This window comes from Nicotiana tomentosiformis, chromosome 8 (genome assembly GCF_000390325.3).
Source record: "Nicotiana tomentosiformis chromosome 8, ASM39032v3, whole genome shotgun sequence".
In the NCBI taxonomy this organism is placed as follows: Eukaryota; Viridiplantae; Streptophyta; class Magnoliopsida; order Solanales; family Solanaceae; genus Nicotiana; species Nicotiana tomentosiformis.
In genome coordinates this window covers 119980333-120051886 of record NC_090819.1, presented here as the reverse complement: position 1 = coordinate 120051886, position 71554 = coordinate 119980333, and the positions used below count along the sequence as shown (strand labels likewise).

General features: G+C 36.9%; 7 protein-coding genes across 7 annotated transcripts; 3 read left to right on the top strand and 4 right to left on the bottom strand.

The window, feature by feature from the left end:
- Window positions 1–5385: 5385 nt before the first annotated feature.
- On the bottom strand, window positions 5386–7017 carry LOC104086818 (uncharacterized). Its single transcript, XM_009591163.3, has one exon. The coding sequence runs from the start codon at window positions 7015–7017 to the stop codon at window positions 5386–5388; it is 1632 nt and encodes a 543-aa protein (XP_009589458.1).
- A 21478-nt stretch (window positions 7018–28495) lies between these two features.
- On the top strand, window positions 28496–30666 carry LOC104100048 (pentatricopeptide repeat-containing protein At5g47360). Its single transcript, XM_009607206.3, has 2 exons — window positions 28496–28665; window positions 28977–30666. Exon 2 carries the CDS (start codon window positions 29058–29060, stop codon window positions 30501–30503), a length of 1446 nt encoding a protein of 481 aa, XP_009605501.1. The 5' UTR covers window positions 28496–28665; window positions 28977–29057; the 3' UTR covers window positions 30504–30666.
- Window positions 30667–46000: 15334 nt separating this feature from the next.
- LOC104100050 (uncharacterized) lies at window positions 46001–46936 on the top strand. The gene has a single exon (XM_009607209.1). It carries the CDS (start codon window positions 46001–46003, stop codon window positions 46934–46936), a length of 936 nt encoding a protein of 311 aa, XP_009605504.1.
- Window positions 46937–50118: 3182 nt separating this feature from the next.
- On the bottom strand, window positions 50119–51571 carry LOC108945806 (uncharacterized). Its single transcript, XM_070184092.1, has 2 exons — window positions 50945–51571; window positions 50119–50850 (listed from the first exon to the last, which is right to left on the bottom strand). The coding sequence occupies exons 1-2, from the start codon at window positions 51569–51571 to the stop codon at window positions 50119–50121; spliced, it is 1359 nt and encodes a 452-aa protein (XP_070040193.1).
- Window positions 51572–51774: 203 nt separating this feature from the next.
- On the bottom strand, window positions 51775–52634 carry LOC108945805 (L10-interacting MYB domain-containing protein-like). Its single transcript, XM_018772061.1, has 2 exons — window positions 52497–52634; window positions 51775–52401 (listed from the first exon to the last, which is right to left on the bottom strand). The coding sequence occupies exons 1-2, from the start codon at window positions 52632–52634 to the stop codon at window positions 51775–51777; spliced, it is 765 nt and encodes a 254-aa protein (XP_018627577.1).
- Window positions 52635–54352: 1718 nt separating this feature from the next.
- On the top strand, window positions 54353–59078 carry LOC104100047 (phosphatidylglycerophosphate phosphatase PTPMT2-like). The gene is made up of 6 exons (XM_009607205.3): window positions 54353–55121; window positions 56136–56258; window positions 56804–56897; window positions 58137–58219; window positions 58302–58391; window positions 58552–59078. Exons 1-6 carry the CDS (start codon window positions 54846–54848, stop codon window positions 58921–58923), a joined length of 1038 nt encoding a protein of 345 aa, XP_009605500.1. The 5' UTR covers window positions 54353–54845; the 3' UTR covers window positions 58924–59078.
- Window positions 59079–65240: 6162 nt separating this feature from the next.
- On the bottom strand, window positions 65241–68792 carry LOC104100045 (uncharacterized). The gene is made up of 12 exons (XM_009607204.4): window positions 68597–68792; window positions 68418–68502; window positions 67433–67484; window positions 67282–67302; window positions 67115–67168; window positions 66685–66735; window positions 66531–66584; window positions 66147–66203; window positions 66016–66054; window positions 65778–65900; window positions 65584–65676; window positions 65241–65498 (listed from the first exon to the last, which is right to left on the bottom strand). Exons 1-12 carry the CDS (start codon window positions 68691–68693, stop codon window positions 65316–65318), a joined length of 909 nt encoding a protein of 302 aa, XP_009605499.1. The 5' UTR covers window positions 68694–68792; the 3' UTR covers window positions 65241–65315.
- Between the last annotated feature and the right edge of the window lie 2762 nt (window positions 68793–71554).

Genomic DNA, 71554 nt, shown 5'->3' with positions numbered 1-71554 from the left:
TGATGAGGATCGTATCCTTCTATGTAAAGAAGCTCCCTCATCACTAGCTTCTTTATCATCATAGATCATCACAATGTCTATGACCGGCTCGGAATGAGGACCAGTCATCATCGCCACCGGAGATAACTCACGGGCATCAACCTTTGCCGTCCTATTCTTTTCCCCGGCTGTAGAGGAACGTCTTCTCTTTGGTTGCTTTTTCTCTGGCCGGGGAATCCGCGAAGAAACGTTTGCGCCCGAAGTGGGCCCGGAGATGCTTGTTCGAATTAGTTCCTCCTGAAGCAGCCTCACTGCATCAGCAAGGTCAGCCAAAACATCCTCCTCTGGGATATCAACTGAGCCAGCAAGTAGACTTAATTTTGTGAATAAGTCAGAAAGATTCAACCAAGTTCTTTATATACAAAAATGGAAACAATGTAAATTAAAGTTAATATGATGTTTCGCCTTCCATCCATATTTAAGGGCCAGTTCTTTTCACGAAGGAGTTTCGGGCGTTGTGACGTCCAAAATCTTCTGAAGCCACCAGCCCAAACCTTTCACCACTGGTGAAATCCATTGAGTTGCTGAAACATGTGAAGGGTGAAGAGATAATACAGCCATAGAAGAACATCTACTGAGAAGAATATTATACAAAAAATTTACGAGTGCGGTTCCAAGAAACCGGAAAGGATGAAGCCATTATCGGAATGATGTCGTTGGTGGCAACTGCAACGAACCATTCCATCCACCCACGGTCGTTGTCTTTATCAATGCTAGACAACAAAACATGATGGTCACGCTTGCAAAGTTTTATCATTCCTTCGCGGAAGATCTTGGGGGAATAGAGATTCGTCACATGAGCTAAGATTAGCTCCTCCCCAGTTTCTTGGCATAAGCGTCGGAGGCAGGCGATCGTCCTCCACGCAGAAGGACTTACCTGTGCTAAACATACCTGGTAGCGAAGGCAAAACTCCGCAATTACGGAATCAAGCTCTCTGCTCCAAGAAAACGCACCCAAAGTAAAGGGATACGTGAAAAAGTATGTAAAACCTTCCTTGGGAAAGGTCACTCGCTCCGATAGATTGGGAGCGATAATCTCCATGTCATTGCAGCGGCAGTCCTCCTTCACAGAAGGAATACTAGAAGGACGAATGGAAGAAGAGTACCTACTAACAACCCATATACGAGGGTTAGCAGTAGAAAAATTTTCTTCAAAATTCTTCGAAATATTAAGTCTTCTTGGGATGATGGAACTCACTGTTGGAGGAACGGAATCTTTGGTTTTGTTCTTAGTCTTTGTAGAGCCACCACGTTTGGAGGAGGAAGCCATTGGAAAAGAAGGTAAAGAATGTGTTTGACGGGTAAACAAATGCATAGTTCTGACTTCTAATTTGACAAATGATATTTTTTTAATGGTGTCTTCCTCTAATATTCACATGTTCGTTTTTTCTCCAGAAGTTTTGTGGCAGGCGAAACAATAAGTAGGACTAAGATAACCAATAAAACTTTGTTACTATAGCGCTTATCCAATAAGATTTATTACTTAAGCGCTTATTCTGAACTTGAGTAAGGATGCTACTAGTTTTTTTAATTTCCTTCTATCATTCCCATGTCCTCGCTTCATTCTTGTTCCAAAAGAATAAAAATAAAGAATATTATATTGTTTATATAGTAATCAAAATGTACATGTGGAAAGGAAGGGTGTGCAATAGGGAGATGTCTTAGTTGTTGCGTTTAATGGGCCAAACAAAATCTTGAAATATCATGGGCCAAGATAATGTGTTCCCACTGGCCCAATGACCCATCTATAGCTTCGCTAATCAATGTGATGGGAAATGTCTTGTACAGAGAATATATTTAGAAGAATTAACCCAAATAGCCGTCTACATAACCTCTTAAACTAAAAATAGCCAGTGTAGGTATAATGTATGCATAATTTATGTATTATATGTGTATAACTATATATAATGAATGTATAATCTATGTATATGACTAGAAAAAGTAAACAATAAATATGGCCGGCTATTTGTGTAACATATATTTACTCGATATTTTTTTTGTCTTTGAAAACAATTTTAATCAATTTTAAGTGCTTTTTGATTGGGTATTACGGTACGTAATTTGTACTAGTGCTATTATGTCAGAGACAGGACAAGAGGCTATGTTTCGGTAATAAGTTTATGTCTTTGTGGTTGATAACAATGTTTACCCTAAATCGAATAAAACGAAGCAGTAATAGTTAAGTTAGGAAAATCACTTATGCTCATCTCTAGCATAAGTCATCTCTCCAATTTATGAAGAAATATATATATATATATAGGGACGGCCCGATGGTAAGTCATATCTATGGGCCCCAACATTTTCTAATATTATATAGCTGTATATGATAATTATTTTTTAAAAATATCTAATATATCAAAAAAAATGCATTTTTCATGAAAAAGAAAATAAGAGATAATTTGGTAATATGAATAGTTACTTTTGGGATTCAGCCCTAAATTTTAGGTGTGAATATGTTTCTTGACTCCTTCATACACTATCATCATTATCACGAGGCCCACATTACTTTGATTACTTTATCTTTCTTTACAAGTCTACTATCTCATAAAATATTCCGTCAAGTAAGATAGCAAAAGGCAATTGCAACCCTTTTTTGTCAAGCTTTCCCGGCATTGCACCAAAAATATTGAAGCAACAAAAGTAATATCAAATTATCTATAACTGTTTGTTAAACCATGTTCAATTGTTCCGTACTTTTCTTATTACTTTGCATCTAGAATTTATTATTTTTTGATATCTTTTGTTTGTAAGTATATGTATCATCTTTTTATTTATTTATTATGAATTTTAATATGTCAACAAGAAAATATGAATTCGCGTATTAAAAATGCCAAAAAATGAAAGAATTGGAACTTTAATACAATCCCAAAAAGAAACGCTTGATAAATTTTTAGCGAACAATAAAATTTTAAATAAAAAATTAGGAAAAATTTTGTGGTAGATGAACAAATCACTAATATAGTTGAGTTAGACGATAATGGAATCCAAGAAGAAGAAGAAATTGGCGAGTCACAGATTTTTTAGAAAATCAGAAAATTCTAAAAAAATTGAATAATAATCCTAGAAAGGGGAAACATATATAATTCTAGTCAAGAAAATCGATTATAAATAAATTATTAATAATTTTACATCTCAAAAAACTAAAAAAATAAACTTTAAATAAAATTTTACTAAATGAGTTTTTTAATACCGAAAAACTTAGGGCCCCTCATTGAAGTTTGGATTTAGGCCCCAAACATCGTTGGGCCGCCCCTATATATATATATATATATATATATATATATATATATAGCTTACCATATACATGTTTTTGTGCTGGGAAATCATGTTGTGTTTTGTTGTCTCTTTGGAGTATATCATTGGGAGACTTTTTACTAATAACCTAGACGTGAGACTCTTTGCAGCCATGGTGTTTGTATTTGGACAATAAGAAAGTAAAGTGGTCTTCTTGATCGATTTAGAGATATCAAAGTGATCCAATTTTTTTTTTGTAAATTAGTAGATCAGCACAAAGCTTAATCATCCATTTCATGATATCAGAAGAATAGAGCATTACTAGTTTACTACTTGCAAACTCTTTAATATCAGTTGCTCTCTAACAACAGAAACAGACATAGATTATTGCCCCACAACTGGGGTCTGAGAAAGTGTATGTGCCAAAAATTATTTTTATATGATTAAAGTGAATTAGCATTAAGTAAATTCACCGGTATGACTTCGACAAAGGCTTGCCCAAGGTCGAAGTAGTCTCTTAAGAGATGAAGGGCAGAGCCGATGAGTTATTGAAGATCAAGGTCGAGGACTCATCGAAGATCTAGGTTGAGGTCGAGCTTTCATCGTAGATAGAGTAAATAATGGCTAGTTTTAGGATAAGACACTAAAAAGATATTTTAGTGGATATTTTTTGTACTGTACTCTTAGGGATTTTAGGCATATGTTCCCTATAAATAGAAAGAGATATAAGGATAGGGGACATAAAATATTCACTTGTAAGAAAATACATTGACTTTCTCTATAGAATCTGTTTTTATTGCAAACATACAAGATATACCTTTTCCGTAAGATTCTTGCATAAGTTTTCCACTCGATCCAACGACAATTTGAACATTCGAAGGCTTATCAATCATTCATCATTGTCAGAAAGAATATCCATACATTTTACTCTTTTCGGGTGACTCTCACATTATTATTTACTTACATGTCATTAATTGCTATTTATTTTTATTTAATGTTATCCCCTTCTTTTTGGTCATTGAATATTGCTAGTGTTATCATCATTCATTATTAGCTAAGTAATATATATATCATCATACTACAAAATCAGTTAAAATATCTTTTGGACGCTAATATTGATTAAGATTACCTCTATTTTATTAAATCTAATTGTTTAAACCTAAATCTAAATTTTGGATCAAACAGCTGCCTTGTGAAAGTAGAGAAGCTATTTCTGATAAGACTCTCAACTCAAAAAAGATGGTATCAGTTGCTCGCTGATTAGGGATAATTTCATCAAAGAGATGGAAACAGTAATCTGTACTCATTGACAGATCATAACTTTTCGAGAATTTCCTTACTCTTAAACATATAAGTGTAAAGCAACTAAAAGACGCTGAATCATTTTTAAAAATGCACTTCAAAAGTCCTGAGTTGGATGGTCTTGGTACATGTTTAATATGAAACCATTTAGTAAACTAACGCAAGACGTCTCAAGAACATAAGCGAATTCAGAATTTAAAATTTATTGGTCCAGAATATATGTGATTTATAATAGTATATAGTTTCTTTTTCAATATATGTATATATAGTTCGAGTGAAAGCTAGTGAGTGTCATCGAAGCTGCTCGCCTAAGCTAGAATGCAGCGTAAATTAAAAACATGCAAGAACTGAAAGCCAACATCACATTTTGGAAAGTCAGAACTTATAATCAGAATATAACATGGAATAATCAGACATCTTCGTTTTACTAAGGGGGTTCGAAAAAGAAAGGTTTTGAACCTCTTGACCATTGAGATATGATTTTGGACCGTATCAAAAGGATTCAAAATATACTATAAACGGATTTTGCCTTATACGTACAGTGTAATTTTCCGGTGAGAGGGTTCACCACGAACCTCCTTCCGCCCCATAAATCCGGCCCCGCCAATAATAATAATACGAAGCCTCATGGTAACAAATCAGTTACAGGAGGAAGCATAGGTAATTACATTATAATTACAATGCTAAAATCTCTGTATACCAGAAAACTCAGGATGTATAAATAGGGAAACTGAAAAGAAAACTTCTCTTATGAAACTGTCAACCATATAACTAAATAAGGTGAATTTGATCGCCTTAAATAGAACAAGGTTATCTTACAAGGTTTCTAGCAGGTTGTCCTGCTGATCTTCTGATTGATTCAATTCTCTGAAGCCTAATCTGCTCTCTAAATTTGGCTATAAACTCATCAGCTTTCTTGTCAACATCTGGTCCCTCATCACTATATGTACTCTGAGTTGTAACTTCTGTTTTCTCTGGATTTTCTTCAAAGTAATCATCTTCACTTTCAGTCTCCGAATCTTCATGATCAGTTTCCACAAGAAACTTCTCAACATATTCTTTATTTTCTTCTTGTGGGAACTCCATAAATCCTGGTTTTGATCCAAAGTTGTAACTTTCATGCATCAGTTTATCAGTTGATCCTCTCTTGAATCCAATAGTTTCTTCAACTTCTTCTGCTATGAATTCTTCACCATATTCTTTTGCTCGTGCACTACCAATGAATGGCCTCAATTCTTTCCCTGAATATGCTTTCTTTGGAGGTTGGAATTTTTCATTGCCAGTTGATACCATTGGCACACTCCTAATGCTTCTCAGCAGTTCCTTCTCAGTAGAAACATTTTCATCTCTAACACTAGAGCTTGATTTCATCAGAGGAGAATTCTTATAATAGAAGTGAGGTGGCGGGGGTGGAGGTGGAGGAGGAGGAGGAGGAGGAGGAGTCGATTTGCGAAAGCTTTTCTTTCTAACTACATCTTCAACAATCTTGGCTTGTGATTCAGATGAAAAGGAAAGTGAAGGGGACAATTTTCTTGAAGATGAAAAGGATTGTGAAGGAGAAAGATTAATTGGTGAAGTATTAGGCCTAGGTGATCTAAAGGATTGAGATCTTAAAGAAAATGGTTCAATCTTGTTAAATCCAGGATTCTCTTTTGAAGGAGATAGAGATTTAAGGGGATGATTATTATTATTATTTTCATCTTCTTTAATCTCCATATTTCTTGCTGATCTTGATCTCCAAGGAATTGGCGATGGACGGACAACATTTTCCTCTATATTCTCCACCATTTTCTTAGGACTTGACACTACAAAATCCCCATTTCTTGGTTTATTTACATTGCTAGAGAAACCCTTTAAACCAATATTAGATTTTTCATTAGATTCTTCCCCTACATCAGGATCAAGAACACGAGATTTCAAGCTTCGAATTGGTAAAAGCAAAGGCTTTTCACCAATTTTTGAACTAACAGCTCTTTGTTCATTAAAACCATGACTTTCTTTAGCAATTACTACTACTGGATTATTACCTCTATGGTACTGATTATTCCAAGTTTGTACCTTGTTTTCGTCGTGACTTTCGGCTTCATCATCAAAAACAGATGAAACCTGAAGTAATCCAGATACATATGATTGAGCATTATCAATTTTTGAGGTATGTTCCTTCTCTCTTTCATTACTTTTTTTGCTAAATAAGCCATATGAAACAGCTATACCAACAAATATTAGCTGAAGAACTTCCCAACTTCTTGTTTGCAGAGTTTGGTTAATGAATTCAGGAGCTTCTGAAGTGAAAAGTGGAAGTACAACTAGAAAAAACACAAGAAGGGAAGCTTTGAAAAGAAAATGATTATAGAACTTACTATGTTTTGCATGGTTTGCTTGAACTTCAGAGTCTAGTTTCTTTTGTTTTTTGGGGGTGTGAGGAGCTGTATTATCTCCCATTGAAGGATAGAGAGGAAGACTGGTGTTTGTTTTGGATCTTGTTTTATGTTAAGGGATGAGAGAAATCTTAGTGCCAAGGAAAAGTATAGAAAAGGAGAGAGTGATGAAGAAAGGTTTTGGAAGGAGTGACCTGATTTCAAGCTATGCTTTATTTCTTTTCTTTTTTTAACTATTCCACTCTTATGACAATCTTATCCTTGTATGATAGGAAATACTTTTCTGGAATAATCTTTTCCTAAAATACTCATTTTTCTTGAAATGTAGTAGATTTTAAATTTTTTCATATATTCATTAAGAATTTAGTGTAGCATATGTTATTCCTTGTATGATAAAGGGTAAGAGGTAGAGTTTGCTTCTATATCCGTTTAAATAAGATTGTCATAGTTTGACTTGCTACAGACTCTAATAAAGAAAGAAAGACTTTTGAGATATGTGGTCTTAAATAAGACATAACATTTGTGTGACTATAAAACTTTTAAAACTGTCATAGTATTTGTAGAGCTATAAATGCTTCCGATTAAGAAAATATTGAAAGGTATCAATCTTTTGAAACAGGCTAATGAGAAAATAGTATCAATCTTTTCGAAACAAAGAAAATAACAGTATCAAAGATTATCTAAAAGATAATCACAATTTATAAGTAATAGTCTTATGAAATTAGTGACATGAATATAAGCACATTATCTACTACAACAGATTAAAATACATTGATAATACAAACTTTTTTCTTTGTATATATATGAGATAAATCCTAAGAATGAGGTTCAGAGCCCTTTTTTAAGTTGGAGAAGGGCATTTTAGGATAGAGGAGAATGAGGGGAGCAAAGAGGTTGCGTGGGGAATGGTTAGGATTCTTTCTTTTGGAGTGCGTACGCTAGCTTTGTGTGTGGGATGATCAGTTCAAAGATCTTTGCTTTATTTTTGCAACTTTAATTTGGAAGCCTATGCTTTTCTTTCTTTTGTCTACCCCTCCCCACCTTCATCCAATATACTTTGTTTGGAGTTGATGCTGAATGCTCTTTAGGACCACCAAGTGACAAAACTTATATTAACTTATATTTCTTTAAAGTATGTGATCATCATTTAAAAACTATTTGAAAACAAAAAGAGAAGACATTTGTTACCCCCACCAAGAAAATATGTCTTAAGCCCTACATTTCTTTGTGGTATTTTGATATTAGTTATTTGGTCATAGTATTAATTCTTTTCATCCGTTTAAACTTTAGCGAGTAATTTTGTTCCGTACTTGTAATATTGGAAGATGCTAGTTGACGTTGCGCCTGTTGGTCAAACATCACTAATATCTTTTGAAGCGGTTACTAATGATTGTATTAGGGTGGGTTGTCTATATCACATCTCTTAGAGTGCGGTTCTTCCCGAACACTGCATAAACGCAAAATACTTTGTGCACCGATGTTGACATTTTTTTTAAAAACTATAGTATGATGAGTTTTGGACTTAATGTTCCTTCTAGGATTTTGACATTAGTTGTTTGATTATAGTATCATGAGCTTGGGCAATATGCTAGTTTTGATGCATGTTGCAGTGCCGGAGCCGCATGCACCTTCGTCGGAAAATTACACTGTTTAACTCAGTAATTTTTTTAAAAAAAATAAATAAATAAATATATATATATATATATATATACTATATAATGACACCCCTTGACTTCTGATGAGTTTATTTCTTTATATTTTGACTCTCCTTAATAAAAGTCCTGGCACTGAAGCATGCCGGCCATTTCTTAATGTGTATGCAAGGTATTTCTCTTCTGGATAACTCAATTCCCTTCTATCTTAGCTAAGTTTCTCTCGTGAAAAGCTTTGACGCAATGCCAAGTCATCCGCAGCTGGATAATTCTAGATAATGGAAGAAGGAATATAATCCCCAAAACAAAAAAAAGGATTTCAGTTCCAAGATTAATTCCCTTTGGTCGGTATGAGCATTTGGTTTGTATTATACGTGCTTTCAAGAACTGATAGTATGAGTTTCTTGAGAGTTTCAGTATATAAATAAGTGAGTTTTAACTTCTATGCATTTAATGGGGTTACAGCACAATAAAATCACTTCAAAGTAAGTGTAGATATCTTTATTTAATAAGTATTGACTTGTGATTTAGAAGAAATGACAAATAACCTTCTAGAACAGATTAAAAATTATTGATTGTCCATATATATACTCCATCTGTTTCAGTTTAGATGACACACTTTCCTTAATAGTCCGTTCTAAAAAGAGGCTATGAAGCATTAAGGGGGTAAATTTCATAAATGATCATATAACTATGATTTTTTTTCACCAAAGTCGTATAACTATATAATTTCACACAAAAATCATAAAACTTTTATTAACTCACACAAAAATCATAGTGACCGAAAAATAACCCTTTCCGGTAGTATTTTTTTTATTTTCCGTCTAATAAAAATAACCCAATAAGAGAAATATATATTTTTAGCTGCTCCTAAAAATAATAGCCGATAAAATATTTCTTTTTGTATATATGTATTATATACATATAATATACATGTTTTATATAATTTTGTGGCTAGCGAATGGAATTAGTTTCGACCCGCCAGTCAATTTTATAATTTGTTTCGTAAAATAAGAATGACCCAACCCGGCGCGATTCAATACCCATATATATAAAAATTAAAATAATACAAAAAATGAATCCCCCTCCCCCCCCCCCCCACACCCCACCCCCACCCAAAAAAAAATTACATAGTTTAGGATGCATGAGATTATGACAAAAAAGAAATATGAATTATTAGAGAGCCCTTGAAATAATAATGCTATTAATTTGAATGAAAAGCTTGAAGAGAAAAATAAAAGATAGAAATATCGTATTTTGGAGGATTCACTTTTAGTAGTATTTTAATTTATATATATGATTATTGGATCGGGTCGGGTCGGGTCGGGTCGGATCATTCCTATTTTAATTGGATTATTATTTATTAGAGAGAAAATTAAAGATAAAAAATTTTGAAATAAGAAAACACTACCGAAAATTTGTGTTTTCTGGTCAGTGTGATTTTTGTGTGAGTTAATGAAAGTTTTATGATTTTTGTGTGAGAAAACAAAATTATTTGACTTTGGTGAAAAAAAACTCATAGTTATATGACCATTTGTGAAATTTACTCGGCATTAAGGTAACATGTTAAATTGAACCTATAACTTTCAAAGCGCAATATATATTTATGTGTAAAAATCTATTAAAAGTATAACAAATAGTAGAATACACCTATAACTTTAAAAATGTAATAAGTTAATGCTAAAAATCTTAAAGGTTAAATCCGTAAAATTTAAAATTCTGAATTCGCGCATGAAAGGACGAATTATCACTTTTGATGTGTGCCTATTTTGCGTGTACCTCAAAGAACGCACTTTCTACACAAGCTGATCATACTATGACAACATTCATAGTAGTAATCTATCTAAGAAATAAGAGGGAAAAGAAAACTGTTTATGACCTTACCAGAACTGTTTCTCCTATTAATTATACCTACGACTTGAGTAATATCTTTAACGTATGAAAGCTGAAATTGATAAATGTTAGAAAATCCATAACTTTAATTGGGTGATAACGACGTCCACCCATCAATGACCTCTTATGACTTAGTAACCTTTTTAATTAATTAATTAATCACTAACTAGCAATACTATATCTTTCGTGCTTAAAAAACAAAAATAAAAAGATGGGATTGATCGAGAGCTTGCTGAGGATAAATTATTAAAGTGTTGAACAAATATACAAAAGAAAACTGAACGAAATGTCAAACTTTGTAATAATGTTTATATTTGTCACTGACTAGATCAGAATAGGCAAATACGGCAGCAACCTATTTGAAGTTATGGAATATTGGAATTACACATATCAAGCCACCCATAATCTTTTGAACCCAGGCCAAGACCTGTTATATATATTCTAGCCAACATAGTGTTGTACGCACAGGTGAAGTCGGGATTTAAAATTTATGGGTTTGAAATTTTAACACCTTCTAAATAAGTTTCTTAAGACATACATAGTTTGGACCAAAGTAATTCACAATGCTAGCTCCGTCTTTAGTTGTACGTCAAAGTCGCCTTGTCAAATTAAAATAGTTGATATAACTTTCACATAGTTGGACTTAGGAGTTTGAGACTCTGGGCAATTAGTTGAAGAAAGAATAACACCTCTTTTTTACTAAATCACGGGGAGCCACGAGTATTCTATCGGACAAATTTAACATATTGTTCTTATATTCTTGCTTTCGATATCATAATATAGTGGTGTATAAACTGAAGCAATACAAAATATAAGCTTCTTTTTTTTTTAAATAAAACCAAAACTATGCCTTACTTCGAGCTGTCAATTTTGTAATAAGAAAACAATCTTCCTTCTTTTAAGGCTTTGGTGATTCTTCAATCTTCATAGGGTAAGGGAGAAACCAAAAGGTAGTAAAAGCAAAGACGGGAAATCTTTCTTTGATCAAAGGCTGTGGCCGAAAGTTAAAAATTCAAAAGATGTTATTGACAACATGTAATGTATCGGATTCTCAGAATAAACTTCTTTTCAACTTTGAAAGCTGCAGTACCAACTACAGCAGCCAAGTTATATGTGAGTCCGAAACCTAATTATGGTTTTTTTTTTTTTTTTTTTTACTCAAGCGACCATAATAGGTTAAAAAAAAAATGGGTACTATTTTTTATATAGCGCGGTTATTCACTGTGCTATACCTGCGTTATACTTTAACGATACGTTTGTCCGTTAAGGTATAGCGCGGTTAATAACCGCGCTATTTATAAAAGTTGGACCCACCAATAATTTATTTGCTCAAAACTGACATATCAATAATTCATAGGGGTATAGCTCGCATATTTAAGGCGTTATATATCAAATAATTGTACCCCTCAGTCTTGTTTTTTTCTTATTTAAGGAGTTTCAGGATTTTGTAAAAATCCATTCAGGATCCTTCAAGTCTTCCGAAATATTTGTTCGTTAAGTTATTTTGCATTTTGTCATAATGTCCGAAGAGCGAAAAATTAGGGTTTCATTATATTGGGGGGTGAGGCCTGGTGGAGAATAACTCAGTATGCTATAGTTGTTCTCCACAGTGTCATGTTAAGTTGCCACTTACAATGGAGTACGATACATTGGTATCGTTGTTATGTAAAAAAAATGAGTGTGAGAAAACGTTCGGTAAATATTAAAGTAACCGAAAGATATCCATATTATGTTACTCCGCAAAGGGGTTGCTTGTTATATTGAGTTTAACATCGAAGACGATGAAACGCTGAAAGATTTTTTTGGGACTCCATATGAACACCGGGAACTTCTTGTGATAAAAATGTTGGAAATGTACGTCAAGGTTGAAGACGTTCGCAATAATGAGGTTCCGCAAAGTAGGGATATCCCTCAATCATCAGGTGGTTATTTTGGAGCAGTTTTAGCCGAAGAGGTTCCGGGTGAAAGAGTTTGGCCTAATCTAAACTTATCTCTACCGGGGAATGAGGAGCGACGAAATAACTTCTCCCCTAGTTTACATAATCCACAAGCTGCGTGGTAAACTTCAATTGTCCTTTGTGTTACGATATTTATTTTTATGTATTAAATTTGTATTAACACTCATATATTCCACAGGGGGGTACCAGCCAGATATGAATTTTACAAGTTATGAACCAACGGCCAGTTGGAATATGCCTAATTTTGGTGTGTTGGATCATGGTAGTCCATCCGGGAGTCATCATCAACAGGATAATATGCATCATGGAATATCAACATATTATGATTTGTATGTGAAGTGATAAAGTTTATATGTAAAGTTTGGATGAATTTGAGAAACTCATTATTTTATTGGTTGTGCAGTTTAAACGAGCAACTTGAAGGTCCTGTCCTTACTCAATTGCCCAAAAATGACATATTTAATCGGGATTTGGCAGATGCGCGGAGTCATGAAGAGAATAGTGATTATGACAACAATGCTGATGAGTCTGGAGATGACACACCCTTCCCTGATGAGGGTGATGATGATGAGGAAGAGAATGTTGAACCTGATTTGACGAGGGAGCATGTTCCACCTCTCGTTAGACTAAGAGTGTACGAGTCCAATGTGTCGTTTCATTAAAGGGAGATTCCCTACCTTGATCATTTGCCAAGTATGTCGGATGTGGATGCCCTCACAAGGGATCTTGACAAAATTCGGACAGCAATGTGCGATGCATCTAGAGCAACGGTGCTGTTAAAGGGCATGCTTTTTGCTGATAAAGCGCGCCTAAGCAGGGCGGTGTGAATGTACAATATAAAAGCATGTCGTGAGATTGTTGTTCACGAGTCATCTCCGAAAGTATACAAGGTTATTTGTCGTAGATGGTTTCAAGGTTGTAATTGGATATTGCGTGAGGAAGCTGAAAACAAATATGTGGGTTGTGGGTAAATACATTGGCACCCATAATTGTGAAATGGACACATTCAGTGGGAATCATTTTAACTTGAGTGTTGACTTAATTTCTCTTGTCTTGATTCCACACATTGAAGAAGTTATAAGGTACAAGATCAAAAAGTGTATAACATCTGTCCACCATGTATATGTGTAACGACCCGGCCGGTCGTTTTGAGAGTATAGCCCCGTTTTTCCTATTTCAACTTCATTTTGTGTTATTCATCTATATTATGTTATATCGGGTTAGTTGGTTCGGTGTCGGAGTGGTTTCAGAGTAAATTGAGACACTTAGTCTCTTAAGTAGAAACTTAAGTTGGAAAAAGTCAATCGAATGTTGACCTATATGTAAACGATCTCGGATTTGAATTCTGATGGTTCTGTTAGCTCCGTTAGGTAATTTTGGGATTAGAAGCATGTCCGGAATATTATTTGGAGGACCGTGGTAGAATTAGACTTGAATTGACGAAATTGGAAATTTGGCGATTTCGGTCGGCACTGAAAAATTTGATATCAGGGTCGGAATGGAATTTCGGAAGTTGGAATAGGTTCGTAGTATCATTTGTGAAGTGTGTGCAAAATTTGAGGTTATTCGGACATGGTTTGGTTGGTTTCGGCATCGGTTGCCGAATTTTGAAATTTAGAAATTCTTAGGCTTGAATCCGAGGGTAATTTGGTATTTGAATATTGTTTTGAGTGATTCGAAGGTTCGACTAAGTTTGTATGTTGATATATGACTTGTTGGTATTTTGGTTGAGGTCCGGAGGGTATCGGGGTGATTCCGGGTGGTTAACGGATTTGTTGAAGTTAGAAATTGCAGCTGCTGCTTCTGCTATTTTCGGACCTGCGGAAGAAAGGGTCGCAGGTGTGAGGCCGCTGGTGTGCGTGGGGAGTGCGCAGGTGCGGGAGACGCTGGGCCAAGGCTGGGAATGCAGGTGTGAAGAATTGGCCGTATCTACGAGCCCGCAGGTGAGAGGCCTTGAGCGCAGATGCGGAGATGAGAAGTTTGGACTGGTTTCGCAGATGCGCACCTGGGACCGCAGATGCGAGTCCGCAGGTGCGAGGAAGGGGTCTGCAGGTGCGGAATCTGGGTGATTAAGTGAGTTGCGCAGGTGCGGCTTCTTGGACTGCAGGTACGGTCGCGCGGGTACGAGAAAATGGTCGCAGGTGCGAAAAACCTGTGTAGAAACCATAAATAGAACCCTTCGCGAATTTTTGTCATTTTTCACAATTTCAACTCGGTTTTTGGAGCTTTTGGGAGAGGTTTGAAGAGGGAATCAAGGGGATTTCGTTGAGGTAAGTTACTTGAGCCCTAATACTTGTATATATGGTGATTTTCCGTTATTTTAATCATGGTAATTAGTGAAAATAAGGGGTTGGGGCTTGAAATTTTTGGAGAGTAATTTAAAGATTTGAAGGACCAAACGATGTCATATTTTGATGAAATTGGTATGGTTAGACTCGTGAGTTAATGAGCTTTCTAATTTTGTAAATTTTGTCAGATTTCGAGACATGGGCCCGGGGGGCGGATTTTAGCCAATTTCAGATTTTGGTCTAATTTTGTAGTTTTTCTTGTGGAATTCATTCCATTAGCGCGTATTGATGGTGTTGTACTGATTGTGAATAGATTCGAAAAATTTGGAGGCCGAGTCCAGAGGCAAGATCATTGCGGGTTAGAGATTTGACCGGTTTGAGGTAAGTAACAATTGTAAATCTGGTCTTGAGGGTATGAAACCCCGGATTTTGTATTATTCTACTATTTTTAGTGACGCACATGCTAGGTGACGGGCGTGTGGGCGTGCATTGTTGGGGACTTGTGACTTAGTCCGTCCCGTAGCAACCGTAAAGTTGCATACTTTGTTGAAACTATATGATACTTATATGTTTTAGAAAGAATTTCTATAAATTGGGTTGAATGCCATGTTTGGGCCTTGCGCCAATGCTATTTGGACCCTTAGGGGCTATTTCTTACCATCCTCTCATTGTTTTAGATTGAAAATCTATACTCAGTCATGTTTATACTTGTTTACCGCATAACTCAATTTTATGACTTTATTTGATGAATATAAATATTTTGGGCCGAATGCCCTGTTTTACCAAAATACCCGAGTGGCTTGAGAGGTTTATGACTGAGTGAGGCCGAGGGCCTGATTTTTGAGGATGAGTACGGATCGGGGCTGCCCGCCTGCAGCATATTTATGACTGAGTGAGGCTGAGGGCCTGATTTGTGAGGATGAGTGTGGATCGGGGTTGCCCGCCTGCAACATACTTTATTATTATAGCACGTGAGTTGTGCGTGCAGCACGTGAGTTGTCCGTGCAGATTATAGCACTTGGGCTAAATGAGCCCCTCCGGAGTCTGTACACACCCCCAGTGAGCGCAAGTACCTACTGAGTGCGAGTGCCGAGTGCTGAGTGACTGGGAGGCATGAGTGATTGTGAGGTATGCCCGAGTGGCACGAGTGACTATGAGGTTTGCCCGAGGGGCTATATATGAGTGATGTTTTGCCCGAGGGGCTGTTTATGATTTCATCATTTGTGCTCACCTTTGCATTGAGCCTTTGTTTGAAAAACTATTGGAAAAATGTCTTTAAATGATTTTTACTGGAACTGGGTTTAAACGAGATGTTTGATTCAAATCCTGATTTTTAAAAGCTTGTGGTATTTTACTGAGATTTCCTTATATGAACGTTATATGCTTTATTGCTCGTCACTACTGCTCAGACTTTATTTATTGTTGTTACTTACTGAGTTGGCGTACTCACGTTACTCCCTGCACCTTGTGTGCAGATTCAGGTGTAGCTGGACACGGTAGCAGTTATTGAGTGTTCTAGTTGCAGATTTTCTTGGAGATAGCAAGGAAGCTGTTTGGCGATCGCAGCCCCTGCTCTTCTCCCTCTTATCTTCCTCTAGTTGTATTTAGCTATTTTCCGGGGTGAGTTAGCCTTGATATTGTTAGACAGATTGTAGTAGATGCTCATGACTAGTGACACCCCGATGTTAGGCGTTTCTTTTCTGCACTTTTTTTTTCTTTGATTTGAACTCTTTAAATGGAGATTTTATGTTAAATAACATTTAAATTATCTTTAAAATGATAATATCGGATTGTTTTGGAAAAGAGACGGCTTGCCTAGTTCCACGATAGGCGTCATCACGACAGGGGTTAGTTTTGGGTCGTGACAGATTGGTATCAGAGCCTAGGTTACATAGGTCTCACGAGTCATGAACGGATTTAGTAGAGTCTTGTGGATCGGTACGGAGACGTCTGTACTTATCTTCGAGAGGCTGCAGAACCTTTAGGAAACTCCACATTCTTGAATTCTTGTCGTGCGAATCTGTTGATTCTAGTAACTAAACATTTGTTGTTTCATTCTCTCACAGATGGTGAGGACTCGTACTACCGTTCAGGAGGGCCAGCCACCAATACCACAAGCCCGGGCCGCGAGAGGCAGAGGCCGCGGTAGAGGCCGTGGTAGGGGTAGAGGTGCAGCCCGTACAACAGTTGGGTAGTACCTACAAATCAACCGGTTGTCCCAGATCAGGACCCAATTCCAGTTGTTGATGCACCAGCTCATGCACCACCTATGCCTATTGTGATTCCAGGCCTTCAGGAGGCCCTAGCTCAGATTCTGACAGCGTGTACTGGCCTTGCTCAGGCGGTCTCTATTTCGACGGCCGCAGACACTTCTCAGGCCAGGGGAGGCACTCAGACTCCCGTCGCTCATACATCCGAGCAGGTTATTCAGGGACTTCAAACACCGGAGGCACCACTAGCCTAACCGGTTATTGTTTCTTAGGATTATGTGGTTCCTTCCATGCCTGAGGATGATCAGCGTAGGTTGGAAAGGTTTGGGAGACTTCAGCCACCACCTTTCAGTGGCATAGAGAGAGAGGATGCTCAGGACTTTTTGGATAGATGCCAGAGGATACTCCGTACTGCTAGTATTTTGGAGACTTGTGGGGTCTCATTCACTACCTTTCAATTTTCTGGGGTTGCACTCAGATGGTGGGAGACTTACGAGAGGCGAAGGACTGTTGGCGCAGCACCCCTTACTTGGCAGTAGTTCTCCGTGGTCTTTTTGGAGAAGTTCGTGCCTCGATCCCGCAGAGAGGAGCTGCGTAGATAGTTTGAGCGGCTCCGCCGTTGTGATATGTCTGTGACGTAGTATGAGATGCGGTTCTCTGAGTTGGCCCGTCATGCTATCTAGTTGGATCCCACGGACAGAGAGAGGATCATGAGCTTTATTGATGGCCTCACTTATCAGGTACAATTGCTCATGACCAGGGAGCGGGTTTCAGGTGCTACCTTTGATGAGGTTGTCGACATTACTCGGCAGATTGAGATGGTCCACAGTCATGAGAGGGTTGAGAGAGAGGAAAGAGGCCTTGTGGTCAAGGTGGATTCAGCGGTGCTCCTTTTGGGGGTCAGTTCCAAAACAGTAGAGGTCATCATTTCAGACAGGCTCAGTCAACTCGGCCATTTCATCGGGGTGCATCATCTGGACATGGTTCTCACAGTTCTCATCATGGCCACTCATCACTTAGTGCCCTTCCAGTTCAGAGTTCGTCCCGTGCTCTACTTATTCAGGGCTCTTCCATGCCAGATTCTTCTACCAGTTATCCCGGTGTTAGGGGTTCCCTTCAGTTTCCGCCACCAACACCAGGGAGTTGTTTTGAGTGTGGGGAGCTTGGGCATATGTGGAGGCAGTGTCCTCGTCGTCATGGAGGTCTATCTCAGCAGAGGAGTCAGCCTCCGACTACAGCACCAGCTACCTCACCACCCGCCTAGTCAGCTCGGGGTGAAGGTTAGTCAGCTAGGGGTCGCCCTAGAGGGGGAGGTAGATCAGGGGGTGGTCAGGCCCGTTTCTGTGCTCTCCCTGCCAGACCATATGCTATTGCTTTAGATGTTGTGATTACAGGTATTGTCTCAGTTTACCACAGAGATGCCTCAGTATTATTTGACCCTGGTTCCACATAAACATTTGTTTCCTCGTATTTCACCTATTTTCTGGATATTCCCCGTGAGTCCTTAATTTCATCTGTACATGTATCTACTCCTGTGGGCGATACTATTACTGTGGACCGCACATATCGGTCATGTGTGTGACTATTGGGGGTCTAGAGACCCGAGTGGATCTATTATTGCTCAGTATGTTTGACTTTGATGTAATATTGGGTATGGATTGGTTATCTCCATGTCATGCTGTTCTAGATTGTCACGCTAAGACAGTGACGTTGGCTATGCCGGGAATTCCGAGGGTTGAGTAGAGCGGTTCTGTAGATTATGTACCAAGTAGGGTGATTTCATATTTGAAGGCTCAATGCATTGGTGAGAAGGGTTGCCTATCTTATTTGGCTTTTGTGAGGTATGTTAGTGCAGATACTCCTGTCATTAATTCTGTTTCGGTGGTACGTGATTTTCCGGATGTGTTTCCTGTAGACCTGCCGAGCATGCCGCCTGACAGGGATATTGACTTTGGTATTGATTTGGTGTTGGGCACTCAACCCATTTCTATTCCACCGTATCGTATGGAACCGGCGGAGTTGAAGGAATTGAAAGAACAACTTCAGGAACTCCTTGATAAGGGGTTTATTCGGCCTAGTGTGTCACATTGGGGTACACCGGTTCTATTTGTGAAGAAGAAGGATGGTTCCATGAGAATGTGTATTAATTACAGGCAGTTGAACAAGGTCACAGTCAAGAATAAGTATCCTTTGCCTCGCATTGATGATTTATTCGACCAGCTTCAGGGAGTGAGGGTGTTCTCAAAGATTGATTTGAGATCCGTTTATCACCAGCTGAAGATTCAGGATCCAGATATTCTCAAACTAGCTTTCAGAACCCGATATGGCCATTATGAGCTCTTGATGATGTCTTTTGGGCTGACCAATGCCCCAGCAGCGTTCATGCATTTGATGAACAATGTATTTCAGCCCTATTTGGACTCATTTGTTATTGTATTTATTGATGACATCCTGGTGTACTCTCGTAGCCAGGAGGAGCACGCTCAGCATCTGAGGATTGTATTATAGAGATTGAGGGAGGAGAAGATTTATGCAAAGTTCTCCAAGTGTGAGTTTTGGCTCAGTTCAGTAGCATTCTTGGGGCACGTGGTGTCCAGTGAGGGTATTCAGGTGGACCCGAAGAAGATAGAGGTGGTACAGAGTTGACCCAGACCGTCCTCAGCCACAAAGATTAGGAGTTTTCTTGTTGGCGGGTTACTACCGTCGCTTTATGGAGGGATTTTCATCTATTGCATCGCCCTTGACCAAATTGACCCAAAAGGGTGCTCCATTCAGGTGGTCGGATGAATGTGAGGAGAGCTTTCAGAAGCTCAAGACTGCTTTGACCACAACTCCAGTGTTAGTTCTGCCATCAGCTTCAGGTTCTTACACCGTGTATTGTGATGCCTCGAGAGACCTTTCGCATTAGATGTTCAGACCTTAGCAGGGCAGCTTGTCAGATTGTATATTTCGGAGCCTAGTCGAGTATTGGCTTGTGTGGTCTCCAGGTCTTCTCTTTATGACCGTATCAGGGAGCATCAGTATGATGACCCCCACTTGCTCGTTCTTCAGGACAGGGTTCTGAGAGGTGATGCTAGGGATGTGACTATTGGTGATGACGGTGTGCTGAGAATGCAGGGCCGGATATGTGTGCCTAATGTAGATGGGCTTCGAGAGTTGATTCTTGAGGAGGCCCACAGCTCGCGGTATTCCATCCATCCGGGTGTCGCGAAGATGTACCAGGATTTGAGGCAGCACTATTGGTGGAGGCAGATGAAGAAGGATATAGTTGGGTTTGTGGCTCGGTGTCTAAACTGTCAACATGTTAAGTATGAGCATCAGAGACCGGGTGGCTTGCTTCAGAGATTAGAGATCCCAGAGTGGAAGTGGGAGCAGATCATTATGGACTTTGTAGTTGGGCTCTCACGGACTTCGAGGAAGTTTGACGTTATTTGGGTTATTGTGGATCGGCTGACCAAGTCCGCGCACTTCATTCCAGTTGGCACTACTTACTCTTCAGAGCGGTTGGCTAAAATTTTCATCCGAAAGATCATTCGCCTGCATGGTGTCCCAGTTTCCATCATTTCAGATAGGGGTACTCAGTTCACATCGCAGTTTTGGAAGGCCCTGCAGCGAGAGTTGGGTACTCAGGTTGAGTTGAGCACAACTTTTCACCCTCAGACGGACGGGCAATCCGAGTGCACTATTCATATATTGGAGGACATGTTACGTGCTTGTGTCATTGACTTTAGGGATTCATGGGACCAGTTTCTACCACTCGCGGAGTTTGCATATAACAATAGTTATTAGTCGAGTATTCAGATGGCTCCGTACGAGGCTTTATATGGGAGGAGGCGTAGATCTCCGGTTGGATGGTTTGAGCCGGGTGAGGCTAGGCTCTTAGGTATAGACTTGGTTCAGGATGCATTAGATAAGGTAAAATTGATTCAGGAGCGGTTTCGCACGGCGCAGTCTAGGCAGAAGAGCTACGCGGATAGGAAGGTCTGTGATGTGTCTTTTATGGTTGGGGAGAAGGTTTTGCTAAAGGTATCACTTATGAAGGGTGTTATGATGTTTGGGAAGAGGGGCAAGTTGAGCCCCCGGTTCATTGGGCCTTTTGAGGTGCTTCAGAGGATAAGAGAGGTGGCTTATAAGCTTGCCTTGCCACCCAGCTTGTCGAGTGTGCATCCAGTGTTTCATGTTTCCATGCTCCAGAAGTATATTGGAGATCCGTCCCATGTTTTGGATTTTAGCATGGTTCAGTTGGAGGGTGATATGACTTATGATGTGGAGCCGGTGGTTATTTTGGATCGGAAGGTTCGAAAGTTGAGGTCAAAGGATATAGCTTCAGTGAAGGTGCAATGGAGAGGTCAGCCTATGAAGGAGGCCACCTGGTAGACCGAGCGGGAGATGCGGAGCAGATATCCACGCCTATTCGAGACTCCAGGTATGTTTCTAGATCCGTTCGAGGACGAACGTATATTTTAGAGGGGGAGGATGTAACGACCCGGCTGGTCGTTTTGAGAGTTTAGCCCCGTTTTCCCTATTTCTACTTCTTTTTATGTTATTCAGCTATATTATTTTATATCGGGTTAGTTGGTTCGGGGCCGGAGTGGTTTCAGAGTGAATTGAGACACTTAGTCTCTTAAGTAGAAACTTAAGTTGGAAAAAGTCAATCGGATATTGACCTATATGTAAACGATCTCGGATTTGAATTCTGATGGTTCTGTTAGATCCGTTAGGTGATTTTGGACTTAAGAGCGTATCCGGAATATTATTTGGAGGTCTGTGGTAGAATTAGGCTTGAATTGGCAAAATTAGAAATTTGGCGATTTCGGTCGGCAGTGAAAAATTTGATATCGGGGTCGGAATGAAATTACGGATGTTAGAGTAGGTTCGTAGTATCATTTGTGATGTGTGTGCAAAATTTGAGGTTATTCGGACATGGTTTGGCTGGTTTCGGCATCGGTTGCCGAATTTGGAAATTTAGAAGTTCTTAGGCTTGAATCCGAGGGTAATTTGGTATTTGGATGTTGTTTTGAGTGATTCGAAGGTTCGACTAAGTTTGTATATTGATATATGACTTGTTGGTATTTTTGATTGAGGTCCCGAGGGCCTGGAGGTGATTGCGGGTGGTTAACGGATTTGTTGATGTTGGAAATTACAGTTGGAGTTGTTGCTTCTGCTATTCCCGCACCTGCGGATGAATGGGTCGTAGGTGCGAGGCCGCTGGTGAGCGTGGGGAGTACGCAGGTGTGGGAGACTCTAGGCCAAGGCTGGGAACACAGGTGCGAAGAATTGGCCGTATCTGCGAGCCCGCAGGTGCGAGGCCTTGAGCGCAGATGGAGAGATGAGAAGTTTGGACTAGTTTCGCAGATGCGCACCTGGGACCGCAGATGCGAGTTCGCAGGTGCGAGGAAGGGGTCCGCAGGTGCGAAATCTGGGTAATTAAGTGAGTTGCGCATGTGCGGCTTCTTGGACTGTAGGTGCGGTCTCGCGGGTACGAGAAAATGGCCGCAAGTGCAAAAAACCTAGGCAGAAACCATAAATAGAACCCTTCGCGAATTTTAGTCATTCTTCACAATTTCAACTCGATTTTTGGAGCTTTTGGGAGAGGTTGGAAGAGGGAATCAAGGGGATTTCGTTGAGGTAAGTTACTTGAGCCCTAATACTTGTATGTATGGTAATTTTCCGCTGTTTTAATCATGGTAATTAGTAAAAATGAGGGGTTAGGGCTTAAAATTTTTGGAGAGTAATTTAAGGATTTGAAGGACCAAACGATGTCAGATTTTGATGAATTTGGTATGGTTAGACTCGTAAGTGAATGAGCTTTCTAGTTTTGTGAATTTTGTCGGATTTCGAGACGTGGGCCTGAGGGCCGGGTTTGAGCCAATTTCGGGTTTTGGTCTAATTTTATAGTTTTTCTTGTGGAATTCATTCCATTAGCGCGTATTGATGGTATTGTACTGATTGTGAATAGATTCAGAGCATTTGAAGGCCGAGTTCAGAGGCAAGATCATTGCGGGTTAGAGATTTGACCGGTTTGAGGTAAGTAACGATTGTAAATCTGGTCTTGAGGGTATGAAACCCCGGATTTTGTATCATTCTACTATTTTTAGTGACGCACATGCTAGGTGACGGGCATGCACTGTTGGGGACTTGTGACTTGGTACGTCCCGTAGCAACCGTAAAGTTGCATACTTTGTTGAAACTATATGATACTTATACGTTTTAGAAAGAATTTCTATAAATTGGGTTGAATGCCATGTTTGGGCCTTGCGCCAATGCTGTTTGGACCCTTAGGGGCTATTTCTTACTATCCTCTCATTATTTTCGATTGAAAATCTATACTCAGTCATGTTTATACTTGTTTACCGCATAACTCAATTTTATGACTCTATTTTGATGCATATAAATATTTTGGGCCGAATACTCTGTTTTACCGAAATGCCTGAGTGGCTTGAGAGGTTTATGACTGAGTGAGGCCGAGGGCCTAATTTGTGAGGATGAGTATGGATCGGGGCTGCCCGCCTGCAGCATATTTATGACTGAGTGAGGCTGAGGGCCTGATTTGTGAGGATGAGTGTGGATCGGGGTTGCCCGCCTGCAACCTACTTTATTATTATAGCACATGAGTTGTGCGTGCAGCACGTAAGTTGTCCGTGCAGATTATAGCGCTTGAACTGAAGGGTCCCCTCCGGAGTCTGTACACACCCCCAGTGAGCGCAGATACTTACTGAGTGCTAGTGCCGAGTGCTGAGTGACTGGGAGGCATGAGTGATTGTGAGGTATGACCGAGTGGCACGAGTGACTGTGAGGTTTGCCCGAGGGACTGTATATGAGTGATGTTTTGCCCGAGGGGCTGTTTATGATTTTATCATTTTTGCTCACCTTTGCACTGAGCCTTTGTTTGAAAAACTGTTGGAAAAATATCTTTAAATGATTTTTACTAGAACTGAGTTTAAACGAGATGTTTGATTCAAATCCTGATTTTTAAAGCCTGTGGTATTTTACTGAGATTTTCTTAAATGAATGTTATATGCTTTATTGCTCGTCACTTCTGCTCAGTCTTTATTTATTGTTGTTACTTACTGAGTTGGCGTACTCACGTTACCCCCTTCACCTTGTGTGCAGATTCAGGTGTAGCTGGATACAGTAGCGGTTATTGAGTATTCTGGTTGCAGATTTCTTTGAGATAGCAAGGAAGCTGTTTGGCGATCGCAGCCCGTGCTCTTCTCCCTCTTATCTTCCTCTAGTTGTATTTAGCTATTTTTCGGGCTGAGTTAGCCTTGATATTGTTAGACAAATTGTAGTAGATGCTCATGACTAGTGACACCCCGATGTCGGGCTTTTCTTTTCCGCACTTATATTTTTCTTTGATTTGAACTCTTTAAATGAAGGTTTTATGTTAAATAACCTTGAAATTATCTTTAAAATAAAAATATCGGTTTGTTTTGAAAATGAGCCGGCTTACCTAGTTCCACGATAGGCGCCATCACGACAGGAGTTAGTTTTGGGTCGTGACAATATGGATGTGCCATTAACAAAAGAAAGTCATTTCTCGGGTGCAAACGTGCGTTTGAAATTGTTTATGATAACTGGGATAAGTTCTTTGCCTACCCAGGTACATGGCCGCATTGCAATACTTTAACCCCGGGACTATTATTGAATGGAAGCTTGAGCGGAGTCTGGGAATACTAGAACACATATTCAGATATGTGTTCTCGCATTTAAACTAGCCATTGATGGTTTTGTGCATTGTCGGGCGGTAATATCCATAGACGGCACTCATGTCTATGGAAAGTATGATATTAAGTTGTTGAGTAGATGGTAATGGAAGTATATTTTCCCTAGTTTACTATTTTATATGTTTGTTTATTATTCTATATGTTAGTTTCTTATTTTATATGTTTGTTTTCTTACTCACTTATTTTTAGTATAATAGAATTAAATAACTAATTTTCATAACTACACATGCTTTAATTATTAAATATTTATATAAAAATATATAGTTTGACAAATATTGTTATTTTTTAATGTTATTTTCTTACATTTGTTGACTATAATTCGAGAGAGTTTGTATTTGAACTATCATCTTTTTTCAGATTTTTTGGGGCTAACAGATAATTAAATGATTAATTTCAATAACTACAAAGACACTACGCAAAAGAGCACTACATTTTACTATACTAAAGGGCACTACATTACAATTACGGGCACTACATTAACGCCTTAGATACGATGTTAGCTTGCTACAATACCGAGAATCTACATTTTTTGTGGGACCGGAGGGTTCCAACTGAGATTTATTTCGTTAAAAATTAAAAATGGGGGGGGACCGCTGCTGGAATAAAAAATGGAAGGGGGGGTCGCGTCTGTGGGGAAGGAAGGAGAAGGCATGCTTTTTTATATAGGTATAGCGCGCATATATATGCGCGCTATACCTTGGACTGGAATAAAAAATGGGAAAGGGGGATCGCGTCTGTGGGGAAGGAAGGAGAAGGCGCGCTATAGTATAGCACAGTATATATGCGCGCTATAGTATAGCTCAGTATATATGCGCGCTATACCTTCGCGCTCATTTTAAATTCAAATATAGCGCAGTTATTTACCGCGCTATACTTTAATGGACAAACGTGCCGTTAAGGTATAGCGCGGTGAATAACTGCGCTATATATAAAATAGTGCCTAGTTTTTCTTTTTTTTTTACCTATTATGATTGCTAGAGTCCAAAAAAATCACAATTAGGTTTCAGACTCGTTATTTGTCCATTTCTAACTGCCTCATATAGTCATATTGTGTGTTGTATTATCCCTTTTCATTTTTAATATTCGCCCTTCTGGTCTTTGTCTAACTAAAGCAGAGGCGGAGTCTAAATTCAAATCTTATTACAACCTGCTCCTTTTCACCCAAGAATACAAACTTACAAAGTGTAGTCTTTTCATTTCCCTCTTACATTAGAGTGCTCATGACTTAAAAAATTTGGATCTAACACTGATCATAATGTAACGACTTCCCCTATATAGATACGAAATCAATTTGTAAAATATATAATTACAATTATGGCTAGAAAGGAAGGTAGTATTTTTTATCTTCATAAGCTACAGGTTTCATTCACTTACATTTTATGGTTCACACTATTCAAAGATGATGTATTGATATCTATTTCAAAGTTTCACAATGCTTGGATTCATCTAGCATAAAGTTATTACTCCTATCAGGTATTTTTCTCAATATATTATAATCATATTGTTGATCACCACAGTTAGTAACATTAATCAACGTTCAGTTATTTAAATTCAAAAGTTAAATTTTTGATAGATAACTCTTAACTGGTGGTAACATTAATATTTATCAAAAGAGTTATAAACCAAAAGAGACTTAAATCCGTTAGAAGGATTAGGGCAAGTTACACATTTGGCATTTACTATATATATATATATATATATATATATATATATATATATACACACACCAACAACCACCCAATAAAATTCCACTAGTGGGGTGTGGGGAGGGTAGAGTGTACGCAGACTTTACCCCTACCCCAAAGGGATAAAGAGGTTGTTTCCGGGAGATCCTTGGCTCAGAGACAATAGATCCGTAACAACAATAGAAACTAGAAAAATAGTATCAGCATAGTAAAATACAACAAATAAATGGAAAGACCAAAATGTGAAAGACAAAAAAAATATAAAATATAATAAAAACCGCTAGCAGTCCTAGACAAAACACTATCAGACTAGCCGGCGCAGCGAGGAGAAACGCTCGACTATCCCCTAACCTACAACTCTAATGCTCGACCTCCACACATTCATATCAAGGGCCATGTCCTCAAAAATCTGAAGTTGCGCCATGTCCTGCTTGATCACCTCGCCCCAATACTTCTTAGGCCGTCCTCTACCTCTTCTCGTGCCTGCCAGAGCCAACTGCTCATACCTCCTAACCGAAGTATCTAGGCTCTTCCTCCGCACGTGCCCGAACCATCTAAGCCTCGTTTCCCACATCTTGTCATCCATAGGAGTCACGCCCACCCTCTCCCGAATATCCTCATTCCTAAATTTATCCATCTTAGTGTGCCTGCACATCCATCTCAATATCCTAATTTCTGGTACTTTCATCTTCTAGGTATGTGAAATCTTGATTGGCCAATACTCATCCTCATACAACATGGCTGGTCTAACCACCGCTCTGTAGAACTTTCCTTTACGTTTAGGTAGAATCCTATTAGTGGGATCTGGGGAGGGTAGAGCGTACGCAGACCTTACCCCTACCCGAAGGGATAGAGAGGTTGTTTCCGAAAGACCCTCGGCTCAGAGACAATAGATCCGTAACAACAACAGAAACCAGAAAAATAGTATCAGCATTGTAAAATACAGCAAATAAATGAAAATGCCAAAATGTGAAAGACAAAAAAAATGTGAAATACAATAAAAATCGCTAGCAGTCCTAGACAAAACACTATCAGACTAGTCGGCGCAGCGAGGAGAAATGCTCGACTATCCCCTAACCTACAACCCTAATGCTCGACCTCCACACCTTCATATCAAGGGCCATGTCCTCGGAAATCTGAAGTTGCGTCATGTCCTGCTTGATCACCTCGCCCCAATACTTCTTAGGCCGCCCTCTACCTCTTCTCGTGCCTGCCAGAGCCAACCGCTCACACCTCCTAACCGAAGCATCTAGGCTCTTCCTCCGCACGTGCCCGAACCATCTAAATCTCGCTTCCCGTATTTTGTCATCCACGGGAGTCACGCCCACCCTCTTCCGAATATCCTCATTCCTAATTTTATCCATTCTAGTGTGCCTGCACATCCATCTCAACATCCTCATTTCTGGTACTTTCATCTTCTGGGTATGTGAAATCTTGACTGGCCGACACTCATCCTCATACAACATGGCAGGTCTAACTACCGCTCTATAAAACTTACCTTTACGTTTCGGTGGCACATTCTTGTCACACAGGACTCCAGACGCTAACCTCTATTTTATCCACCCCACCCCGATATGGTGCGTGACATCCCGTCGATTTTCCCATCTCCCTAGATAATAGACCCTAACTACTTGAAACTCTCTCTCTTAGGGATGACTTATGAGTCGAGCCTCACTTCCACATCCGCTTCCCCCGACACGTTGTTGAACTTACACTCAAAATATTTCGTCTTGGTCCTACTCAACTTGAAACATTTAGACTGCAGGGCCTGCCTCCATATATATATATATATATATATATATATATATATATATATATATATATATAAAATTTATTTTTATTATATATATATATATATATATATATATAAAATTTAGGGATTGTTACACAAATAGCCGGTCAGATTCAGTGTTTACTTTTTCTAGCCGGTATACATAGATTATGCATTATTTATACACAGTTATACATATGTTGTACACGAATTATACGTATATTATATATTCATCAACTATTTTTAGTTTAAGAGATCAGGTGGGCGGCTATTTGGGTTAATTCTTCTATAATTTAATGTATTAATATATAAAGATGGATTAGGCTATGTTCGGTCACAAGTCCAAACTCGTAACCAAAGAAAGGAATAACATCAATTGAATTCTGGTTTACTTGGGCCCCTCCCCAGGCCCATGTTCTTCGGCCAATTCGATTAAGCTGACTACGCCTCCCCCTCTCTTCCCCAGTGCGGCCTGCTACTCCGGCGAGTCATCACTGCCTCTTTCTCCTGCGAAAATCTGTGTTATAGGTTTCCCTCTTTGTTTATCCTGCTCTGTCATTCCTCCTCTTCGAAAACCCTAATTTCTCTTCTTTTTTGTTAAGTACTAATTTTTTTTTAAATTATTTTTGAACTTTTTAATGCTTCATATTCTTTGCGTAATCAGGAAGATTTGATTTTTTTCAAGTTGACAAGTTTTGCATTCATATTTGCTTCCTGTTATAGCTCCAAATTTTGAAATGGTGTACTAGTCTGCCTCTTGACTCTTGAGTATGAAATAAAAATATTAAACGCTCAAAAATGAGATTTTTATTATTGCATTTTGCTCTGCGAATTTTCAGCTCATTGAAATCAAAGTCTCCGAATTGACCAGATATTTCAAATTATGCAAGCAGCTGATTTCAATTTCTTATGAAAAAATTATGCTTCCTCTATCAATCTCTCGCCTTTTCTTGAAGACCAATTCAGCCAATGAGCCAATTTTTTTACTCAAGAAGGTCCTTTTATTCACCACTTGTTCATCATCAGCTGGAGAATTTTTGGGTCATTTGCTGAAAAATAAAAATGGGTCTGGTATGGAGAAGACTCTGAACACAGTTAAGGCTAAACTAGATGCTAAATGTGTTAATGAAGTATTAGAGAAATGCGCCGTTGATGATCCTCAAATGGGTCTCAGATTCTTCATTTGGGCTGGACTTCATCCCAGTTATAGACACAGCAGTTACATGTTTAGTAGAGCTTATAAACTTCTCGGATTTGATCGCAAACCACGAATTATTCAAGATGTCATTGAGGTTTATAGGCTGCAGAATAATTATGTTCCAAGTGCTAGGATGTTTAAGGTTATTTTGAATTTGTGTAGAGAGGGAAAAGATGCTAACTTAGGCTTGTGGGTGTTGTGGAAAATGAAAGAGTTGAATTGTAGGCCGGATACGACAGTGTATAATGTAGTTATTCGATTATTATGTGAGAAAGGTGTTATGGATGAAGCAATGGGTTTGATGAAAGAGATGGATTTGATTGATCTTCATCCTGATATGATCACTTATGTTGTGTTGATTAAAGGGTTGTCTGAGGTGGGTAGGTTGGAAGAAGCTTGTGGATTAACCAAAGCTATGAGGGGACATGGATGCGTGCCAAATACGGTGACCTATTCAGCTCTTCTTGACGGGATTTGTAGGTTCGGGAGTTTGGAAAGGGCGCTTGAGTTATTGAGAGAAATGGAAAAAGATGGTGGGCAGTGTAAGCCCAACGTCGTTACTTATACTACTGTGGTTCAAAATTTTGTTGAGAAAGGTCAGTCGATAGAGGCATTAAGTATTTTGGACCAAATGAGGGATTTTGGGTGTAAACCAAATAGGGTGTTTATCTGTACTTTGATTCAGGGTCTTTGCAAAGATGGGCATATGGAGGAAGCGCATAAAGTCATCAACAGAGTAGCTGAAACTGGTATTCCATATGATTCTTGTTACAGTTTTCTAGTTTTATCACTGTTTCGGATTGGAAAACTCAAGGAGGCAGAAATGTGTTTTAGGAGAATGTTGGCTGGTGGCCTAAAGCCTGATGGTTTGACCTCAAGCACAATAATGAGATGGCTTTGTCAGCAGAGAAGGATACTTGATGGATATCACTTGATTGACGCGATTGAGCAGTCTGCAGGCGTATCTTCTATAGATTCTGATATTTATTCTATACTTATGGCTGGACTATGTGAGGAAAATCATCTTGTTGAAGCTGCAAAGCTTGCTAGTCTAATGGTAGGGAAAGGAATTCAGCTTAAAGGTCCTTGTACTAAGAATGTAATTGAATGTCTTAGACGTTGTGGCAAAGAAGATTTAGCTTCAAGCATTGGTAGTATTAAGTGCTGATTAATGACCAAGATTGCTTTAATATCGTGATCCCACTTGTGCCTCAGCATTGTCAACAAACAGTCACCTCACCTTTGAGATTGACCCTCAATTGTATTCCATATTCCACCTAATTGAATTCTTCTCCAGTTTTGTGCAATAAAAAAAAATAGTTGGGCTTCTAGTCAGGTTGGATTGATAACTCTTTTCAGATTTCAACTTACATCTGATCTGTGTATTGTCGGCCGATATTCTTATCCAGCATGAGATGGAAAGAGCAGGTGAAGTGCTCCTTTGAATATTCAGTTGAGGTAACACTGATTGGTGTATTATTTTATAGCTAATAACATGGAATAACAATACATGGATTAAAGCAAATACTAAATTTTATATCATGATTATTCTATCTAATACATAAAACCGAATGAGCCCTGAGTGAAGAAATTTCCGAGACTTCAGACATACAGTAAGATGCGCAAAGCAAGTGGTCCTATTTATTTTTATCTTCTAGGATGTGCTCCCGTCATTATACCTGACAATTATCCCTCTATTTTTTGAGGTTTTCCATCATAGGAAAAGGACATTCCAAGTTCTACGAGTATACTCCTTTTCTCTGAGGAAAAGTACCTTGAGATGCAACAGAGGGTCAAACCGGTACATAAGAATTTCATTTGGTATCTGAGCTGTCAAGTATGATTTGTTTCATATGATTTTCATTCTCTTTGGAACAATAGAGTTTTTAGTATGAACTATCTGAATGAGAAGTATTGAATTATAGTTGTAGCACATGTAAAATATAGAGAAAAAAGGTATTGAATTATAGTTGTAGCACATGTAAAATATAGAGAAAAAAGGTCATTGATCCTCTGGAGCTGGTTCTTCCCATCGCTGAATACTTCTCTGTTGCCTGTTTTAGTGATGATACTTTTTGCCCAACAGAGAAAAGTAAAAGTCTTATCACTCAAGACAGCCAAAAGAATACAGTCCGACCTTGAATTTGGAGGCGTGTAATTCATGCACCAGTGCTTGAAGGAAAATATTTAAAGCAGGGGTGTGAGAGACTAAGAGTAAAGAACAAGTAGATAGTATTTAACAGTTTGCAGGAAATATTCGTTCATTTTGCTTCACTTTCATTTTTTTTCCGATGACCAGCAGATTGGCGTCCAAAAGATGTCTGAAGACTTCTGTGGTTTTCAATCATGTCAATGTGGCACCATGGAACTATTTGTAGCCCAGTTAAAAAAAAATCTGAAAACATGTGGGTACTTGAATAGATCAATGCATGTTAGTAGAGAATAATGATGTTAAATTCGATCTTCTCTGATGTGGGGAATTAAAATTTAAGCTAGGCTGATTATTATCACTTCATTTCAAGTTAACATGTCCATCAACTTCTACTCGGATTTGCATGCATTAATCTCTCATTTGCTAAAAAGAGAAGCAGTAGAAAGAGCATAAGGGTAAGAAACAGAACCGCTTGCTTTGCACCTCTTATGGTTTATGGACCATAGTAGGAGGATTGCATTATTCGGTGTTATCCTGTTAAGAGAACTGGTTCCAGCCTTTGAAAGGAAATTATTGCGTATTCACCCGGACAAGTGCTTGGCGCGTCCATTTTTGTGAATAGAAATTACTCAAGTTGTTAATAGACGTGCATGGCATGCAACCAAGTTGACATCTGAAGTTTTAAACCTATACAAGGTATATAATGTGCTCTTTTTTTTCATCATATATAATGTGTTCTTGATGCTTGTTTATTGATACTAATTAATAACTGCTCTTTCTGGATTAGAAGCGATACTGTCTGGAATGGATCAAATGCACTCCATTTAAGGCCTTATTTGTTTTTTTTTAAGATTAAGACGTCTGAATCTGAATACACGTCTGAATATCAAAATGTGTGTTAAGATTAAGACATCTGAATCTGAATACACATCTGAATGTCAAGATGTGTATTAAGATATGAATACTAAATGATTAAGACTGTTTGATTTTTAACATCTGAATGTATAAAATTTACGTTTATTTGAAAATTAATAAACATAAAATTCAAATAAAATACTAATTAATCTAATATTACATCACTAAAATATATAGCTTTTTAAAATATGATAGTTGCTGGTGGTGATGGCTAACGGTAGTGTTTGTGAATGCCGACTAAAAGGGGTGGTTGGTGGTAGTTTAGGGTAGTAGCTAGTGGTGATTGGTAGTGATAGCTATTATGATTGAGGATGGTGGTGGTGAGTGGTGATATTTAATAATGGCGGGTGGTGGTGGTGGTTGTTGTGATTGAGGAAGATGGTGGTGGGTGGTGGTAGTTTATAATGATGGACAATGCCAGCTATGGTTGTTGATGGTGATGGGGTGGTTAGTTGTGCTAGTTGAGGTGGATGAGTGTTGGTTGTCGTTAATGATGGTGGTGGGAGTGGTGGGGATGATGGGTGGTGGTAGTCGACAATGGTGGCGGCTATGATTGAGGATGATGGTGGTGGTGGGTGGCATGATGGTAGTTGATAATGGTAGGCGGTGGCGGCAGTTAATAATGAATATGGATGATAACATCTTAATGAAATTAAGTCTCTGTTATAGATCTTAATGATACAGACCTATTCAGACCCATTAAGTGATTGTGAAGTAAAAAAATAACACACTTAAACATTAAGATCTGAATAATTAAGATTCAGACTTTGAAAACAAACGCACTTAATGTCTGAGATCTGAATGATTAAGATTCAGACCTCCATTAAGTGCAAACAAATGAGGCCTAAGTCCCCTCTACTCTCCGGTCGGACGTTTTGGAGTTTACACCTGTGAAGTGCGAACTAGAAAATGGACTTCGAAATGACTCCTGAAAGTTTTATCTTTCAGATACATAAAATTTTGTTTCTGGATTTGTGCGAATGTTGGAAGGCCTTTTTTCTTTGGTATTCTGATGCTATTTTCTTCTTCTTCTTGAAACTTCACTTTATTGTTGTGATCAGACATTCGCTGTTTGTTTCCCTTCTTGCACAGATAGAAGCAGAAACTGTTACAAGACATTGTTGTAACAATAAACTTGTTCAATTAGATGGATATAATTGCATAAAGTTTTCAGAAATAAAACGAAGAATGATCAACATTGTGATCATGCCTGAAGCTAAGGTAGAGGGGTCTGGGGACAGCCAGGCTGAAATATCAGTTTTCGAAGATAATTAAATGATTAGGAAGTTGATAGATTTGCTGATTCATAGAGATTATGGAGCTTTCCCAAACTCTGATGACAAGATGCAATGGATCAGTGGGAGGAATGGCTGTTATACAGTCAAATCTGCCGATAATGTTGGCTGTGTGAATCAAGGCGCTATGGTGGAGAACCGTGCCTGCATGTATATGGACAACTTGGAAAGAGAGAAATGCTACAAGGCCATCCAGAAGATCAAGATTAACTAACTGTATTCTTTTGTTTGATTTTTGGTGTAAAGAAAGTTTGTAGATGATGCAGAATCGCTGCTTGACATGTTAGACTCCTTTGTAAGATAGTACAGGATTTCTTGTTATTTTTTGAACTGTAAATATGGCTCTAGCACTGCTTTTGTGCTAATTTTAATAAACTGTTACCATTCTCAAAACATTATGTGTGTGTATGCATATATATATATATATATATATATATATATATATATATATATATATATATATATATTATATATCAGTATTGCAGATGAGGATACATGGAGGTAGCATGTCTGATCATCCCTTTCCAATATAGCCAAAAGAAACAAGTACACTGCCAACAAAGTTCCACATGGTTTTGCAAACTGGCTATGGAGAAATTGTTCTGTTCCCAAATATGACTCGAAGAAGCAGTTGAAAATGTCTGTTTTTTAAAGTACGTGTGAGCTTACAAACAAAGGACAAACTTTTCTGAGAAAGATTTTACTATGGTGTGACTGTCAAAACTCACTTGTGTGGTTAACAAATTTATGCCTTTTCTTTCCCAAAACTCGAGTTCCTCTTTCCTATTTGTCGGACCAAGTTCATGTTTGTTACAGGAACATGTGTGTTGTGTAGTGTTTGTAGGGCTGTGCATAATTTGGTAAATACCGAATTACCATACCGAAATCAAAATTTTTGGTATTTGGTATTTTGGTATTTGGTTTACATTTTAAAAAAAATTGGTATTTTTTTTAAGCAACTATACCACTAGGCAGTACTTGCCTAGTGGCTAATATATAAATAAAATCCCAAAATGGGTCAAAAACTTACAAGATGTCCAAACCAAAATAGAAGTTGCATGAAGCTACTAGCTATTAAAAAGATAGACAAGCTAAAATCTAATGAACTAGCTATTACAACATAATAAGTTGAATGTTTCCTTCTCCTGTCAGTGTATGTGAATCCAATTGTCATTGGCAAATACCAAGCAACACCTATCAAGCAACACCTATCAAGCTCTCACCAGGCGCCAGGGTATACTGTCCATAAGCTAAAATGAATTTCAAACATCTCCACCATAGAGTTGAAGCCAGCATAGTCTTCCAATTGTAGCTACTATATGATCTCCATATGCAGTGAACTGATTTTGTCCAAGTATTAATCATGTGCTCACTCATCAAAATTAATGTGTAAAAGAGGAGCATGTCTTTAGGCAGGCTTTGCAAGGCAAAAGCCAGGCTTGGGCTGACTTTAAGCAGGTTTTGCAAGGCAAAAGTCAGGCTTGAGCTGGCTTTAGGCAGGCTTTGCAAGGCAAAAGCAGGCATGAGCTGGCTTTAGGCCGGCTTTGCAAGGCAATAGCCAGAAATGAGTTAGCTTTAAGCAGGCTTTGCAAGGCAAAGGCTAGGCTTTGAAACTGTGCCTTTTGTGATCTTGTAAGCTTAGATCCTTCCCTACTAGAACCTTTAATGTAGACATCATTCTAAACATTGCTAAACCATCCTCAGATTGAGCATGAAAGCATGCTAATACCACTGAGAAATTATTCAACAATCTCCAGAAATACCATATGATGGGTTCAGCATTTTCCTTAGCATTTGGACATATCAGAAGTAGGATAAATTGTACCATCCCACACCTGCTTATCGTATTTTTTCTGTACACTATCAAAGTACCCCCAGAATGAGCATGAGACCATGCTAATACCATTGGAAAGTACCTTAATAGCATACTGAATGAGACAAAGAAACATGCAGGTTTGTGCAGAGTCCAATCCTGTGAAGCCATCAGTTTGGGGTTCTTATCTTTGCTATCCCAACTCTAAGGTTAGGTGATTGAGATTTGTCTAGATTGATCAACCTCCTCCCTGCACTAGGCAGTTCAGAGAATGAATGAAACTCAGATGTACCTGCAAAACAAAACACAATGTTAGTTATAAAATCCGCCACTGAGTTGCCTTCTCTGAACACATGTTGAAAGATCACATTGAAATTGTCCTTCATCTCTATAATTTTCTTCACATCATGTGCAATTACCCAAGGAGGATCCCATTCCCCTTCTATCACCTTCTTCATCACCAATGAATCAGTCTCCAATATGAGAGGGTGAAGATCATGCTCCACACAGTAATCCAACCCTTGAAGAATAGCATTAGCTTCAGCTACCACATTAGTTGTCACTCCCAGATCTATTGCCCTAGCATACACCACATCACCTTCATCATCCCTCACACAAAAGCCTAGGGAGTTAGGTCCAGGATTGCCCTTTGAGGCTCCATCAGTATTACATTTGTACCAACCATGAAAAGAAAGCTGCCATGTTACTCTTGTAGTGATCAATATAGGTTTATATCCTTCAAAGTATTGAATCATATCTGGCCATGACAATGCAATATTAGGCATCCAAGCATACCTCACCCTTGCCGGTTGATGCAATGTCCTATTTATCTCATGAATCACCCTATTTGTGGACACTGAACCCCCATGTTTACCTGTATTTCTTCTATTCCAAAGCTCCCAAGTGATGATAGCTGGTACTGCTTGAAATAGTGGCTTTAATTTTGGACAACACTAAGCATATCACCAATGCCTTATAATCTGCTTCAATTGAATCAATTGCACAGTAATTACAACATCCCCCATGAACAAGTTCCATACCTTAGAGGCAGTAGGACTTGTGACAAATATATGCTCAATGGATTCCTCTTGGGGCTGCTAACAACACCAACACCTAGACATCACCATTTGCCCTTGCCTCCTCCACATGTCATCAGTGGCTATTTTCTGCCTCCACAATCTCCACAAGAAGAAGGATATCTTGAATGGCAAACCTTTAATCCACATTAACTTGAATTCCTGATTAGAATCAACCATATGCCTTAATATTTGCCAAGCACTGCTAACACTGAACTTACTTGAAGAAGTTGGCATCCAGTATGGCCTATCCCAATATCCTTCACTGCCTTCATAATGCACATTTAGCCTTATATGTTCTGCAATTTCCTCATTGAAAGTTTGATCTAGCAGCTGATCATCCCATGCTTCCCCTTCCCGCAGTTTTGCCACCTCCTAAAGATCTTCATTGATTGGAAAGTCTTCAGGTAATACGTGATAAAGTGCACCCAATCCAGTCCAATTTTCATGCCAAATATCAGTGGTTCCACTCTTCAATTCCCATACGATCTCTGTTCTACTTCTTGCCTAGCATTCAACATTTGTCTTCAAACATAAGATCCTCCCCTAAAATGCACCACTATTGATAGCTCCTTCTTGCAATACTGATTCCTCATGAAATTAGACCACAAAGATTTTGTGGTCCTAAACCTCCACCATATTTTAGCAAACAGTGCCCTTGAGACATCATTTAAGGACCTAAAACCTAGGCCCCCTTCCTCTTTAGGAAGGCAAAGATTTTGCCATGCAGCCCAGTGTCTGCTTCTCCCTTCTTCCTTTGTGCTCCAAAAGAACCTAGCAAAAGTGTTATGTAGATGCTCCAGGATGTTGTTTGGTGGATCAAGGACTGATAACATGTGAACTAGCATACTTTGCAACACACTAGAGATAAGTGTTGCCTTTCCTCCAAATGACAGCAACTTTCCTTTCCATGAATGCAATTTAGCCTTCACCTTCTTTATAAGATCCTCATAATAGTCCTTCCTCTTTCTAGTGTAAAAAATAGGACACCCTAGATATGTGAAGGGGAATTTACCTCTTACAAATCCTGTAATAGCTTCAACTGCCTGAAATAATCCATTAGCAACCTTTGAATGCATGTAGTATGAACTCTTATCTTTGTTGATCATCTGACCTGATATCCTCTCATAGTTCCCCAACACTGCCATAATCTTGCTCAAGGAAGGAGGATGAGCAGATGCAAAGATTATCGTATCATCAGCATATGCCAAGTGGTTTAAAGGATCAGACCACTTAGGCATTCCAAATCCCACAAATGACTTGTCTTCAAAGAACTTATTCAAAGACCTGGAAAGTACCCCAGCTGACAGAATGAACAATGTTGGAGATAGGGGATCCCCTTGTTTCACACCCCTTGCAGACTTAAAGAACCCTGAGGACTGCCCATTCACCAATACTGAATACTAGTTATTTGACATCAAGTTCCACACCATGTTGATGAAGTGCTTAGAAAATCCCATCTTCCTTAGCACATGCAATAAGTACTTCCATGAAACCCTATCATAGGCCTTAGCCATATCAAGCTTGATCACCACATTAGCTGGCTTTCCCTTTAACCTTATGTTAGTGACAATTTCTTGAGTCAATAAGATGTTCTCAAATATGCTCCTACCCTTTACAAATCCGGATTGATTAGGAGATATTAGAGATGGAAGAAAACTCTCCAATCTGTCATGTAACACCCTAGACAAGACCTTGTTAATGAAGTTGCTCAAACTAATAGGTCTTAAGTCAGAGAAGGTCTCAACTCTAGGTTTCTTGGGCAGCAACACTAGATTAGTGTGAGTGATGGATTTAGGTAATGCAGCTCCTCCATAGAAGTGTAGCACCGTGTTGTATATATCAAGACCAATAACATCCCAGTATGTTTGATAAAATAGGCCAGTGAATCCATCAGGACCACTAGCACTCTCCCCACTAAGCTCAAAAATTGTTGCCCTTACTTCTTTAATTGTTGGCAATCTGCTAAGTTCCAAATTCTGATCCATAGTGACCATTGAAGGTACATTATTGAGCAAGAAAAATTCAGAAGCATCACCTTCATTTGTGAACTGTTTTTGGTAGAAGTCCACTACAGACGTAGCCAATTGCTCATGGTCTTCAATCCATATCCCACTACCACATTTGATCCTCTTCAGTTGCAATTTCTTTCTTTTTCCATTGACATGATTATGAAAGAAACTTGTATTCCTATCTCCTTCAGCAAACCAAGTCATCCCAGCTTTTTGCTTCCAATACTGCTCCTCAATACTCAAGTGTTTCTTCAATTCAGATTGAGCCTTTTGAAGCACAATCATATTCTCAGTTGTAGGCTCTTCTTCAAGCAACATCTCATTCACCCTAACAATGTCCTCAAAAATAGCCAATTGCTTGAAGATATCACCAAATATTTCCCTACTCCATTTTGAAAGTGCTGCCTTCACCCTCTTGATATTCTGCTTGAACATCAAAAATGGATCCCCTACGAAATTAGCTTCCCAATTCTGCCTCACCACATCCATAAATATAGCATGCTTTATCCAAAAGTTCAAGAACCTGAAAGGATTGACAAAGTTGGTTGTCTGTACCCCACATGTCATTAGCAATGGTGCATGATCTGATCCAGTTCTGATTAGATGCTCAACTTCAATAGTTGGCAACATGTTCTGAAATGGCAAATTCACAAAAATCCTATCCAATCTCTTGAATATACACTCAGCATTGAATCTCCCATTCCATCATGTAAATGGACTTCCTTTGTACCTTTGCTCAAACAAACCACAAGAGTTTACACAAAATGCAAAATCCTCATATTCAGGAGGGTGTACTGGAAGTCCCCCTATTTTCTCATCTTCATGCAATACCACATTGAAATCCCCCCTACCAACCATGGTAATTTCATATCACTTGCTAAGTAATACAAGTGATCCCACAATTCCAACCTCTCCATTGCTGAACATTTTGCATAAACAAATGTCATCATCATGTGCTGCCCTAGGTCATGGTGAAACACTCTCACAGTCAGCTGTTGCTCAGTATCCTCCACTAATTCCCATTCCATCACTGCATCGAAGAACAACCATATCTTCCCATTAATATTTGCATAAGTAGTCTCCATATCTAATCTCCTTCTATATCTATCAATGAGTCCCTTCTTTTGAAAAGGATCCATCAATGCAACTACACAAAAATTATGCTCCATATTCATGTTGATCACCCTAGGAAAGGCCTGTTGTGTATTCACAGACCTTATGTTCCATATTAGTGTTTTGATCATCATCATTTAGATAGAGAAGCTGCCCTCCTAGACATTATTCTTGAAGGTTGTGATGGATCTTTACTCTGATTCTTCTTAGTTTTCTTACCTCTTTTAGCACTAGCTGTGGGTGATAAATCCCCTTCCCTAGCCACTTGTTTGAAGTTTTGTGCAGTTGATTCATCATCTCCTTCATCCTCTATTGGATTTTGTCTCAATAAGTCTTCATCAATTGGTGTCACATTATGTGTAACTAAATAATGTAAATGTTGTAGAGGAGTCTTAAGTGGAACATTAAGATGTAGCTGCATAATTTGATCAATGCCAGATTCCATAGGCACTTCCTCTATTTCCCAGATGCTCTTGGAACAATTGCCCGCTCATCAGCCCGTTCATACTCCTTAAATTGTAGCTCATAGACACTGCCTAGCCTAGGAGTTACTGTAGTAGTCTGCTCTGAATGCAATGTTCTAGTGAGATCACCACTCTTCCCATTGCCTGAAATTTGGTCTGAACCCACTATATCATCCCTAATCTTCACATTAACATCTCCATCAAGTTTGTTCTCCGATGCATACACTGGAACACCATCTACATAGGCCAAAATCTCTCCAGTTGTACTAAGGTTGGGGTTTACTGTAGCTGCCTCATCAGGTGAATCTGGCTTTAGGCCTAGCGTCGCCAGCCTAACGCCTGGGGAGCCTGGCTTTAGGCCTGGCATCGCCAGCCTATCGCCAGGTGAGCTTGGCTTGTTGTCCTTCTTCACCTTGTCTTCAGTTGTCTTTGTTGGACAACAAGCCAAGCTCACCTGGCGATAGGCTGGCGATGCCAGGCCTAAAGCCAGGCTCCCCAGGAGTTAGGCTAGCGATGCCAGGACTAAATCCAGGCTCACCAGGCATTAGGCTGGCGATGCCAGGCCTAAAACCAGGCTCCCCAGGCGTTAGGTTGGCGACGCCAGGCCTAAAGCCATGTTCACCTGATGAGGCAGCTACAGTAAACCCTAACCTTAGTACAACTGGAGAGATTTTGGCCTATGTAGATGGTGTTCCGGTGTATGCATCGGAGAACAAACTTGATGGAGATGTTAATGTGAAGATTAGGGATGATATAGGTGAGCCTGGCTTTAGGCCCGGCGTCGCCAGCCTATCGCCAGGTGAGCTTGGCTTGTTGTACTTCTTCACCTTGTCTTCTGTTATCTTTGTTGTGCCCAGCTAATCATCCTTAACCTCAACTGCATCACTCCATAAGACCTTTGTAGAGTTTACCTCATCAAGATCCTTAATTTGCCCAGAATCTTTAAATGTTTGAGATGGAATCTCATGACAAGATTGGTTTGTGGTCACATTGAATTGTTTTAGCTCCTTTTTGCTAGTCCCAAAGCATCTATGAACCCAGTCGATTGTGGATTCCTTATTAGCCCTTTCATCAGTACGTTGATCACTAGGAACACTAGAATTAGCCTTAGCTAATTCTTGATCATCTTTAGGAACTGAAGACTGGATCCCAGAAGGAATAGGGTTACCATTATGCTCATTTTCCACCACCTTCTCGACTGCTTCCTTCTTCACACACTTATGTTCCTGTTGAGTATTGACTTCCTTTACCTTCTCCTGGCCCTTCTTAACTTGTTTTTCCCCATGTTCCTTCTTCTTACCATTGCTATGATCCTCACCTTTGCCTTCAGTAATTTGTAAAGTAGGCTGATGAACTTCCTCAACCTCTAGTGCATTAAACTTGTTCTTGGTTGCAACTTCCTCAACTTTGGCCTTCCCTTTACCCTTGTCAGCTTCCTTTCCTTGTTTGTTATCAACAATGTGACCCCTATTATCTCGTTGGTATTTGTTCTTCCTTGCTTGCATCCATTCCTGCTTGGCATGATTAGTAGTAGGCTTACCAACCACCTTTCCACTAGTTAGGACCTTTTGTTGAATTTGCAGCAGTCCCAATTGCATCAGAACTCACCACAACTGCCTTCTCCTTGCTTTGTTCCTCAACACCTTCTTCAAATCTCTTGTGTAATTCAGGATGAATTACCCAGCATTCTACCTCACTATGCCCCTATTTTTTGCTAGGCTTGCAATATTTTGGTATATAATCATACTTAATCCTGATCTACTTGAACTCTTCTAGCCCAGATTCCTCAGCTTCTTCCACAATCTTAATACGATGAGGGAACTTATTTAACAAGTTAACTTCCACCTTCACCTTAGCACAACTAGGTCTAGTCCCATTTTGAGTGGCTAGGTCTACATGTAATGGATTACCAAATGCACGAGCTAAGGAAAATACACATTCCTTCCCAAAGAAATTAGGAGGCAGTTCTGGAAAGCTAATCCAAGCTATGGCAATGGGAGTCTCTTCATCAGGTGTCCACCATGGATTCCATTTTATACAACGCATCCGCCACATGTCTGACTGAGCTTTTGAATAAAAAGCTGGCTTTGAAAGAAGATGAACATAGTCCTCCAATAAAGATAACCTAATCAACACATGATTATCTTTAATTAAACCAACTGAACAATGGCCTTTAATCTCACATTGAATTGGAATCACTTTACGTAATTCACTAATAACAGGCTTCCTATACAAAAATTTCCCAAGAACTGCAAGTTGAAGTCCTTGTTGTACGATAGATTGCTTCACTTATTGTTTCTTCCACTTCACAACTGGTTCTCCGTGAAGGAACTCAACTGGTTTCAATGGTAGCGTAGTGAAGGTTTACATAGGGGCATTAATGGCAGTAGGTTTTAAAAGTTTTGAATAATCCATGGATTGGGGATTGTTATTTGTTGTCGTAGATAATTGGGCAATAGGTTGCACTGAAGCTTGGGCAGCAGTCATCGCAGGAGGATTGGTTGAGTTGGGTGTCAAAATCTTTGAGTAATCTAGAGTTTGTGGATTGATAGTTGGTGTTGTTTGTGGTTGGGCGATGTTGGAGGAGGGCTGACTAGCTGGAAAAGATGGCTGGTCGCCGGCCATCGCGACCATTGAAGCTCAAACTCACAGCTTTCCGTGATGAACAGTATCAAATCACTGTTTCATTGGATGAACAGTGAAGCGATGCTACTGTTCACTACACTGTATCAGCGAAACAGTAGCAAAATCACTGTTCGCGTCACTGTTTCGCACTATTCACCGTACTGTTTGCACTGTAGCGGTTGTTCGCGTACTATTCACCGCTATAGTGACGGCATAATTTTTTACTTTTTTTAAATAAATAAAAAATTGGTATTAGGTATGGTATTTGGTATTTTTTTTTTTAAATACCAAAATATATATTGGATTAATTTTAAATATCCTATCATCCTTGCAGCCCGCAGTTACCAGAGAGCTTAAGGAGAATGTTTCTAGTTCCATGTCCTTTAGTTAAAGCCCGTGCGCCACCTATTTTTGTCTATGTGGTTAATGGATGTTACCCGAATGATTTCTGTAAACAACACTTGTGAAAAACTTATTTTGGTCACATTTGAGAAGCTTACTAGTGTCTGGTATATTATGGAGATGCAAGTTAGAGATCTAGACCAGACATACTTACATGTTGATGAAGTTTGTAAACGTTATTCTAATCTTATGCTCTTGTTTATAGAAGTCCCATATATGATGTGTAGTGTTGTTCCATTCATAAGATTGATTTTGCTGGCTAGTTATAATTTTAATTTTATTAGCTAGTTAAGGTGTTATTCCCCCTTAAATATAACGTTAAGAAGCTGCTTTAGAACCGAATAAACCGAAGTTACCGTACCGAATAAACCGAAACCAAAAAGCAAAAAAATGAACCATACCGAATTTAATTAGGTACGGTATTGGTATAGCATTTTAGGATACCGAATACCGAAAATACCGAACCGAAATGTCTAAATACCGTACCGACCGATGAACACCCCTAGTGTTTTGAGAACGTCGAATGTGAAGATGACTTTATTTCTACTGTGAAATGCATCTCGTAATTACCACTAGCAATTGGAATTAGATTTATAGAAAAGGAGAGTTTGTTTGGAGGAAGAATATAAGAACCAAACATATCTTGCTAACTGCATAAGGACAGTTATAGCATGTTTGCTCAGGCTTCTCCAAACCTAGAAGCACTTTTTTGAAGTTTGATTGTTTGGCCAAGCTTTTGGAAGAAAAAAAAATTATATTTGAAGAGAATCAGAGAAAAGTAGCTACCCTTCGAAAGCACTTTTGAGAAAAATACACTTAGAAGCAGTTTTTAAAAGCTTGGCCAAACACTAATTGCTGCTCCAAGTACTTTCAAATTAATTAGCCAAATACAAACTCCTTCTCACCCAAAGTACTTTTGAGAAAAGCACATGTCAAAATAAGCTTATTTTTGCAGCTTGGCCAAACGGGCTATTAGTCTTTTATTCAACATTTAACCAAGTTTGCTACACAGAAGAAATAGGGGGACGTGCACAGTTAGCCACTAATTAGAGATATCTTTACTCTTTAGCCACTGTTTAAAATATATTTACTTTTCGCTAATGCTTAATAATTTTTTACCCGCCCGGACGAAAATACCCTTGTACTAATATTAAGGACATGATGTCCTTAACTTCATGAATGTTGTGTAAATATTAAGGACAAAGTGTCATGTATTTGCACTTTTTATTGTTAAACTTTAGGACATCATGTCCTTAATTTCATGGGCAGTGTAAATGTTAAGGACATGGCGTCCTTAACTACATGTGTTCAGTGTAAATGTTAAGGACACAATGTCCTTAACTTGTATTTGCACCTTATGTTGTTAAACTTTAGGACCTCATGTCCTTAATTTCATATGTGTAGTGTAAATGTTAAGGACATGATGTCCTTAACTTCATGTGTGCAGTGTAAATGTTAATGACATAGTATCCTTAACTTTATAAGTATTATGTAAATATTAAAGAGATGCTGTCCTTAACTTCATAAATATTATGTAAATAATAAGGACAAAGTGTCATGTATTTGCACCTTCCGTTGTTAAACTTTAGGACATCATGTCCTTAACTTTATATGTTCAGTATAAATTTTAAGGACATGGCGTCCTTAACTTCATGTATGTAGTGTAAATGTTAAGGAGACCATGACCTTAAAATCTACACAACACTCATGAAGAAAGGGTAAAAATGTCTTTTCGTATTAATTTTAATAAAATAATGGCTATTTTTGCTCAGCATTAAAAATATTGGATAAAAATTAAATATCATGTTAAAAAGTGGCTATCTCACGCCATTTCTACGAAAAAATACAGTCTGTGCAAATTGCGTTGTGATCCGATGGTAAAAGTTGATGGGCCTAGCTCAAACAAGCTTTAAGCACTATTATACTTAGGGCCTGTTTGGCCATAAAAAAATATTTTTATTTTTTTATTTTTTTCGAAATTAGTGTTTGACTTTCAAATTTCACTTAAGTTAAATTTCAGAATTTTTTGGAATTGGAAAAACTCTAAAAAATTGTTCAAACACAACTCTATTTTTCAAATACCATTTTTAATTTGAAAAAAAAATCACTTTTTTCCCCGAAATTTCACAATTCTTATGTCCAAACGCCCACTTACTTGGATTTCTCTACTTGTGAGAATACACAGCGTTGTTATTGTCGTTATACACTTATACTTACTTGAATGATATTAATAGACGACCAAGAATTTTCCTTAAATGGTGGTCGTTTAAGATCGATTCAATTGGTCGATTGATGGTTTGATGCAATGTCGTACTATATCTAATTTTTCTATATGAATTCAGAACTTGATTCCTCTGTTTGTTATAATAAAAAGCATTCAAAATTATTTTAAAATCATAATGAAAACCTTTACTTCCTAGGTAATAATTACGAAATATAAGAATTAAGCAAATTTGGAGCAACAAGCAGGAGGTTAATGGAGTGATTATAAAAGCTGGAGGATCAGAACCAAACGAAGTTGCTATAGCTCAACCACAGGTTAAGCATACTTTTATAGCAGGGGGATCAACTACTCAACAAAATCAACCACTGGTGGCTATTGTTCAGCAGAATACAAATCAAGCAACGACATCCACTAGTCACCAACCAGCTCAGAATGTTGAATCTCCTGGCCAAATGAACACAAATGAATGGCACACTATTAAAGGAAGATCAACTACTAAAAATATGAAATCAGTTATTGCGGAACAGCGGTACTAAGAATGGGTTTAGTCCTCTAGTAGAACCTAGGGGACAAAATGCAAGCGGCAGGGGATGCGGTAGCTTCAACAGGGGTGAGGGTGACCCAATATTCCATTCTGTCTAACATGAATGTTGTGACATGGAATGTGAGAGGGCTTAATAAGACCTATAAGCATAAGGAGTTAAGAATAGCAATTAAGGAGAATAAAATGGGACTATTAACTGTATTAGAACATAGAATAAAGGAATACAAGGCAGAAAAGATTATAAAGAAGATAGTTCCAGGTTGGGAATGGGTTTCTAATTATGGCAATAATACTACAGGTAGATTTTGGATACTATGGAACCCACATGTCATTTGCTTTACTTTACTAGAGATGGACCCTCAATTTATACATGGACAGATTAAAGTACATGAAGCTAATCTGGCATTTAGCTTCACCGCAATTTATGGGTTGCACACTATACAAGATATGAGGAGTTTATGGAGAAAGCTCAAGGAATTAGAGGGAATACAACATGGTCCTTGGATTGCAACGGGAGATTTTAATGCTATCTTAAATGAAGAGGATAGGCAACATGGTTCACAGGTTCAAGACATTGAAACCATGGACTTCAGAGACTTCTTGACAGAATCTGCAATGATAGAGCTGCAGACTTATGGTAGAGAATACACATGGACTAACAATCATACATATAGTAGAATTGATAGGGCCATTGTAAATGCGGCCTGGATGAATGGAATGCCTGTAAGTCAAGTGCAGATTATGGAGCCACAGTTCTCTGATCACTCTCCCTTGAAGATTAAATTTGATCAATACACAGGGGGGAAAACCAAGCCGTTCAGATTTTTTAATTGTATAGCTGAACATCAAGACTTCTTACCTTTAATTGAGGATTGTTGGAAGCTACCTACTCCTGAAACATATATGAGAAGAGTATGGAATAAATTGAAGAGTGTTAAGAAGAGGTTGAAAACACTGAACACATAGCAATTCAAGGGAGTAAAAGGAAAACTGAAGCATATCAGGAATCAATTACGAAAAATACAGGAAAGAATGGGACAACATAAGCATGATAGTATTTTGATTGAAGAGACAAAAAAACTGAGAAGGCAATTGGAGAAATGGGGGATGATTGAGGAGAGTATTTATAAACAAAAGTCAAGAGTCCAATGGTTGAAAGCAGGCGATTCAAACTCTGCTTAATTTTTTGCAAACATGAAGAGCAGATACTCCCAAAATAATATTAGCAGTCTGTCAAATAAACAATGAGTGCAAATTCAAACTGCCGCCGGGATAAAAACAGAAGTAATAGGTTTTTTCAAGAAGCTTTTGGGCACAACAGCTGTGTCATTGCCTGCAATTCATCCAGCAATTATAAGGGATGGTCCGATACTTCTCAATAAGAAACAGAGGGATCTAATAAGGACAGTCACTACTGCAAAAGTATTACTAGCATTAAAGGATATTGATGACATGAAAGCACCAGGATGCGATGGACTAAATATTTTATTTTTCAAGAAAACATCGCCTATTGTAGGAGGATAAGTTACAGAAGCTATTTTGAACTTTTTCAATATATGAACAATGTTTAAGCCCATCAATTGCCCATCAGTTACACTTATTCCAAAGGTTAGGAACCCAACTTGTATTAAAGATTATAGACCAATTTCTTGTTGTACTACTATATACAAGATTTTCTCTAAGATTTTAACAAGGAGGCTTCAGGTAGTTATGGATGGATTGGTGGAAAATTGCCACTCTGCGTTTGTACCAGGGAGGGTAATCACTGATAATATTATACTTAGTCATGAGTTGGTAAAAGGGATATGGGAGAAAAGGAATATCACCAAGGTGTATGATCAAGTTAGGCATGCAAAAGGCTTATGATTCCCTTGAGTGGAGCTACTTGGAGCAAGTTCTTATTGGCTTGGGTTTCCCTGAAAAGTTTGTTAGAATGATCATGAGTTGTGTCCAGAATGTGTCTTATTCTATCCTTCTGAATGGCAAACCAACAGAACCGTTTGAGGCTAGAAGAGGATTAAGACAGGGGGACCATTTGTCTCCTTTTTTATTTGTGTTGGTTATGGAGTACTTAACTAGAAGCTTGAAGACTTTGAGACGTATCCCTAATTTCAACTATCATCCCAGATGTGATAAATTATAAGTAGTGCAACTAGGATTTGCTGATGATTTGCTATTATTTTGCAGGGGAGACACCATCTTAGTGAAGTTGTTATATGATTGTTTCTTAAACTTCTCTCAAACTTCTGGTCTGAAAGTAAATTAGAGTAAAAGTGCAATATTTTTTGGTGGGGTGGATGCAGCTACACAATAAGATATCCTACGCATGCTAGGCTTTCCTAAAGGTGTACTACCTGTTAGATATTTGGGGGTCCCACTAAATACAAAAAGAATACCCGTGACATAATGCCAACCTCTACTTGACAAAATGGTGGTAAGAATCACTTCTTGGACTTCAAGATTCCTATCCTATGTAGGAAGATTGCAATTGATCAAAAGTGTTCTCTTTTCTATACAAACATTCTGGTCACAGATTTTTGTACTACTAAAGAGGATCATACAAATGATAGAAGCTGTGTGTAGAAAGTTCCTTTGGACTGGGGGAAATGAAACGTCATATAAATCTCTCCTAGCTTGGGAGAAGGTCTGCTATCCTCACTCAGCTGGTGGCTTTAATGTTATGGATATCCATATATGGAATAAGGCAGCAGTGAGCAAACATTACTGGAACTTGAGCAAAAAGAAGGACAAATTGTGCATACAATGGATTCATTGCTACTATATTAAATGGAGGCAAGTTTGGGATACATATCCAAACCAAGCTTCCTAGATGGTTAGGAAGATAATGAAGGCCAAAAAGAATTTAGAAGAAACATGATACACTCATTCTGATATTCTAGCCATGAATTCTTTTTCTATCAAAAAACTTTATCAGAGATTGAGAGGTCTTTTCCCAAAAGTCACTTGGAAGAGACTTGTTTGTAATAATGCAGGGTGTCCTAAATGGGTATTCAATTTGGCTTTGGTAGCACATGGAAGATTGTACACAAGAGATCGATTAGCCAAGTGGGGCATTGCTAACAATTTGATTTGTCCATTGTGTGAACATGATGATGAATCTCTTGATCACTTATTTTTTAAGTGTAACTTCTCTGCAGCTCTATGGAATAAATTACTCAGATAGCAAGGAGTGCATAAACAAGTTATAGGATTGGTGCAAGAGAAGGAGTGAGCAATTAAATTTGCAAATGGGAAAAACGCAAAAGCAGAAATGTATAGAATGGTGTTGGCATGTAGTGTTTACTATATTTGGAAAGAGAGAAATCAAAGAATATTTCAAGGAATAAGAAGAACTATTGACAATCTTAGCATGCTAATAGTGCAAGATATACACTATCAAGGGAGCCACAACAAGAAGATTACAAAGCAACTGGAATCCATGAATTTCTATTCCTGAAAGTTGTCTTGGAGGGAAAGAGTTAGAAGAAGAGTAGGATAATATTGACATTTTTATAGTAATGAGTATGAAGATTTGCTTAGAGCCCGTTTGGGTTAGCTGAATTTAATTAGCTTTTAAGCAGTAAGTATTTAAAAGTACTTTTTAAGTGCTGGAGCTGAATTTGTAATTAAGCAGTTAGGTGTTTGGATAAAAGAGCTGGAGCTGAAAATAAGCAGTTGATGTGCTTGGTAAAAAGTGCTGAAAAGTTCTTTTTCTATTAAGATGACTGAAATACCCTTAAAATTGTTAAGCAAAAAATGAGCTTGTTATTGCAATATTTTAAATTTCAAATTAATTCAAACACAAATTAAGTTATGTCTCAATTAACTTTAGGTTATAGATTGTTTTGATAAGATTATAAATTATTTTATATAGTATTTTTAAAAAAAGCATTACGTTTGTTTTCGAAATATACAATAAATTAGAGTCGTCTCAGCACAACTTGAATTTGCTACATAAAATCCAAACAAAGAAAGGCATCCAGAGTGACAATATTATCATGGCCCTATCAAGACACTTGGATTGAATCAAATCGCTCAATTACTCCATTATTAGAGAACTATGACCAAAACATCTAGAGCTGTATCTATGCCCGGTAAAATGTCCAACGCAAAATTAAAAATAGCTAATGCCAAATATCGTATAGAAATTACAAGCATTCAGTATATTGCCAAATATCATCAGCAATCACGTCACGAGTAGCCATCCAAATGTTATCACTTTGATTTTCCATATTTTCTACGTTTACGCTATTAGCCCCCACAGATGTGCCAACATCATGATCAACAGATGGAATATATCTCTCATCCTCAGCTGTTAGAAATGCATCATCCACCTTACATTTCTTTCTAATATAATTATGAATGGCCATAGTAGCAATGACGATATCCCTCTGGATATCAATATCGTAATAATGCATATCCCGCAAAATAGACCACCTCGCTTTCCATACCCCAAATGTACGCTCCACAATGTTTCTACATGAAGAATGCAAATAATTAAATTTTTCTTTCCTTCCTCTTGGTGCTCGCAATTGTCGTGTCGCACCTCGACGAAAATCTGCTAGGTGGTATCTCACATCAGCCCCTTTATATGGAGCCATATATCCCTTCATATGTGGATACCCTGCATCAACTAGGTAATATTTGTTTCCCAATGGGTGTGGAAAGTTAAGCTCTGGTCTACGAAGGGCCTCACCAAATATACGACTGTCATGAGCTGCTCCTTCCCAGCCAGCCCATGCAAATGTAAAACACATATTAAAGTCGACAACGGCAAGAATATTTTGAGTTGGATAACCTTTACGCCCTATATAAGGTATCTCTTGGCCTCGCGGTAATCTTGCTTTCACATGTGTACCATCAAGTGCTCCAATACAATCCTGTAAATATTTAAATGCAAAAATGTAATATAAGTTTGCAATATTAAAATTTTGAGCTATAATGTAAAACTAGTTATTTAAAATTATCACTTACTTTAAAGAAAGGGAGATATCGTCGATTATATGGCTTGTGATCTCCTACACCATCATTATAATTCAATTGCGGCCTAATAATATCTCTTGCCAGCTCACCAATGGACTTTAGAACACTATGAATGTGCCTATGAATTGTTTCTCCTGAGTGTTGAAATATCTCTTGTATCAATCGATTTCCGGCACCATGTGCACAAATCATAAGAAACATGCCTAGCTTCTTGTACACAGACATTCCACGTGTGGGTTGAAGACCATATTTGTCTGTTAAATCTTGGCATAAATTCACAAATACTGACTTTCTCAGTCGAAAATTCTCATAGCAACGCGTCTCATTTCCATGTAATATCTCTTGAATAAAAATATATCCGGTGCGCTTTGATGTACGGCAGGGTACCTTGCATATGTATTTCTCGTAATACATCAAGATACACTTACCTGTTATTACACATAATGCATCCCATTCCTTATTGTCTTGCTCATTTTGAAGTTTCTCCAATTCTTCTTGCATTTCATCTTCTTTCTCTCCATCATCTAGTAGATCATTTGGATAACAGCATACAAAGTTGCTAATGTCCCAATCATTTAGATAATTGGATATCATGTTATTAATGTCCCAATTTTCCATTTAACTGAAAATAAAATAATAAAAAATAGTAACCATGGGCCATAGCGAAATAAAATGAAACCATTTATTTAATAAAACATAATAATAAAAAATATTTAAACCAAAAATCATAAAGTCTAAACATGAAACAGTAAGAAATTTAACCATGAAAGTATATGAAACAACATCAAATAGCTAGTTTGAAATGCAATATGTATAACATATTATTGTTGCTTCTTCAAGTATGATTGATAGTTATACTCCAACCAAGATTTTTGAGCTTCATCAGTATATAGCTTGGAAAATATCTCTCGTGTCTCTTTCTTAACAAGCAGGTTTAAAGAGAAGTTGAAAATTTCGCTCCCCTCAGAAATGCCAGGAATAGTTACCAACAAGTCAATACACTTCTCGATAGTGACCTCTGATGTTGTAAGAGATGTAGCGCTACTTTTGTTGGATACTATCTCAAGTAGGGAGTGTATATCATGTTTTAGTGATACAGCACCATACTTTGCCTTACTCTTTTTTCCTTGACTGCTAGTACCAACGCCATCAATTGACTTTCGTTTTTTTAATGATGGCTCAGGAAACCTAACAGAATGTACATGTTGCAAGATATCATCGCTATCGTCACTCTTCTCATTATTAAGGTTACCAAATTGTTCACCCTGATCATAACCATAAAAATTATTTATTTCATCATCTAAATCTAATCCAATCCCCGACATCTGTTCTTGGCTTGCTGCTCGTGCTCTCTCTCCAGTAGCAACAATATCAGCAAACAACGCATCATATCGAAACCATATAAGAGAAAGATCTTTATTCCTAAATTTTTTGTATTTAGCATTCTCCTGCAGCATAAATTATTAATTAACTTAAGAAAATAATAAATATTAACAATAAAATACTCTTAAAAAAATATATAGAATGACTGTGAGATTTGTACCTTAATTTTTTGCTCCCACCAATCATCATCCGCAACAATTGTTTTTTTGTTTTCATCCCATCCTAAACCTGTCTCCCCCTTCATCAGCTGCTTAAAAAGAGTCAATTCGGCTTTCATATAATCCCAATGATTTTTCATTTGTTTTTTTATCATACGTTCTTCCAGTCTTCTTATTAAACTCATTAACCATATTTTTCCATCCTTCTTTAGACAAATAAGTATTAGGTCTATTTCCTTTTCTTATCTCTTGTTCACACAACTCAACAAATTTAATATGGACATCATCACCCCACTTAGCATTATTTCGTCCAGTAAAATTTTCCGACATGATTGAATGTTACCAATCTGAAGAAAATAAAAATTCTTCGTAAGCTCTGTACAATGATATTCTAACCTAAGAAGTAAATAAATAGAAATATTTCATCATAAAAGGAAATAGAAAATAGTAGCTTCTACAATTCTTAGATTGTGAATAGAAGCTACATGTAATGATTGACTAATATTCTTTTGTAAATAGAGCATCCATAGGATGCCAATAATAAGAACTTCCTCTCTTTTTTTCCTACAAAAATAATGATAATTTCAACCTTCTAAAGTGCATGTTGCCACATTCCTCCATACTTCAAAAAAATCCTGACGTATAACCAGTCATCGACGATAGAGCAATACACTTGCACCTCAATCTAATTAACGGAAGAATTTACAGATAAACAATCTATAACTTCCCTTGCAATTAATGACAACAATATACTCAAGCCTATAGTGATCTTATGGATGATATATAATAGAAACAAAGATATACCATAATATTGCAATTATTCATCCATGCAACGTTAAATTGCTTCAACCATTCATATTGAACTTTCTTCAAGTAACAAAAGAAAAAAGGACGGACACAATTTTTTGGTTAGTGAATAACTAATATCTCATCATGATCTTAAAACGAAATAAAACCAAAGTAAAATAGAGGACCTTACCTTAAACTGATCAACAACGTTGTCTACCAAACAACTCAACCTCCAAGTTTCTTTACTGCACGCAAACTTTTATCTCCAAACGAGGAAGAGATTGTGAGCTCGAGTGAGAGATGAGGGATGGAGAGATTGCGAGGAAGGAAAGTTACGTTCTCTGGAGAAAGACTGCAGAAAGAAAACGCCAAGATTGATTGAGAAAAGAAAAGAGTCGTAGTTAGGGTTTTAACGAGGGAAGGGTATTTTGGGGTTTATAAAATAATTTAAGGGATAGTAAAGTAATTTGTTTGGTCAAACGAAAAAAGCTGTTAAGCTAAAAAGCAATAAGTTGGACGTGACCAACTTAGGACTTTTAGCTTGTTTTGGCTTAAAAGCACTTAGATGTTAAGCAAACACCAAATTAAGCCAAAATATGCTTAAAAGCTGGTTTGACCAGCTTTTAAGTCCACCCAAACACCCTCTTAGTATTGAATAGATAATATCAGAAGCGAGAAGGGGATAGTAGATAAATGTTTTAGCAGGTTTCTGGAGGTGGATTGCTGACCATCTCTAGGGGTTTTTGTTATGATTGTACATATTTTGCCCTTGGTAATAAAGTTACTTATTTACCAAAAAAATAAAATAATTACGAAATATAGGAAAATAATTGGGAAAAAAAACTCAAAAAAAGGAGGAGGAGGAAGTGACACTTTGCACAAATTTGGGGCAACAGCCACGTCATTCAATCAAATATAAGCCCCTCTGCCAAAAAAATACTAAGACTAAACGTGATTCGTGAATCGAGACCTTTGGGTTTTGCACGTCACCCTCTCCTATAAATCTTACTTTAATTAATTAATTATATTAATTATCCATATATTAAGACTTTCAAATTTCGTGGCACACACATATAGGAAAAGGAACGATCTGAATTCCCAAGTAGAGTATTATCTAAGGTTCTTAATTTCCAAGCTATCTCAACCTTTTTTCCCAAATCCGATCCAATTACTTTTTTCAAATCAAGGATCTCGTCATCTATGCGAGAACTTGACCATCCGATTGATCCCTATTTCTCTGAATATGGTCAAAATTTGCAAACCCTACCTTGATTTCATTCAAAGATCGAATCTTTTTTGCAATTTTAGTGTTTCTGATCCGTTCCACAGATAATTTGATTAAATTCAGGAAAAAGGTCCCTTTTTTTGAGTATATTGATTTTGAAGATAGTCATGAGAATTATATTGGGGCTTTTGTTATTTGTTTGAATTTTAGGTAAAATTTTGTGATTTCGTTTGAATTGTTGAAATTAATTTGTTCGCCGAGTTGTGTAAATCTCTTTTTTGTGATCAGTGGGCTGTGCAAATCGTTTTTTTTTTTTTTGGTCTGAGGAAGTGTTATCATGTATATAGAGGAAGAGAAGGGAGGAGAGTTGGAAAGTAGGGAGGAAGTGGAGGAGGTGGTGAGTAGAGTGGTGGAGAAGGCAGAGAAATCATCTGCTGCTGCTAAGGTGTTGTCTTGTAGTGGTAGTAGTGGCAAGAATGCCATTGTTGTGTTGGATGTTAGGAGGGTTATGGTTGGAGTTGGGGCTCGGGCGTTGTTTTACCCGACACTTCTTTACAATGTTGTTAGGAACAAGATTCAAGTGGAGTTTCGCTGGTGGGACTGGATTGACGAGGTATGACACCTTTTGTCGTCCTGTTTGCCTTGATTTTTATCTAGATGTATGTGGATGTGCAAATGATGTCAATACGCTTCAATAGTAGTTTAGTTCAATTGAGATGATTTTGTTTATAACGTTAAATCCCTATTGCATATTTGAATGCTAATGCTAATCTATGTAATGCATTGGTAGTTTTTGAACTAATTATAGTAGAAATTCATGCTAAGCAGTTGTCATCTGAGGTATGATAGATCTATTCTGTTTCTGAAAACAGTTGTCTGGAAATGTCATTTATATTAAGGTTGATTACTTTGATTGATGATGCTGAACTGTTATAACATCTTGCTGAACCTGTAAGTCATGAATAAGAATGCTAGTACAATATGCACAGACATTCAGAAAATAAGGGTGGGATTGACTTTTGCAGAAATATCAATCGCTTAATTTCTCTGGAAGAGCAAGTCCTTAGACATCCTTGTCAATAATCAAAAAGTCATGTAATAGATCATTGTAGTACTCTGTATCAAATGCACTAGCAAGATGATTATACTTGTCTATCCTAGGAATCATATGACTATGGCACTAATATGTTTTTCTGATAACCTATCAACAATATTTAACTGTAACCCTGGAGCTGGAGCAGATAACAAAAACAAATGGAGGATGGTCTCTGCTTGTATTTGGTGGACAATTTGGAAAGAAAGGAACTCTAGATGTTTCGAGCAACACATTGCAAAAGATCAAACTTAACTGTATTAAGCTTTTTTGTTTTTGGTGCAACCAGATCTACCCAGAGGATACTGTATTAGGTTCCTGCTAGAAATGTAGACTGGTTTACTCTTCTTGCTCACTTGCATATATGGTTTCAGTACAACCCATGTATTGTTTTGTGCTTTAATACATACACAGGTTACCTTCTCAAAAAAATATTTTACTGTAACCCTTGGGCCCTCTATCCAATGCATAAATAAAAAGAGAACAGAAAAAAGTAATAAAAGGTTATATTTACTGACTTACTTTCTCCTTTAGTTTGTGTTATTAGGTGCTGTCCCTTTCCAATCCGATGTAAAAAGGCTAAAGGAGCTTGGTGTTTCCGGTGTTGTCACCCTAAATGAGCCATATGAGACCTTAGTTCCAACTTCTTTATATGAGGTTAGTTTTTTGGCTTTTGCTATTTGCTTTGATCTTTCTGTTATGCTTCATTTAAAAGGTAAGTTAGTCTTCCCTTATAAAAAAGAAAAAGAAAAGGGGATAAGTCCATCTTCATTCAAGCTTCACCTTCATGCCCCTTCCCCTTATTTCATCTGTACCCCTTTGGAATTGGGACTATTTAAGTGTTCTGTAGCCATGCGATTGTTAAGGTAGTGGTATTTGAGAAGTATTGCACTAGCTGAGGAGGCTGTACATGCCGTACTTGTTTTTGGTGAAACAGTCCATCTGTTCATAGTGATCTACTGATTGTATTTCTATCTTCTGAGTATTACTGTTTACCAATTATATAAATAACTGCTGCAACCTAGTAAAAGTTAAATCTTTCACTTAATTCTCACATTTTACTTTTCGGGATTAACTAGTTACGTGGCATGATTTCACTTTTTTTTTAAAATTTGGATTTGTTATTTAAATATCCTTCCCATTACATGATCAAGTGCTTTTTTCTCTTTGTTCACATTAGTTTCATCTGTTACTTCTTGTAGGCTCATGATATTCGTCATTTGGTTCTGCCCACAAGAGATTATTTGTTCGCCCCATCACTGCACAATATATGTCAAGCAGTAGAGTTCATCCATGGTGAGTATAAATCTCATCCCTTTGGCTTCCCACTTTGGTTATTTGTTGATTTTGCACTATTGTCAAAGATCTTGACCTTAATTTCCTGGATGCTTTTTACATTTTATCATGACCTCACAGTCACTTACCAGCTTGAGATTCATCTAATTGTCTCAGAAACTGGAACCACAAGCACGGTCTCCATCATATCTCAAGTGACACTGACACAATTTAAAGTCTGAGGGTCAAAGTGTCCAATTCTCAAGTTGACATCGATTGCTTATGATTGAAACCAGACAAAAGTACTTTAAACTGCATGTTTATTAAATTAAAATATTTTACAATTATCAAAAGAAACTTATGGTTAAGGAAAAGTCAACAAAACTATGGTCCAAGTTCATTGCAGTTTTTTACTTATCCAAAAAAAAAATAAAAAAAAATTGTTTGATTCACAAACATTTGTTAAGTTGCTGATCTTCTATTTGGATATTATACTTTTTGAGGTATCAGTCAATTCGTATGTTGACTTGTGATTTTTGTATATGCAAAAAGTACAATAAAATAGGCGGCAGTGATGTTTAAAAACAAAAATTGTAACTTAAAGCATAGATGTTCGTCTTTTAGCCTTTAGGATGATTAATTTCCTTAATTCTTTTCATATGTAGCTATTGTGCTGAGATTGCAAATGGTTGTACTACTCATTATTGCACTCTATGGCTGGTATTTTCAATAAAACTTTCATTACAATTTTAAAAAAATAAATAGGCCGCGATAAGATGCTTAGCTTTTACCCATGTGTATATTTTCTGTTATACATTTGCAAAACCAAGGTGCTTCTGATTATATAGACAGACTAAGTCTTTGGTGTTGGGATGACATCTTATATTTTGATTGTGACCAGTAGTTCAATGAAGAACTCATCTCATCTATAATGCACTTCTAGTATTCTGATCTTCTTTTCAAGCTGCTGCTCTTATCCTTTCTGGTTTTCCCTTTTTTTGCTTTCTATGGAAACAAGTGTTGCTGCAAAACTTCGGAAATTAGCCTATTTTTGATAAACTTATCCTTTGTCCTTCTCTCCTCTTCCATCCTACCTAATCAAGATTGCATCTCTACATCTTTTCCCTGCAGAAACTAAAGACAAATGTACTTTAACCCCCCCCCCCCCCCACCCCAAAAAAAAACTAAAGAAAAATTAAAAGATTGTTAAGTGTACTACCAGAGGAAAAGGGGCTAAACTTTTCTTTTTTGTCTTTGAAGAAAATGCTTCTAACGGACAAAGTACATATGTGCATTGCAAGGCTGGTCGAGGACGTAGCACAACAATTGTCTTATGCTACTTGGTGGGTAAACTAAGACTTGTTTGAATCGATTGTTTAAAGATCATTTTACGTATTTTTTCCTAAAGTTTGTTTTTTATTGTAGGTTAAGTACAAGCAGATGACACCAAATGATGCATATAACTATGTGAAGTCAATTCGTCCGAGGGTGCTTTTGGCCTCTTCCCAGAGACAGGTGTCTCAGAGATTTGCCTCACCTTTTACTCTTTTTGTCCCTTCTCTTTGGATGCCTGATTGTTTTGCCTTATGAGATTGGTGAAAAGATGTATTCCTGTTGCCTTGGTTTTCTCTATTCTGGTTATTGTTACTGACTCTTTTTGTCCATTAATAATCAGGCGGTCGAGGAATTCTACCATCTCATGATGAAAAGGACATACAGTTGTAGCCCCTTGACTAGTCTGATCTCAAGGAGCTCAAGGTTCTTGGCTGGACGAAATTTGTTAGCCTTCGACGATGGTGCTGTGGTTGTGATAACCGAGGCTGATCTAGATGGATATGATCAGAGCCTTCACTCTAGGGTGGATGGATCCGAGATCTGGGCTGATTTGAATTTGATTTACAGGGTTCGAGTTGCCGGTGGGGCAGCCCTAACAAGACTCTCCTGTATGTGGTTTCGGTGCCACGACCAGAAGATTCCAACTCAGAAGCTGACTGCAGAGAGCAAACAGGTGGGAAGTTTTACTGTAGATATACATGTGTTCTCTTGAGTTAAATTTGTACATATTTCTTCAGAAAAAAGCTGCTTACCGTGTAAGCTATCTTGACTTTCTCAGTGTAAATACAATACACTTCTCAAGTTGCAAATGAGAAGTTTGAGTATATGTATGTATATATAGCTGTATGCAAAACTTGGAACTTTCAAGACGTAGCCTACCACCTTCCAATGGAGTTAGAATGAAAATCGTGGGATTTTAATTTGTACTCATAATAGGTACTCCTATATTCTTAACAATCTGTCTTTTAGTTCATTCAGCTAGAACCCTTCTTTTTTTGTTCTTTTTCAACTAGACCAAGCAACCAATCTGTCTTTTAGTTCCTATTTTTTTTTTCTTTTTGTGGGAGGGGAGGAGGGTTGAGGGGGATATTAGGTGGGTGGGTGGGTGTATATTTGGAGGAGGAGATCCATAAAACAAGACAATCAATTGCTATTAGCTAGTCACCAACTCGATATTCACTCAAAATTGGGAAGATATGTACAATGTCTGTGTGCCATATTTAGACTTATTAACTTGTTACAGTGAGTTATAAATTCTCGAAACAATCCTTAAAATAATATCCTCTCCTTTTCATCACTGACTAGTGTAAATGCATCCCGGACAACTGAAATCTGAAACTACTCCAATAGTCAATTGATAAAGACAACTCCATTGAATTGAAACAGTAGTACAGTTTAGGAAAATTTAACATCCCTTCCTGTCTTGCCTTTCTCCAAAAAACTTGCCGTTTTCAACAGGGAGATTTTGAAATTGCAGAGGCGCATTATTGCTGCAACATAAACCCCCATTGAATCTCACTATGAATCTTTAAGTACTACTTCAATTTATGTGGCTTGATTCGGAGTACGAAGGTCAAAGTTTAAGTTTATTTTTTAAACATAAAATTTACATATTTGAAAATTACATACAAAATATTGTAAATAATAATAATAATTTATATTTCAAAATACTAATAAAATATTTAAGAAACTCATGGTCAAAGATGAACCTCATAGATTCCCCAAATAATAATGTACACATAAATTGAGTACTTTTTATGAGATCTATAAGCACTAAAAGCGATTATTGAAAAGTCTTAACAAGTTACTCCTACTATATACGTACAAGCCAAGGGGCAACATTTACACTTATCTTTTGTGACTTATAATTTTCAAGACAATCATTAATTTTATCATTTCCCTATCACTGCGTCCTTTTTCATCATTGAGAAGTGTTAATGCCAGATGAAATTCTCACCAAACAGTTGAGTAACCAAAAAAAAAAAAAAAAAAAACGTACGTGCTAAGTATTAACTAGTCCCGGACTTGCTATTACATTAATAATAAGCAGTCCGCTAATCTTCAAATCTAACAAAAATCTTGATCTACATTAATATATTCTTCTAAATATTGGGAAACGTGTCAGGCTAATAGAAGGGAAAAATATTTGAAAGTGAAAAGTAATAAATTGCACAATACAAGATTTACGTGGTTCGGCAATTTTGCCTACTCCACGGCCACACAAAGAATAACTCTTTATTAATTGAAGAGAGAAAGAAGAAGTTGATGGATGATTTGCAAATGAAAATACATACCTCTTTTATAGGCATTTGAATGCCCTGCCGATGTAAGCGCTTACATCATACGAATGCCGATGTAAGCCCATACATCATAATTTTATCTCTTTTTGATTTTCTTTCTTTTGTTTTGTACACTTTTCTTTCTTTCACATACAACATGTTTGCTACTATCGATCTCCCCCTCAAACCTATGTTACATCAAGAAAAAAATTAAAATAAAGATTTGCTATTCTTTGGTGGCGCCTTCACGCTATCATTCTTGAAGACTAACTGAGGCAGTGCACAACCTCAGTTTGTCAACACCAACAACTTTGGTTAACATGTTTGACGGGTTCTTTGATCCTAGTATCTTCTCAAGGGAAAGAGTTTCTTCACTTATCAACTCTCGGATATGATGATACTTCAACTGGATATGCTTCGATCTTGCATGAAACACTGGATTCTTGGCAAGATGAATTACACTCTAGCTATCGCTGAAAAGCTCACAATTGTCCTGCTCTTTACCTAGCTCTTTAAGAAAATTCTTGAGCCAAATCATCTCTTTTTCAGTTTTTGAGATTGCCATGTACTCTGCTTCAGTGGTAGATATAACAACACTTTTCTGAAGTCTGGACATCCAGCTAACAACAGTACATCCTAAGGTGAACACGTAGCCTGTGGTACTTTTTCGACTATCCAGATCGCCGCCTAAATTTGCATCAGCAAAACCTTGTAAGATAATATTGCTCCTTTTAAAACAAAGTGACATACCTGAGGTGCCGTTGAGATATTGCAATATCCATTTTACACCTTCCCAATGCTCCTTTCCTGGATTAGACATGTATCTACTGACAACTCTAACTGCATGGGCTATGTCAGGTTTAGTGCAAACCATAGCATACATCAAACTTCCTACTATTGAAGCATATGGAACTTTGGACATGTACTTCCTTTTTTCATCTGTCTTAGGTGATTGGTCCTTCGACAGATTAAGATGGCTTTCGAGTGGAGTATTTCTGGTATTTGCATCATGAAGACTGAACCTGCTTAGTACCTTATGTATGTACTTTTCTTGAGATAATTTTAAGGTTTCTTCAGACCTATTTCTGCTGATCCTCATCCCAAGCATTTGCTTAGCTGATCCTAAGTCTTTCATTTCAAACTCTTCCGCCAGTTGTTGCTTAACCCTGTTGATCTCATTTATGCTAGATCCTGCAATTAGCATATCATCAACGTACAACAGTAAAATGATATAGGATTTATTAAGATTTTTGATATAACAGCAATGGTCTATCTCACATCGTGTGAAACCATTATTATACATGAATCCATCAAATTTCTTGTACCATTGTCGGGGTGCTTGTTTCAAACCATACAAACTCTTTTACAACTTACACACAAGGTTTTCTTTATCAGAAATTTGAAAACCTTCAGATTGCTTCATGTAGATGTCTTCTTCAAGGTCACCATCCAAGAAAGCAGTTTTAACATCTAGTTGCTCTAAATGCAAATTTTCTGCAACTACGATATTTAGCACCAACCTGATAGTAGTTAATTTGACTACAGGAGAGAAGATCTCGGTATAGTCAATCCCTTCCTTCTGCTGAAAGCCTTTTACTACTAATCGTGCCTTGTATATCTTCTTACCATCATGCTCTTCTTTGATCCTGTACAACCACTTATTTTGCAATGCCTTCTTTCCTTCTGGTAACTCTGTAAGTATCCATGTTTTATTCTTTTGAAAAGAATTTATCTCTTCTTTTATGGCTAACTTCCACTTATCAGATATTATCACCTGTATTGTTTCAACAAAATGCTCTAGTTCTCCAGCATCAGTCAGAAGTAAATAGTTAAGAGAGAGAGTTAACCTATCAGGAGTATTCGTGACTCTTTTAGATCTCCTTAATGTAGGTTCAGGATTAACTGATCCCAAATTTGATTCAAGTCCTGACTCCAGATCTGGTTCTCCATCTGATTTTATCTCTGGTTCTGGTTCTGGTTCTGATTCTGATCCAGATTCGGCTTCTGGTTCGGCATCTTCAGTTTCAGATCCAGTTGTAGTCTCTCTAGCCACTTCATTTTCTGAGATTTCTTCTAACTCGATTGTTTCAGATGTCTGTCTACTGGTGCTGGTTGGTTCTACTTCAAGCTTGTCTTTGTACATCACATTTTCATTAAATGTGATATTCTTGTGTCTTAGGATCTTTCTATTCTGATCATCCCAAAATCGATAACCAAAATTATCATCATCATAGCCAATAAAGAAATATTTCTTGGCCTTAGGATCAAGCTTATCTCTATCATTAGAGTTTACATGCACATAAGCAACACAACAAAAAAATTTCAAATGTGAGAGAATTACCTCCTTTCCTGTATATACCTCCTCAGAAATTTTAAAATCCAGCGGTACAGAGGGTCCCATGTTTATGAGGTAAGCTGCCGTAACAGCTTCAGCCCAAAAATACTTCGGCAATCCAGAATGTATTCTCATACTTCTGGCTCGTTCTTTCAGGGTTCTGTTTATCCTCTCAGCAACGCCATTTTGTTCCAGTGTTCCAGGAACTGTCTTGATCATTCTGATCCCATTCTCAGAGCAGAATGCTTTAAACTCTTGACTATCATACTTTCCTCCATTGTCAGACTTCAGACATTTTAACTTTAGACTTATCTGATTTTCAACTTCAGCTTTTCATCTTTTAAAGTAACAAACACATCAGATTTATTTTTCAGAAAATAAACCCATACCTTTCTTGTGGAATCATCAATGAAGATGACATAATAGCATGAGCCTCCCAGAGAAGTTACAGAATCTGGTCCCCACACATCTGTATGCACTAGTTTCAGCTTCTCTTTCTTTAGCGTCCTTCCTACCTTTGAGAAACTAACTCTCTTTTGTTTCCCGTAAGTGCAATCTTCGCACAAACCTAATTCAACATACTTTAGGTTTGGCAACTTTTTTTTGGATGCCAACAACTTCATTCCCTGCTCACTCATATTTTCGAGCCTCCGGTGCCACCATGTTGTATCACGACCATAATCAATTGTTGTTATAGTATCTCGCTGTATTGCAGTTGCATACAATGTTCCCTTCTTGAAGCCTCGTGCCACAACCAAATTTTTTTTGGTTATCTTTCATGATCCGTTACCGAATGTTGTTGTATATCCTTCACTGTCAATCTGACCTATAGATATAAGATTTTTCTTGATGCCAGGAACATGTCAGACATTTTGCAATTTTCATAGCGTGCCTTGTGAAGTCTTTATATGAACTTCACCTTTCCCGACAATGTCCAGAACTTCGCGGTCTGCTAGATAAACTTTCCCAAATTTTTCAGTAATATAATTATACAATAATTCTTTGCATGGTGTAGAGTGAAAGGATGCACCTGAGTCGAGAATTCAAGATTCGACTGGACTGTTTGCACAACAAATTAGTCCATTATCGACTTGTTCAACAATTGCATTTGCTGAATTATCATCCTTGTATTGATCATTCTTCTTCTTCTTTTGCTCTCTACACTGACTACTGTAGTGGCCCTTTTTATCGCAATTCCAACACATAATGTCTTTGCGATTTTTGAATTGCCCTCTTCCCCTTGACTTTGATCTGCCACGACCATGACTTTGTCCTCTTTGGCTGTTTCTCCCCCTGCTTTCGGTATTCAAAGCAGATCCTGGGGAGTTACTTGATTCTCTCCAGCGAATATCTTCGCTTAGAATCAAGTCTCTAATATCATCTAATTTGAGTTTGGTACTTCCCGATGAACTGCTAACTGCAGTTACTGTTGCAGACTAACTCTCCGGTAGAGATGATAGTAGAATCAATGCCCTAACTTCGTCATCAAATGTTATATTGACAGAACTCAACTGAGTTAATATTACATTAAACTCATTGATATGTTTCGTGATAGATCCACCTTCTGTCATCTTTAAGTTGAACAATTGGCGCATTAAATAGACTTTATTTGGAGCAGATAACTTCTCGTACATATTTGATAACGCCTTCATCAGGCCTGCAGTGGTCTTCTCGTTAATGATGGTGAACGCCACATTTCGTGTTAGCATCAAACGAATCACATCAAGAGCTTGGCGATCTAATAGATCCCAATCCGCTTTGTTTTACCTCGGTCAGAGGTAAGTGTAATTTTTTTTGGTACAAATAATCCTCTATTTGTATTTTTCAGAATCCAAAATCTTTGTCATTGAACTTGTCAATCTTAACCTTCCCATCTTCCGATGCCATTTTTCACAAAATATTTATGTGAATAGTGCATGTGAATAGTAACGATGATCAATAGTGTCACACTATTCTTGTGAATAATATCTGTACCAGTACCGTACTTTTCTACCAAAATTACACTGTCTGTGCTCTGATACCAGTTGTTGGAAAACGTGTCAGGCTAATAGAAGAAAAAAATATTTGAAAGAGAAAAACAATAAATTGCACAAGACAAGACATGATTTACGTGGTTCGGCAATTTTGCCTACTCCACGGCCACACAAAGAATAGCTCTTTATTAATTGAAGAGAGAAAGAAGAAGTTGAGAGATGATTTGCAAATGAAAATGCATACCCCTTTTATAGGCATTTGAATGCCCTGCTGAGGTAAGCACTTACATCATACGAATGCCGATGTATGCGCATACATCATAATTTCATCTCTTTTTTTATTTTTATTTTATCCACTTTTCTTTCTTTCACATACAATAACAAGTTTGCTACTATCACTAAAAATGTCATTTTCTTAAATTTAAAATTATAAAGGGGCATGATATACAAATAACACGAAGACAATTTAGTAGCACTTTTTGTTAACACCATTATCCTTAACAAGAAAGTTTTTTAATCAGTGGACTACTTGAGCAGCAGCTTTATTCTTTGGCGGTCCATCAATCAAATATGGGGCAACATATTGCTGCATTTCTTGAATATCCATTCCAAGGTGAATTCCTGGTAACTTTATGAACTTCACTTTTCCAGCTTTATCCAATGTTTGTAATCCAAACGTATCCTCTAGATAAAGATTAGTCTGCCAAAAAAAAAAAATTATTACTCCTAAAATATACTTACAGGATTATTGATTTTAAGAAGTACAAATAGGAAAATAGTATTACCTGTTGCGGTGGCAAAATTTGAGAGTAGGTTCCATCTTGATAAAAGCCAAACCAAGAACTTTCTTTTGGGTTTATCACATTATCATTTTCAAACTGTAAAGATATTCAAAATAAAAAGGGGATTATTTAGTAAATACATACTTGAATTAATAAATATAGGTGGAGATAAAATAAAAAAGAATAGTAAAATGTACCATGATAAGTACAAGGTTCTTCAAGCTGGTGAAACGCTGCTTATAAATGGGATTAGTTGCATTAGGAATTTCATTATTAAGCTTTGGTAGATACCTACAACCTTTCAAATATCCAGCAATATCCTGAGAAAAAGAAAAAGGAGAACCAATGTAAAGAAAATGTTAAATTATAATCCGTTTCCACTTTAAGAGTATTTACGAATATAACCAAAGAAATAATTAAGCAAGAATTACTCACATTTGGAAGCTTGGTATAGCCACTAGGAGCATAATGAGCCTAAGATTTGCAGATGAAAAACTCGAATAATCACTTGAAAAAATTGAAAGGAAAGTAAAAGAATATGAAAAGAGATTTTAAAGAGAGTATACTTGAACATAATCGGAGTATATTCCAACACCACCAGCTCCAGCACACCAAGGGCCACCCTATTAATTAATTAAAGAACATAAGTTATTTTACACTTCGTAATTGTATACACCAACAATGCAAATAATTTATATACTATTGACGTAGTTTAACTTGTGATAACATGTTAATTGTATACTCGTTTTATTCTGTTGCGCTGTTATTTTTTACTATTTGATCTTCTATGTTCTTTGTTGTTGGTCCATTGCAGTCAAATTTTCGCATTACTGGGTTTGTTTTTACATTATAAATGCAAATAAACTCTATTATTATTATTATTTTTATTTTTATTATCGTTATTGTTGTTATTATATTACTACGACTTGGATGGATATAGAATTACATACAGTGCAGGCAGCAACACCAGCATTAGGTCCACCTATTGAGATAAAATTCTTGATCTGTGGCACAATTAAGTTCCAAAAAAAAAACGATTAAACGTAAATAATGAACATAAAGAGAAAAACTATTGTTAAAATATAATTGTGATAAAATTCTCACCGGGGGTGCTCCATCACAGAACTCTATAAGTCCTCTAGCTACCATATTTCCCTGAAAAACACATTTTCCATAAATAAAATATTGATTGCCGCACAATTATCTGTTGTGATTTTTAAAAATAATTGCCTCAAATAATTTATCATTTTAGAAGCTCAAGACAAAATTGATTATATTTTTTTCTATTTTACCTTTAATAGTAATTGTTCTAGAATATGGAGATAACACATAAATAGAATAAATATTTAATGAATATAGATTATATCTTAAGATAAAAATAAGGGTAAAATAATCTAATATTTCTCTTAATTAATATTTTTTTAAGGAACGTGTAAAAGAAAAATACGATAAATAATTTTAGACTTAGGGAGTAATAAGAAGACAAAAAGGAAAAAGTAAGAGAGACGCATTTATTATTATAATGAATATTTACCTGTGAGAGACCAACTAAGTTGTAACCTCGTTGAAGTTCATTCATTCCCTTCACCTATAATTTAATTTCAGACATTGTCAATAGGTTTTCAATTTTTTATATTTTTAGTTCTAAAAAGTATAGTTGAAAAGAGAAACAAAAAGAATAATCTAGTGATGTCTCATTACCTTTTCACAAGCAATTTGAACCTACAAAGTACAGCATGGGCAAAAAGAAAGGCACGGATTACAATTCATGAAAAGCACAAGAATTTTATGCAATTAATTCTATCGAAATAATGAGAAACAATAAGAATCACTACTTTATGTTAACTGTTACCTGATTGTCTAGAGGCATGCTAGAAGAATCAAACGCTCCATTTCCAATTTCTCTACCCCCCAAAAAAAAGTCCAGACATTAATAAACAATAACAATAATAGACTTTAAATTATTACACTGGTGTAAAACTGTTTTACACAATTAGATTAAAATTACCTATAACATTATGTAATTTTCCATAATAGTATGCCTAATTTGATAACTTCAAAGATAAAGTAAATAACATGATCTAATTAGAGGCGGATGTAGAGTAGAATCTATGATTTCATCTGAACCCATAACTTTCGATATGAAGTATATATTAACTTACAAAAAGACCAAAAAGTTTAACCTGTTAGGTACACAACATTATTAGGGGTAATTTGGTTTAAAAAATTGGTACCTTGCTAACTTGCTACCTTCATTTAGTATGTAAGCACGATTCGCATATATATATATATATATATACACCTATTAAAATTCTAACAAATATTATATCAGAATCCATAGTTTTAACAGTATAATGAGTTCAATCCAAATTTAAATCCATTAAATTTAAATTATGGATTCGCCTCTCGATGTAATAGGTAAAAGTTACATTATTATAGTGTAAAAATTCAACTCGACTTGTATTTCTCATCTTCAACTGTAGTAAAAAAATGTCAGTAATATAATAACCATAATAATTTAATTTTGTGCCTCTTTGCAAACTTGTTTTTAGTTTTATGATCCTACCTTTTTTTTTTTTTTTTTTTTTTACATATGAGAGATCTATCTTTTGCACATAAGAGATCTAAAAAGGTTATTTTTTTAATTTTAAAATTATAAAAGGGCATGATGTACAAATAGCACAATATAATAATGATAATCATAATAAATTTATGATTTAGCTGATCATTTCATGCATGAGAAGAAGACTATATATATATATATATATATATATATATATATATATATATATATATATATATATATAGAAAAGTAACAAGGAAAACAAATAACATACAAGCAGTATCCGTTAGATCTGGACAAGAGGCTGAGTTGTGACGTATAAAATGTACTTCCTGCATCGTTGCACGACTGTCCAATCCCTGCCATGGTCATAATTAATTTCCATTTCCATAGGAAAATAAATTATTTAAATGAAATATTGCTAATACACAGTATATAAAAATTAAAGATTACCATGCAATAATATGAAAGGAGTAGAAAACGAAAGACATATGGAACTGAAGATAGAGATTGTGAAGAAAATGAAAGTTTCTGAACATAAATAAGCCATCGATTTAGCTTCTTCTCTTTCTTTAGTCTTTTTTCTCTTTTTCTCTAAATATAAGCTGCTTTCTCTTTGTTTTATAGCTTTTGTAAAGAAGAAATGGAGGGATTTACAGAATTCTCAGCTTTAGTAAGTTGGATATATACTACCACTTTTGGAGCAATCAGTATGGGGACAAATTTTTAAATTATTTCCTTTATTCGTCCTCTTTCTAAATATTTTTCCACTTTTGTTGGATTAGTTTGATTTGGCTATTCTGGATATCCAATTAGGGCTTTGATTTTTTTGCCTTATAATGTCTTATTAAGGGTATCCTTTGTCATAACGTCCATTTTCTGCCAAATAAAGAAAAATAATTAAAATGAGTACCAAAAAGCCATATATAGGTACAAATTAATTGGTTATTTCTCATTTTTACGCCATTCAATAAGAAAGGTTTGGTCTATTTTCATACTTCTTCAAGTAGCAAAATTTTAACTTAAAACGGAATGATTAGAACTATTTCATTTCTAGCTAAATACATCACTTTTTTATAATCTTAGCAAATGGAAAGCAACATTTCAGTATACAATCGCAAGTGTAACTGAGAGTCCTATTATATCTAACTAGGCCACTTCAATTCCATCTTTTTCACTATATAATATTTATAAAAAGACTTAACAATTTTTTTTCTGCTGATGCATGTCAATATATCATGAAAATTATAATTCTCTCTCAAGTAGCAAACATTTCGGGTAGTAAAATTAATCATTTTATTTTTTCCAAATACAATGTTGTTCAAACATGCCGAGAATTGATTTTCTTGAGTCGAGAGTCTTTCGAAAACAGTCTCCCTAATTCCGCAAGGTAGGGATAAGGTCTGTATTTATTTTACCCTCACCAAGGGCGGATCCACCCCTATAGGAAGGGATGGCATGGCACCCGCTAAGATATATATATATATATATATATATATATATATATATATATATATATATATATATATATATATATATTTATTTCTTAAACTAGGTTAAATATCTGTTTCTGCCACCCGCAGTCATAAGCTAAACAAAGGTTCCATGGTTGATAGACCTTTTTGAAAGTTTTTTTTTGTGTAAAATTCAAGTTGGAATTTATCTTGAACCTTGTCCGACTTTCCCTTTTCTTTGTGTTTTTTATTTCCTTTTGTCTCAGTCATTTCCCTTTTCGGCTGCTTCACAATTTTCTATTTGTCGTTTATTATTTTTTATATTTTTTTTTCTCTATTCTATTATTTTATATATGGTCTCTAGCAAGAACACCAAAAAAGAGACTCCAAAACTTGAAAATTATATAAAATAAGCATTTCTCTTAATCTTACATTTATGAGTTTTCTTCTTTCAAATCCGAAAAACCTGTCTCTTAATGGGAATTTTGGATTGAGATCAATTTTTTTCATCTTTTTTATTATATCATAATTTTATTTTGTTTATTATATGGTTCTTAAATATAATTTAAATCTCTTTACTATTAAATTATGATGAAAATTCGTAAACATTGCTTAAAAATATGAGATTTTTGATTTTGATTTTTGGGAACTTGTAGTTTATTTAATTTTATATTTATAGGGCATAATTTATCTATTGAAGATATTTTTTTTTTTAAGTTTCTTATTCTGATCGATGTAATTCTCTTATTGAATATGTTATCTTACTTGTGTAAATTTATTTTTAGTATAAAAAAAAGATGTAATTTCCTAGTGAAAATGTTGATTTTACTTGTGTTGTTATAATAAAGGTGTTATTCCTTATTCAAAATACTAATTACCTTTGTTTTTTGATATTTGAGATGTAATTTTTATATTTGCAAATAAAAAATACCTATTATGTTGACCTGAATAAACTCAAAAAAACTGAATAAACATTCCTAACAAATTTCATATTAGTCATTACAAGGTATACATTAAAGAAAATTATGGTACCCGCCACCCTCAAATTCTAGATCCGCCTCTGAGTCCCTCTCCAGAACCCACAACATGGAAATATATTGAGTATGTTGTTGTTGTTGTTGTTGTTGTTGTTCAAGCACAAATATTTGTTTAAATTTATTTATTTTAAAAATGGCTACTTTACTTATGTGCAAGATTCTACTTCGAGCAAAGAACCTTTGCTCCTCTATTGTTCACGTCCCCACTTCCACCAGAAAAAGAAATTAATTAAAAAATTAGTCAAAGTGAACTTTTACACAATATTTGTAACGGCTATCAGCAGTCGATTCCTCATAACTAATTAAGATTTCGTAGCTCAATATATGATGTATGATTTTCTAAAGAAGTTCAATTTTATAATGAATATAATTTAATATATATCTTCTTAATTATGAGCGTAATCCCTGCGTAAAAGTAATCATCTTAATTCCTAATACCGACGTATCAAAGATCTAAGAGATTGGCCAGATTGAGTTGTATTAGTTTTTGATATTGGAATCTTTTATCGGACGTTAGAAAGATTTTCGAAATTGTTAAAATTAAAGTTGTCAATGAGCAAACAAGACTTCGTTGAATAAATGTGACATGGTATAATTTTTAAAGAGAAAATGACATTATATAATCTCTCTCAAAATAATAGTCGAAAAAATATTATATACAAAAAATATACAAATTTTATACAGTTTTGAGGTTACCGGATGTAAATAATTTCGGCCTCGGGCTAAATGCAATCTTTGCCCTAATTTAAATGGGTATGTAAAACTGTTTATCAGTTGTATACCAAATTTCATTATAGATCTCCTTGATATGTTCACACTGCCAATACCAAAAAAAGAAATACAGCAGTAGTTTAGGTATGTACCTTTATCTACCTGTCTATTTAGCAGTCATTTTCATCTTGCTTTCTTTGGTTTGAAAT

Excerpts from the sequence above, each read along its gene's own strand:
- LOC104086818 (XM_009591163.3), bottom strand. The coding sequence starts at position 7,017 with ATGGGAGATAATACAGCTCCTCACACCCCCAAAAAACAAAAGAAACTA.
- LOC104100048 (XM_009607206.3), top strand. The coding sequence starts at position 29,058 with ATGCTTCCTCTATCAATCTCTCGCCTTTTCTTGAAGACCAATTCAGCC.
- LOC104100050 (XM_009607209.1), top strand. The coding sequence starts at position 46,001 with ATGCAAGCGGCAGGGGATGCGGTAGCTTCAACAGGGGTGAGGGTGACC.
- LOC108945806 (XM_070184092.1), bottom strand. The coding sequence starts at position 51,571 with ATGGAAAATTGGGACATTAATAACATGATATCCAATTATCTAAATGAT. Across the intron at positions 50,851-50,944 it reads GATATCTCCCTTTCTTTAAA|GATTGTATTGGAGCACTTGA; the intron begins GTAAGTGATAAT and ends AAATATTTACAG.
- LOC108945805 (XM_018772061.1), bottom strand. The coding sequence starts at position 52,634 with ATGAAAAATCATTGGGATTATATGAAAGCCGAATTGACTCTTTTTAAG. Across the intron at positions 52,402-52,496 it reads GGTGGGAGCAAAAAATTAAG|GAGAATGCTAAATACAAAAA; the intron begins GTACAAATCTCA and ends TTTATGCTGCAG.
- LOC104100047 (XM_009607205.3), top strand. The coding sequence starts at position 54,846 with ATGTATATAGAGGAAGAGAAGGGAGGAGAGTTGGAAAGTAGGGAGGAA. Across the intron at positions 56,898-58,136 it reads AGCAGTAGAGTTCATCCATG|AAAATGCTTCTAACGGACAA; the intron begins GTGAGTATAAAT and ends TTGTCTTTGAAG. Across the intron at positions 58,392-58,551 it reads TGGCCTCTTCCCAGAGACAG|GCGGTCGAGGAATTCTACCA; the intron begins GTGTCTCAGAGA and ends ATTAATAATCAG.
- LOC104100045 (XM_009607204.4), bottom strand. The coding sequence starts at position 68,693 with ATGGCTTATTTATGTTCAGAAACTTTCATTTTCTTCACAATCTCTATC. Across the intron at positions 67,169-67,281 it reads TTCAAATTGCTTGTGAAAAG|GTGAAGGGAATGAATGAACT; the intron begins GTAATGAGACAT and ends ATTAAATTATAG. Across the intron at positions 66,204-66,530 it reads CTGGTGTTGCTGCCTGCACT|GGTGGCCCTTGGTGTGCTGG; the intron begins GTATGTAATTCT and ends ATTAATTAATAG.